At 34.2% G+C, this 72089-nt stretch overlaps 1 long non-coding RNA gene across 1 annotated transcript; it reads left to right on the plus strand.

Moving 5' to 3' along the window:
• The first annotated feature begins 28224 nt into the window (after window positions 1-28224).
• Window positions 28225-60045, plus strand: LOC134732729 (uncharacterized). The gene is made up of 3 exons (XR_010116212.1): window positions 28225-28341; window positions 34467-34585; window positions 59905-60045. It is a non-coding gene; the product is annotated as an uncharacterized lncRNA (long non-coding RNA).
• The last annotated feature ends 12044 nt before the right edge of the window (window positions 60046-72089 follow it).

Consider the following 72089-nt stretch of genomic DNA (forward strand, 5'->3'; position numbering starts at 1 on the left):
TAATACAATTATTTACAAACTCTTGCAAAAAAAATAAAAGGGAATACACTTCCCAGTTTATTCTTTGAAGCTAGTATTACCCTAATAACAAAACCAGACAAAAGCATCAAAAAAAAAAAAAGAAAGAAAAAGAAAACAAAAACACAGAAGAATATCTTTAACAAAAATAGATGGAAAAAATCCTCAGCAAAACGCTAATGGACAAAATCCAGCAATACATAAAATGTATAATATACTATAACCAGGCAGGACTTAGGAATGCAAGACTGTTTCAACCTGGAAGTCAATTAATTTAATATACTACAATAGTAGAATAAAAAACAAAAAACATACAATCATCTCAATAGATACATTAAAAAAAAATCACTTTACAAAATCCAATGGCATTTAATGATAAAAACTCTTAAGAAACCAGGAATAGAAGGGAACATCCTCAGCCTGATAATGGGCTTCTGTGAAAATCCAAAGCTAATATCAAACTTAATGGTAAAGGGCCAAATGTTTTCTCCTAAGATCGCAACAAGACAAGTATATCTGCTCTTGACACATCTATTTAACATTATACTAGAAGTTTTAGTTAGGATTAGGACAATTAGGCCAGAAAACAAAATAAAATCCAAATTGAAAAGGAAAAGTAAAATTATATTTGCAGATAAAATGAGCTTGTACTCTGATAATCCACTAAAAACTTGTAACTTAAAAATGAAAGTTGCTGGGAGGGGTGGCTGTGGGTGCAGCTTCAGCAGACTTAAACGTTCCTGACTGCTGGCTGTGAAGAGAGTAGCGGATCTCCCAGCACAGCGTTCCAGCTCTGCTAAGGGACAGACTGCCTCCTCAAGTGGGTCGCTGACCCCCGTACCTCTTGACTGGGAGACACCTCTCAGGAGGGGTCGACAGACACCTCATACAGGAGAGCTCCGGCTGGCATCTGGCAGGTGCCCCTCTGGGATGAAGCTTCCAGAGGAAGGAACAGGCAGCAATCTTTGCTGTTCTGCAGCCTCCACTGTTGATACCCAGGTAAACAGGGTCTGGAGTGGACCTCCAGCAAACTCCAGCAGACCCACAGCAGAGGAACCTGACTGTTAGAAGGAAAACTAACAAACACAAAGGAATAGCATCAACGTCAACAAGAAGGACATCCACAGAAAAACCGCATCCGAAGGTTACCAAATACCAACATCAAATACCAAAGGTAGGTAAATCCATGAAGATGAGGAAAAACCAGCACAAAAAGGCTGAAAATTCCAAAAACCAGAATGCCTCTTCTCTTCCAAAGGATGACAACTCCTCTCCAGCAAGGGAACAAAACTGGACAGAGCATGAGTTTGATGCATTGACAGAAGTAGGCTTCAGAAGGTGGGTAATAACAAACTCCTCCGAGCAAAAGGGGCATGTTCTAACCCAATGCAAGGAAGCTAAGAACATTGAAAAAAGTTAGATGAATTGCTAACTAGAATAACAAGCTTAGAGAGGAACATAAATGACCTCATGGAGCTGAAAACCCAGCACGAGAACTTCGTGAAGCGTACACAAGTATCAATAGCCAAATCGATCAAGTGGAAGAAAGGATATCAGAGATTAAAAATCAACTTAATGAAATAAAGCATGAAGACAAGATTAGAGAAAAAAGAATGAAAAGGAAAGAACAAAGCCTCCAAGAAATATGGGACTATGTGAAAAGACCAAACCTAAGTTTGATTGCTGTACCTCAAAGTGATGGGGAGAATGGTACCAAGTTGGAAAACACTGTTCAGGATATTATCCAGGAGAACTTCCCCAGCCTAGCAAGGCAGGCCAACATTCAAATTCAGGAAATACAGAGAACACCTCAAAGATACTCCTCAAGAAGAGCAACCCCAAGATGCATCATCATTAGATTCACCAAGCTTCAACTGAAGGAAAAAATGTTAAGGGCAGCCAGAGAGAAAGGTTTGGTTACCCACGAAGGGAAGCTCATCAGACTAACAATAGATCTCTCTGCAGAAAACCTACAGCCAGGAGAGATTGGGGGCCAATATTCAACATTCTTAAAGAAAAGAATTTTCAACCCAGAATTTCATATCCAGCCTAACTAAGCTTCATAAGTGAAGGAGAAATAAAATCCTCTACAGAAAAGTAAATGCTGAGAGATTTTGTCACCACCAGGCGTACCTTACAAGAGCTCTTGAAGGATGCACTAAATATGGAAAGGAAAAACCAGTACCAGCCACTGCAAAAATGTACCAAATTGTAACGACCATTGACAATATGAAGAAACTGCATCAACTTATGGGCAAAATAGGCCGGGTGCAGTGGCTTACGCCTGTAATCCCACCACTCTGGGAGACTGAGGTGGGTGGATCACGAGGTCAGGAGTTGGAGACCAGCCTGGCCAACATGGTGAAACCCCATCTCTACTAAAAATACAAAAATTAGCCAGGCAACGTGGCAGATGCCTGTAATCCCAGCTACTTGGGAGGCTGAGGCAGAGAACTGCTTGAACCCTGGAGGTGGAGGGTGCAGTGAGCCGAGACCGTGCCACTGCATTCCAGCCTGGGTGACAAAGTGAGACTCCGTCCCCCACTCTGCAAAAAAAAGGGCAAAATAACCAGCTAGCATCATAAAGACAGGATCAAATTCACACATAACAATATTAACCTTAAATGTAAATGAGCTAAATGCCCTAATTAAAAGACACAGATTGGCGAACTGCATAAAAAGTCAAGACCCATTGGTGTGCTGTATTCAGGAGACACACCTCATGTGCAAAGGCACACATAAGCTCAAAATAAAGGGATGGAGGAATATTTACCAAGTAGATGGAAAGCAAAAAGCAGCAGCTGCAATCCTAGTCTCTCAGACTTTAACAAAGATCAAAAAAGACAAAGAAGGGACTTACATAATGGTAAAGGAATCAACACAAGAAGAACTAACTATTCTAAATATATATGCACCCAATACAGGAGCACCCAGATTCATAAAGAAAGTTCTTAGAGACCTACAAAGAGACTTAGACTCCCGCACAGTAATAGTGGGAGATTTTAACACCACACTGTCAATATTAGACCGATCAACAAGACAGAGAATTAACAAGGATATTCAGGACTTGAACTCAGCTCTGGACCAAGCAGACCTAATACACGTCTACAGAAATCTCTACCCCAAATCAGCAGAATACACATTTTTCTCAGCACTACAATGCACTTATTCTAAAATTGACCACATAATTGGAAGTAAAACACTCCTCAGCACATGCAAAAGAATGGAAATCATAACAAACACTCTCTCAGACCACAGTGTAATCAAATTAGAATTCAAGATTATGAAACTCACTCAAAACTGCACAACTACATGGAAACTGAACAACCTGCTCCTGAATGACTACTGAGTAAATAACGAAATTAAGGCAGAAATAAATAAGTTCTTTGAAACCAATGAGAACAAAGACACAACATACCAGAATCTCTGAGACACAGCTAAAGCAGTGTTTACAGGGAAATTTATAGCACTAAATGCTCACAGGAGAAAGCAGGAAGGTTCTAAAATCAACACCCTAACGTCACAACTAAAAGAACTAGAGAAGCAAGAGCAAACAAATTCAAAAGCTAGCAGAAGACAAGAAATAACTAAGATCAGAGCAGAACTGAGGGAAATAGAGACACACACAAAAAAACCCTTCAAAGAATCAATGAATCTAGGAGCTGGTTTTTTGAAAAGATTAACAAAATAGCTAGACCACTAGCCAGACTAATAAAGAAGAAAAGAGAGAAGAATCAAATAGACACAATAAAAAATGATAAAGGAGATATCACTGATGACCCTACAAAAATACAAACTACCATCAGAGAACAATATAAACACCTAGACTCAAATAAACCAGAAAATCTAGCAGAAATGGATAAATTCCTGGACACTTACACCCTCCCAAGACTAAACCAGGACAAAGTCGAAACCCTGAATAGACCAATAACAAGTTCTGAAGTTGAGTCAGTAATTAATAGCCTACCAACCAAAAAAAGCCCAGGACCAGACGGATTCACAGATGAATTCTACCAGAGGTACAAAGTGGAGCTGGTACCATTCCTTCTGAAAATATCCCAAACAATAGAAAAAGAGGGACTCCTCCCTAACTCATTTTATGAGGCCAGCATCATCCTGATATCAAAACCTGGCAGAGACATAGCAAAAAAAGAAAATTTCAGGCCAATATCCCTGATGAACATCAATGCTAAAATCCTCAATAATATACAGGCAAACCGAATCCATCAGCGCATCAGAAAGCTTATCCACCACAATCAAGCCAGCTTCATCCCTGGGATGCAAGGCTGCTTCAACATATGCAAATCAATAAATGTAATCCATCATATAAACAGAACCAACCACAAAAACCACATGATTTTCTCAATACATGCAGAAAAGTCCTTTGATAAAATGCAACACCCTTTCATGCTAAAAACTCTCAATAAACTAGGTATTGATGGAATGTATCCAAAATAATAAGAGCTATTTATGACAAACCCACTGCCAATATTATACTGAATGGGAAAAGCTGGAAGAATTCCCTTTGAAAACCAACACAAGACAAAGATGCCCTCTCTCACCATTCCTTTTCAACATAGTATTGGAAGTTCTGGCCAGGGAAATCAGGCAAGAGAAAGAAATAAAGGGTATTCAAATAGGAAGAGACAAAGTCAAAATGTCTCTGTTTGCAGATGACATGATTGCATATTTAGAAAACCCATCATCTCAGTCCAAAATCTCCTTAAGCTGATAAGCAACTTCAGCAAAGTCTCAGGATACAAAATCAATGTGCAAAAATCACAAGCATTCCTATACACCAATAATAGACAGAGAGCCAAATCATGAGTGAACTCCCATTCACAATTGCTACAAAAATACTTAGGAATACAACTTACAAGGGATGTGAAGGACTTCTTCAAGGAGGACTACAAACCACTGCTCAAGGAAATAAGAGAGGATACAAACAAATGGAAAAACATTCCATGCTCATGGATAAAAAGAATCAATATCGTGAAAATGGCCATACTGCCCAATGTAATTTATAGATTCAATTCTATTCCCATCAAGCTGCCATTGACTTTCTTCAAGAATTAGAGAAAACTACTTTAAATTGCACATGGAGCCAAAAAAGAACCCATATGGCCAAGACAATCCTAAGCAAAAATAACAAAGCTGGAGGCATCATGCTACCTGACTTCAAACAATACCACAAGGCTACAGTAACAAAAACAGCACAGTACTGGTACCAAAACAGATATATAGACCAACAGAACAGAGGCCTCAGAAATAATGCCACACATCTACAACCATCTGATTTTTGACAAAACCTGAGAAAAACAAGCAATGGGGAAAGGATTCCCTATTTAATAAATGGTATGGGGAAAACTGGCTAGCCATATGCAGAAAATTGAAACTGGACCCCTTCCTTACACCTTATACAAAAATCAACTCAAGGTGGATTAAAGACTTAAATGTAAGACCTAAAATCATAAAAGCCCTAGAAGAAAACCTAGGCAATACCATTCAGGAGACAGGCATGGGCAAAGGCTTCATGACTAAAACGCCAAAAGCAATAGCAACAAAAGTCAAAATTGACAAATGTAAAGAGCTTCTGCATAGCGAAAGAAACTACCATCAGAGTGAACAGGCAAACTACAGAATGGGAGAAAATGTTTGCAGTCTACTCATCTGACAAAGGGCTAATATCCAGAATCTACAAGAAACTTAAAAAAATGTATGAGAAAAAAAAACATGAAAAAGTGGGCGAAGGATATGAACAGATACTTCTCAAAAGAAGACATTTATGCAGCCAACAAACATACGAAAAAAAGCTCATCATCACTAGTCATTAGATAAATGCAAATCAAAACCACAATGAGATACCATCTCACACCAGTTAGAATGGTGACCATTAAAAAGTCAGAAAACAACACATGCTGGAGAGGATGGGGAGAACCAGAAATGCTTTTACACTGATGGTGGGAGTCTAAACTATTTCAACCATTGTGGCAGACAGTGTGTTGATTCCTCAAGGATCTAGAACCAGAAATACCATTTGACCCAGCAATCCCATTGCTGGGTATATACCCAAAGGATTATAAATCATTCTACTATAAAGGCACATGTACACATATGTTTATTGCAGCACTATTCACAATAGCAAAGACTTGGAAGCAACCCAAGTGCCCATCAATAATAGGCTGGATAAAGAAAATGTGGCAAATATACACCATGGAATACTATGCAGCCATAAAAAAGATGAGTTGATGTCCTTTGCAGGGACATGGGTGAAGCTGGAAACCATCATTCTCAGCAAACTGACACAGGAATAGAAAACCAAACACTGCATGTTCTCATTCATAAGTGGGAGTTTAACAATGAGAACACATGGGCATAGGGAGGGGAACATCACATACCGGGGCCTCTTTGGGTGTGGGGGGCTAGGGGAATCGTAGCATTAGGAGAAATACCTAATGTAGATGATGGGTTGATGAGTGCAGCAAAGCACCATGGCACATGTATACCTATGTAACAAACCTGCATGTTCTGCATATGTAGCCCAGAACTTAAAGTATAATCTAAAAATTTTTAAATTAGCCAGGCTTAGTGGCACATACTTGTAGTCCTATACTTGGGAGGCTGGGGAGGGGGGATTGCAGGAGCTGAGAAGTTTGAGAATGCAGTTAGCTATGATCAAGCCCACTGTATTCCAGCCTGGGCAACAAAGCAAGACTCTATCTCTAAAAAATTAAATAAAATAAAAACTTAAATGTCTTTATATAGAACTTAAGATATTGGTGATTAATTTGTAACACTTTTCTAGATCTTAAAAATAATGCCTCTTTGGAGTTTTCTCTAAATTAGCAGACATCTGTCCCTTTTTTTATGTCCTGAATTATGAAAAAACATTAATTCTTGTCTAAGGACAGGAATCCACAGGTGAAAAAAAAATCCTCCTGACTATTATGCATAAAATATTACCTGGGGTTAATGGAAGTCATCTTTATTTGTTCTTGATGCGTTCAAAGCTTTAAAAATAAAGTATTAATTAATTTTGATATTAATATTATTTTCTCTTTCATATCAGTATGAAGAAGTTACTACTTACTGAAGCTTTTTTTTTTAATCAAATATGTAATTTCAGGGTTTGTATACTCTAGAAATTTGGGCTCTTGAGAACGCTATTAGGAAACAGTGACAAAAATGGGTTTCTACAAATGGAGGCTTCTTGCCTGTAAAACCTACAAAGTTGTACTAAAATCCCTAGATAACAGAGTGCCAGGTTTGCGAAAAGATAAATGAGGACACCTGACAGAAAGTTGTGATAGCACCATAAAATTACATTTTAATTGGAAGATTTTTGCCTATTCAATTTAAGTATTTATATATGGAATTTTGTATCTATCACACTGCTATTTGCTTTCTGTTATTTAAAACACATTTTTCTATTTTCTCTGCTTCTTTTGGATCAATCACATATTTCTACCTTTCAATTTCCCTGCATTGTTAGCTATGAATACTTTCACTATTGTTTTAGTAGTTATCTTAGATATTACCATCAGCACCCTTTACTGATTATCATGTAACAATTATTTCTTCTACTCCTCTTTGGATAATGCTAGAATATTGTAACACTTAAAGGACATTTATACTCTCTACTTTGCATTTTATTTTTATGTATCTTTCATCTATAAATTTATATCCATCTGACATGATGGATCATTCAGTTAAAGACTATACCAACAGATTTTAAAAAGTTATAGCACTCTTTGAATAAAATTTTAAATGTCATTTTCACATAATGTAATACTGTATATATAATTTTAGGTAAAATAAATTAACAAACTATCTCAAAACAACAGCTTCTAGACAAAGAATATTAAGTTGAAAAATATTTGAATTATTTTCCCAAAAGCAAAATTGAAAGAAAAAGTATCTTTTTAATGACTCTTCAGTCTGTTGCATTCATGAGCTATGTTTCAACAAACTCACATGATAATCTTTATTTTGCTCCGGAAGTATTTTTTATGCTACATTTAAGATTCAAGTGCAGTTTTAAAACAAGATAACCATGAGACCCCAATATATCAGTGGAATATTGAAAAAATGAGATGAATAATTGAGTATTTAAAGAAAATTATGTGTGCTTTAAATGATTTAAAACACACACATTGATGTATGATGTGAAAATAATGAATAAAGTTTTATCTGCTTATTCTGAAAGCAAAAAAAAATTATAATAATGTATTCTGATTCTGGTGTTGAATGCCTAATTAAATGCAGAATCTCTACTCTCCCACTTTGAAGGAATGACTGTCACTGATCCTTTCTCTGTCAACCTCCATCCATTATCGAGTCTTCTCTTTCTCCCATGTCAAGTAAAATAAAACTGATTTCATTTGATTTTATTCAGACAATGTATTTATTTACTTGTAAATTTTGAATACTTTCAGAAAGTTGTTTTTATTAAATTGATTTTTCTGTATATGAATATTGCTTGAGTATCCTTGTCTGGGAATGAATGCATAAGAAAGTTTGTCCACCATAACGAACAGCAATGTTTCTCACTAAGTCTTCTAATGTTAGCACAAGGTTTTCAAGGGAAAACAAAGCTGTTTAGTGAAAGTTATATTTTTAACACATTAGTATTATTGTTTTGCTCAATCCATATATTATTAATTTACCTAGAGTGTCTGTCATTCTTTGTTTATTTGCAACAAAGAATTCTCTCAGTTTGTGTGAAAATGTACTTACTGAGTCATTGTCTTCAAAAATATTCTCGTTTGGTATATAATTACAGATGAATGAATTTTAAGCTCTTTGAATACATTATTTCATTGCCCATGGTTTCCATTATTCCTACTGGAAGAAATTGCTTCTTTTATGTTTATGTGCCTCCCTCCTTCCTTCCTCCTTCCCTGCCTCCCTCCCTTCCTCCCTCCCTCCCTTCCTCCCTCCCTCCCTCCCTTCCTCCCTCCCTTCCTCCCTCCCTCCCTTCCTCCTTCCCTCCCTTCTTCCCTCCCTTCCTTCCTTCCATCCTTCCTCCCTCCTTTTTACTCCTTTTTATTTTCTCCCTCTCTTTCCTTCCTGTTTTTTTGTCTCCTCCTCTTATCCTCCTTCTATTACTTCCATTATTTATAGCTGCTTATTAGATTTTTCTTTTCTGCTTTGTCTTCAGTGGTCTTACTACTATAAGCATACATGCAGTTATCTTTTTGTTTATCTTCTTTGGAGTTTCCAGAATGTCTCAAATTTGTGATACTGTTTTTCAACAGTTTTTGATAATTCTTCAAATTAGGGTACCCCATCAAATAATGTTTGGTCCCATTTACTCTCTTCTTTCTCTCTGAAACTCCAATTACATGTATGTTTGAACTTTTACTTGACTCCCACATGTGTTTAACACATTTTTACATATTTTCACTCCTATCTCCCCTCTGCAGTTTAGTTTACACAATTGCCATAGATTGATATTTTTATATCTCTTTGTCTATTGCTTTCTTCACTGGAGGCTAATTTGCTTTGAAATTCACCCATTAGATGAATTTCGGATACTTATTTTTTAGGTTCTGTTAGGTTTATCTGATTTGTTGCTATGTATTCCAACTTTATGGTAAAATCTTTATTTTTAACTGCTTTCTCCATCTTTTGGTCTATTTTCTTGAATATATTAATCATAGATATTTAAAGCCTTTTTCACCCATCTATGATATCTGAATAATTTTTTAAACTATTTTTTCTTGGGGCCTGATTTTGTCACAGTGTTTGGTCATATGGAAATATAGTATCTCTTGGCATTTTTGCTTTTTTTTATTTCTTCATGTAGCATGGCCATATAAAAATATAAAGGCCTCAAATAGTGTCATATTCATACAGAGAAAATATCATTTTCTCTCCATTAGACTTGATAGAGTGGTAGTTGATAATCCAGCCAGTGGCTGTGCTGACTCTCAGCTGGGTTGCAGCCCCAACAATGCTACTGTACCTCTGGGTTTCTACTAGCTCTCAGTTGTTTTCAAATAAGAGTCCTGAGTGTTCTTTATGGCCCCTCTAATTTTTGTTTTATAAAATTGAAAATAACTCTGCTCAGCTTTTGATGTCTTTTCACTTAGGATTTTAGTTTCCTGCTCAAGTTTTGAAGCCTCAAATTTCAGCAGATGTCCTAGGGAAAAAAAAGGCTATGACTATCTCAACCAATGTATCCCTGAAAAACTCTGTTAGTTTTCTGTCCCCAGCTGTGTCATTTTGGTTTCTCTCACTCTTGTCTTTGCCTATTCTCTGAAATACCCCCAGGGCAATATCAGCTGCTGAGTTCCTATCATCTTCCCATGGTTCACATCTCTTTGTAGTCCAGCTGAATCCTAATCTGCCTTCTCTCAGAATGTCATTTCTTTGGTTTATTTAGCTTTTCTAATAGACCTCGGTAGAATTGATGACTTGCTGAAGCATCTATACTCCACTCAGAAGCAAAACTGTATAATTATTTATCGAATTAACAGACATTTCTAGAGCAACCATGTGACAGAAGTTATACTGGAGATATCATATATATGTATGAATCTGTGTGTGTGAGTGTATACATACTAGTTTCTAATAATAAAACATGGATGGTACATCATTCAATGTATGAGAAGGGAGCATAGAATTGTTAAAGCTCTTCTGCTATCAAATAACTATATTGGAGAACTTAACTCATTCTTAAATTTATAGTAGACAAGCTATTAAATTAATTTATTCACTTTTAGATGTTGGTACTTGAAACGTTTGCTGTAACATTCAGGTGAGAAGAAATGGTTGAGTACGTGTTTGATGAGGCTAGAGGCAAAAAGAATGCCTCACATGTTTTCTCCAAAGCATACTACTATTTTCAAAAGAGCAAGGGGAGGAAGTACTTTACAAATTTCCAAGAAATATAAATAATTCAATTAAAAAACTATTTCATCTTGAATGAAAAAAATTCAATTCTGTTAAATATGAAAATTTCCCATAAAGCATTAAATATAAATTAAAAACAGTATTTAGAGAATAGATTCACTCTTCTGGAATGAATTTAATTTTTAATGTTCTTACATCTTTTCTTTTGCACACACTTATATTTTATAATTTAGCAAAGATAATCAGCCCTCCTGTAAACACCTTGAATTTGAAAGAAAAAATATTTTGGAAGACATTGTTATTATTTCCTAACACTGCCATTTTTAAGCATAGTTAGCATATATTTTAACTACCTTCTGCTGTGTGAAACTGATGATGAAATTAGATTTTACTGTGAAAATGTTCCATTTAAAAATCTCACAATTTTTCACACATTCTATTTATTAAAAGCATTTTTGTTATTTTAAATAAAAAAATCTATTTACATTTCCTCTTCTTCAAAAAGCCCACAAAGTGAGGAAGTAAATTGGTTTCTGTCATATTGCAGTGGTTTTAACTAGAAAGCATTACTCTTTTATTGTCCTTGTCTAATCTCAGAAAGTTATATTTACTTACCTTTTAAATACAATGCAAACTTAACTGAAGATTACTGAGAATCAGGGTTTTCTTCCCTGCTTCTTTAAAGTAAATTGAAAAACATCTGGAAAGTATTTTTATCCCAATATAGTTTAATTACATTTTGAAGAGCTTGTTCCATTTTCTTGTTATATTAAGCACTATAAATTCTAATTTATTTTTGAGTATTGGAGGACTTGTATAACTGAGATCATAAAACACATCTAATGGATATAAATAATATTTTTCAAACGCTTATTATGTGCCTGAAAATGTCAGGTACTATTAAAATGTCATTTAGCATGTGAAGAAACTAATAGATATGATGTAAGTGAATTAACTAAATTCATAGGACTAGTAGGTAGGGAGCTGGGATTTAGACCTAGCCATCTGAGTTTAGCAGACATATTTCCAGTCACAATTACAGGATTCTGTCTATAGCACACCTTTTTCCAGTATGAAGAACTCTGACAGGAGATAAGCTAGTAAAGATCAAATACTGTGTGTATCTTGTTATTAAGAGAACTGCTGGAGACCATCATTTAGGCATTTGGCAAACACAGGCATCGTTTCTTTTATTTTAGTTTTAATTTAAGTTCAAGGGTATATGTGCAGGTTTTTGCTATATAGTTAACCTTGTGTACAGATTATTTCATAACTCAGGTATTAAGTCTAGTACCCATTAATTATTTTTCCTTATCCTCTCCCTCCTCTTACCCTCCACCCTCAAGCAGGTCCCGGTGTCTATAGTTCCCCTCTCATCACTTAGCTCCCATTTTTAAGTGAGAACATGTGGTAGTTGTTTTTCTGTTCCTGTGTTAGTTTGCAAAGAATAATGATCTTCAGATCCATTCATGTTCCTACAAAGGACAGGGTCTCATTCCTTATTATGGCTACATAGTATTCTGTGATGTATATGTATCACATTTTCTTTATCCAGTCTACCATTGATGGGCACTTAGGTCGGTTCCATGTTTTTGCTATTGTGAATAGTGCTGTAATAAATATACATGTGCATGTCTCTTTATGATAGAATAATTTTTATTCCTTTGGGTATATACCTAGTAATGGGATTACTGGGTTAAATGGTAATTCTGTTTTTAGGTCTTGAGGAATTGCCACACTGTCTTCCACAATGGCTGAACTAATTTACACTCCCCCCAACCATGTATAAGTGTTATTTTTCACTGCAATCTCACCAGCATATGTTTATTTTTTGGCTTTTTAGTAATAGCCATTCTGACTGATGTGAAATGGGATTTCACTGTGGTTTTGACTTGCATTTATCTAAAAATCAGTAATGCTGAGCTTGCTTTCATATAGCTGTTGGCCACATGCATGTCTTCTTTTGAAAAGTGTCTGTACATGCCCTTTGCTCACTTTTTAATAGTGTTGTATTTTTTTGCTTGTAAATTTAAGTTTCTTATTGATTCTGTATATTAGACCTTTGTCAGATGCATAGTTTGCAAATATTTTTCTCCTATTCTGTAGGTTGTCTGTTAACTCTGTTGATAGTTTCTTTTGCTGTGCAAAAGCTCTTTAGTTTAATTAGATCCTATCTGCCAACTTTTCATTTAATTGAAATTGTTTTTGGCATCTTCATCATGAAATCTTTGCTTATTCCTATGTTCAGAATGATATTGCCTCGGTTGTCTCCCAGGGTTTTTGTAGTTTTAGGTTTTGTGGTTAAGTAATTAGTCTATCTTGAGTTGAATTTTGTATGTGGTATAAGGAAGAAGTCCAGTTTCAATCTTCTGCATATGTATATGGCTAGGCAGTTGTCCCAGAACCATTTATCGAATAGGGAGTCCTTTTTTCATTGCTTGTTTTTGTCAACGATCAGATGGTTATAGGTATGTGGCTTTATTTCTGTGCTCTCTATTTGTTCGGTTGGTTTATGTGTCAGTTTTAGTACAAGTACCATGCTATTTTGGTTACTGTATCCCTATAGTATAGTTTGAAGTCAGGCAACATGATGACTCCAGCTTTGTTCTTCTTGCTTAGGAATGCCTTGGCTATCCAGGTTCCTTTATGATTCCATATAAATTTTAACATATTTTTTCTAGTTCTGTGAAAAACATCATTGGTAGTTTGATAGAAATAGCATTGAATTTCTAAATTGCTTTGGGCAGCATGGCCATTTTAGCAGTATTGATTCTTTCTATCCTTGAACATGGAATGTTTTTCCATTTGTTTGTGTCATCTCTGATTTACTTGAATGCTATTTTGTAATTCTTGTAGAGAACTTTCACCTCCTGGTTAGCTGTATTCTTAGGTATTTTCTTCTTTTTGTGGTAGTTGTGAATGGGATTGTGTTCCTGATTTTGCTCTCAGCTTGACTGTTGTTGGTGTATAAGAATGCTACTGATTTTTGTACATTGATTTTGTATCCTGAGACTTCACTGAAATTGTTTATCAGCTTAAGAAGCTTTTGGTCTAAGACAGGAGGGTTTCTAGATGTAGAATTTTGTTGTCTGCAAGCAGAAATAGTTTGACTTTCTCACTTCCTATTTGGATGCTCTTTACCTCTTTCTCTTGCCCGACTGCTCTGGCCAGGACTTCCGATAGTATATTGAATAGGAGTGGTGAGAAAGGGCATCCTTGACTTGTGCTGGTTTTCAAGGTAAATGCTTCCAGCCTTTGCCTATACAGTATGATATTGTCTGTGGGTTCGTCATACATGGCTCTTATTATTTTGAGATATGTTCCTTCAATACCTAGTTTGTTGAGAATTTTTAACATGAAGTTTTATTGGTTTTCATTGAAAGCCTTTTCTGCATCTATTGAGATGAGCATGTGGTTTTTGTCTTTAGTTCTGTTTATGTGATGTATCACCTTTGTTGATTTGTATATGTTGAGCCAACCTTGCATCTCAGGGATAAAGCATACTTGATTATGGTAAGCTTTTTGATATGCTGCTGGATTCGGTTTGCCATTATTGAAACATGGGCATCTTAGTACCAAACCACAAAATTACAGAAGTTGGTTTACCCTTTTCCAGGCTGAGTTGGAGGAATGATGAGTTGCCTCTGCATAATACATATAATAGAGAAAGATTACACAATTTCTTCTGGAAATTTTCAGGTGCCAGTTTACTCATTCTTCTCAGAGTTGGAATGAGTGAAGGGACAGAAAAAGACTAGGAATACTGCTATATTCTTTACCCTCCCATTGAGGTCAAAGAATGTTTTCCTTCCCCCAAATTCAGTATGATGTTATCTCATTGTACATACACATAGCTATATGTAGTTAAAAGTTCTAAATGCATAGACAAGTTAGGGTATTTTCTAGAAGTGTATTAATTTTTCTTCTTTGATTAAGGATGCCAAGATAACAGTATTTTGGAAAATCATGTTTGCTTTCTGAAATTCTTAATCTGATTTTATTTTTCCACAAACTCATAATATTATAAAGTAAAACTTATTACTTATTGCTCTAGTACCAGTCATGAAATTTTAATAAATATGTACTCCATATATTTTTTAAATGGTAGCTTTGATGATTTATTTTTCATAGTTCTGCTAGTAACTATGGTTTTACTTTCCTCCCTTTTTCTCAGTTGAAAAAATCACAGTCTCTAGGCCCAGATGCTGGTATGGCAATCTGGCAGAGCTATAAAATTGCATGAGGTATTTCCTAAAGCATCATCTTATAATATCTCATCTGTTTTTCATTCATTATCAAAACCAAAAATGCAGTTTTGATTGGTTAATTGATCATGAATTGGAGTAAACAGTATTGTCCTAAAGTCAATAAACATAAATATTACATTGCTAATTTGATTATGTTTTATGTACAAATTATGGCCATCAAGTACTTGAATTTCACAATCTCAAGACTTATAATCTAACAGCATTACAGCCCAGTAAGCAGTGCACTTTAATTGTCATAATGAAGTATAATCATCAACAATGCATGACTCAATTTTGGGGATTCACAAAATGATTATATAGATTAATTGCCTACCAAAACAAGTAAAAATTACAGATACATTTATGTAGATTATAAATGGACACCAACCTGAGCAGTCACAATTTGTTAACATTGACATGAACTTTCACATGAGAAGGAATTAGAGTAGCAGATGTAAAGAACTTCCAGCTATGATCCTGAGATCTCTGTCTTTTCAGTCACAATGAGTGACATGAAGGCCAAAAACAGTTTAAAGTTTAATCATCAGAAATAATCTAGTCTTTAATTTGAATTGCCTGGTTTTGGCTCATTTATGGCATTTCTTGCTAATTGAATTTTTTAACAGAAACATGCATGAGAAGGTTGCTAGTAAGGGTATTGATAAGTATATATGGCACATAATATTGGTGTCCTGAAAAAGAGTGATATGCCAACAAGGCAATATTACATAAAAGTAATTTCCTGGAGAATTCATGGAAAGATTCTTTGATGACATGGGTATTACATGTAAACTCCTAAGACACAGGTATGTCTTGAAGAAGTCAAACTCTGTTAATTATTATTATTATTATTACAGTTGTTCTTGTGACAAGAAATTTTTTTTTTTTTTTTTTTTTTTTTTTTTGAGAGGGAGTCTCTCTCTGTCACCCAGGCTGTAGTGCAGTGGCGCGATCTCGGCTCACTGCAAGCTCCGCCTCTCGGGTTCACTCCATTCTCCTGCCTCAGCCTCTCGAGTAGCTGGGACTACAGGCACCCACCACCACGCCCAACTGATTTTTTGTGTTTTTAGTAGAGATGGGGTTTCACCGTGTTAACCAGGACGGTCTCGATCTCCTGACCTCGTGATCCACCCGCCTCGGCCTCCCAAAGTGCTGGGATTACAGGGGTGAGCCACTGTGCCTGGCCGTGACAAGAAAATATTTTTATCAGCAAGGAAAAAAATGAAAATATGAGCTTAACTATTTTGAGAAAATATTTGCCTTTGATTGAAAATATATGTATCAATATTCCCATCCTATTAATCGTTTATACATGATTTCCAACCTATTAGTGATACCTGTTGGACAGCCCTCCAGATTAGCCTTAAATCTCCATCTTTACAGTTTCTATCTACATAAACTTTGCTTCAAGACTTTTTTTTTCCTCAGGCGGATTGCTATAATAGTCTTCTAACTGATGACCTCACTGTTTCCAACACTCCATTTTTTTCTGCCTTTGAAAATGACTTTATGAGAACACAATCTTTGGAGTAATCAGAGGTATCTTTGTTCTTGAAGGCTGTTATAGGTTGGAATTACTGGAAAGCAGACTCTGAGACAGAGATTAATACATAGAAAAACTAATTGGAAAATAATCTCAGGAATAATACCTTAGGGAAGGGGAAAAACAAGGATTGCTTGGATGGAGACATTGGGCTGCAGTGCTATTGCAAAAAGACCTCAGCTCTGAAGCTGACATGGCACTCAGAGATGTCCGTAGTTGGGGCTGGTCCTTAATAACATGCATCAGCTAGTAATTGGATTCAGGCCTTCTCTGAAAGAGAGCATAACCTTGGGAGTGATGGCATTTCAGCCCACCTCAGTCAATCCCAAGCCTTGAGGCTACAACTGACAAAGAATATTTCCTTCTTCTACTCCCCATTCTGCATCCCTTTTCAATCTCAGCAACTCTGCTGATCTGGGTGGCCTACCCATTGCGATAACCAAGAACTTCGTCTCTGAGCTGTCTGTACTACTGATTGCTGTGCTATTCTAGGCTGTGGCAAATGAACTTGTGAAATTATATCAAAATTGGGCCATGCTATCCCAAGAGATGCTGAAGTTATTATTCCTCTCTAACCATATTCTTTAACAGCAGCCTTACTTCTGCCTAATAATCAGCGTTCATTATCCATGCCAAAATGAAAACTTCTTCTTGCCTGCTGGTCCCTTGGTATGGTCGAGTCCAAAGTGCCCAGATGGCTGCCACAGCTTAACATTCAATAAGTCTCTTGCTATTAAACCAAGTGAAAGACTTCTCCCTTTGAGAGCAATGCTACCTTCCATACAACCTTGCTCGCACTATGTTAATTGTGCTCACTTGGCTTTTGACAGTAATGTACCACCTCCTAGCCTCTATTTTTGGAGGATCTTCTCATACACATTGCTATCAGGAAGGGCTAGTTCTCTAATACAATTTCTTACCTTCAGCCCTGGCCTAAAGAAGAGAGTCACATATGAGATTCTCAGTGATGCTGATATCATTCTCAACAGTATATTCTTTATTGCTTTGGTAAAATTGTCCTCCAACTCCTCCAGGGAAAATATTTTTTTGGCCTATTTTCCAACATTACATAGCATATGCAATCTGGCATCCCACTTCTCTGAGTCTTTTGTTCCTTTTTTTAACTTTCCGCCACAGTAGTTCTGGCATCTTCAATTCACTTATTTTAGCCCATAAAATTTTCCACGATTCTAGGAACCATGTAAATACTATGTTTTTTCATTTCCCAAGGTTCTTGCCAGGCCATTAAATTTTGAGTTCCAGAAAAGAAAAAGAAAAGTTCTCACACTGATAAACTCTCCCTTTCCCAAACTCATCTTCAACCCCCTTGCACTGCCCATTTAATTCAGCATCATCAGAAAATAACTCCAAATGTCTTGCACTCCTGGCTTCCGCTGATAGAGGTAAGCGATATATTGTGCGTTCTTCATGGTATAGTATGTTTCCTTCCTTTTTCTCTTAGTTTCAGCACTTCCCTGACTGACTTAACCTTAGATATGTGTGTAAAGGATAGAGGCGAGACAGAAACAGTTTGTGGGGGCAGGGCCACCTTTTGTCCTGCATCATCTTCAACTAAGGGAAAATACCCAGATCTTAGTAGATATGGGTAGGCTACTTCTGCAGTATTAGGAAAATCTGGAGAGGGTTCAAAATTTTTAAGTTTATCAACTCAGGTGTTCCAATCATATGTCACAGGATCTCATTCTTTCGTAATTAAGGTTCTGACCTTTACATAGCAGAGCTGCCCAAGAGCTTTAACATGCTTGTGACTAAATCTTGGGGCTCTGTTTTCTCAGCCTGCTAACTGTGGGAGATAAGTCCCTTTAGATGTGGTCAAGGAGATCCTCTGGCTTCCACAGTAAATTTTTAGTTAATTTATTAGCCTTTCATTGTATTTATCTAGAGCATAAAGTGCTCTGAGCTTAAAAAAATCCAGTTCCATTTGATTTACAATTACTCTCTCACCATATTTGTATCTATATTACACTGTACTTACCAATATAATTTATTTCACCAATATAACATCTCAATTCTTGTTTGATATAAGGTTAACAACTGCATTGCTCTCTTATGTCTAGGGTTGTGGTCATCATTGCTCATCAGCTGGAGAACAATCCCATTGTGAAAATCCATTATACTATCTTCTTTCAGGGATTCTTGGTTGCTGGGGAAAATTTCTCCACTAACTACCTTTATTCAGACTATATATTCCAGAATTCTGTTTAAGAAAACAGCTTTGGGAGGTAGAGATATAGTTAGTCTTCCTCTTGAGCTAAGGATGGGTGGTTAACTGTCCAGTGTAATAAACATAATGTCTTCCTGTGGCAAAGCTTAGGCAAGCTAATCATCCATTACAAATTTGGTATACCCCAAGTTGAGATCTTTTCCTATGATTCACCTCACCGTGAGGACAATATATCATGGGGGCATTCATTGTGTAGCCCTGTGGGAATTGAGCTCAGGAAACAACCACAAAATGTTGATAACTGGCTACTGTTATTGCTCTGAGCAATAAACTGCCCTTTGTGTCTGCCTACTCGTCTTATGTCTTCTGCCAATGTCCATAAAACTTTGGCAGGCTAAATTGCTGGCTTGTCTGTGGGATAAAAATCACAGAACCTCCACAGTTCTAAACACTGGAACCAACTGTTAAGATTCAGGCTCCTCAGACTGAACTTTAGTTCAGACTCTGAGATCGTCAGTGTTCTTTACTATCTATAAATGACATTTTCAAAAAATTATCACATCTGATTTCCACGGAAAAGTACATATGAATTTTAAACTGTTTGCTCTATTTAAATTAAATAGAAAGTATTATTTTCTTTCCATTTGAGTATTACTACTTAGTGTGTAGTCTTTCACTCATTTGCTTTTGTCATATTTAAAACTCATAGAAACAGACATTTATAGGATACTCAAATTACAAGTCTGCTTTCATGTCTAGATTTTTGCCTGGCAACTCTGTGCACAACATCAACCCTCCTTTCCTCCTTCCTTTCTTTCCTCCTTTCCCTCCCTCCCTCCCCCGCTCCCTTTCTCCCTCCATTCCTTCCTTCTTTCCTTCCTTCCTTCCTTTTTTTCCTTTCATTCTCCCTCCATAAAAATAAATCAACTTTTTAATACTTCTGTTAAAGCTATAATGATTTAATAAATATCAAAAGGATTCTGTAATATTAATGGCCCTTTAAAAATCTCTCCCTTAATAGTCAGTTTTAATGTTCATAATGAATGCATTTGTTAAAGATAAAATTATGGGTTTCTGAGAGTCAGATGAATACAATGGGAAAAATCTGTTTTGCAATTATGACAGAAGGCAAAGGCATTAAAGATTAAGAGAGACATCTTTGGGAAAAAAAATCACTGTGCTTAATTTAACTTGTATTATTAGGAAATACTTATCATACACAGTATGCTTTTATTCTCTATATTATAAATGTAGATCAGAGAAACAAATTATTCAGCATCAGTCACAAACACAATATTTTAATTCTAAAAACTTAGCAATATAGTTTTACAAAAAATAAAATACATTGTATTAATCTATTTCATTAGAAATTGAATTTCTGAGCTCAAATACCTCAAGTTCCAAGAAGCATTGTGACAAGAACTATTGAATACATCAAATATCCAAGAAATTGTTATTAATGCTGACATTATCTATACAAACTATGATTTCTTCACTCTTACACTGAAGATTTAAATATATGTGTCACCACTAATGCTAAATGAATTGTAGTATTTGCCAGCTAGTGTCACAACTTCCACATTAGTCAGTAAAAGTTTATACAATTAATTATAGTTTCATATTAGAATATTGACATATGAATTTTTTAAACTTACACTTTATTACTCTTTAATTTAGCATGCGGCCAACATTTTTTAAAATGCTATAGTAGATTTAATCAGTTAATTTGTGTTGCATTGCTATTTCTTCTAACTAGCTAAGAATATTTTACTGTTCTTTAGCTAAGTTTATATAGACTCTTGGACAACATTTCCAGGTTGCTACTGGTCGAGCACCCTTTCACAGTTCAAGGTTAGTTAGTGTATATCATTTTTTTCTAATAGGATTTTACTATAATTTCATATTTACTTGAAAATAATAAAATGCAGGAGTTGAGTCATGTTCTTAGCAATATCCATATCTTTTTACATAATGTAAATTTCCAAATCACTGTAATTTACCTTCTTTTTTTCTATAGGGATAATATTAACCCTTTTAAAGAAAAATAGAGCTCAGTTATAACTGCATCATCCATCCACCACACTAGACAGAAAAAAAATTCAAACTTACAACAAAACATAACACAATTTTGTTGGGAATATATTCAGATTATGCATTAAAGCCAACACTGAAGATCAAGACATTTTATTTTCCCCTTTCTGCAGTTTACTAATTTATTTTAAGATAATTTTACCAACAGTACTTCACTATTTTTAGGGCATATCATGAGAAATAAGCAGAATACAAGGTGTTAGGTTCAATAATATTTCACCTCAGTTGAGGAAATGATAGTTTTCAGCTGTGATAGAGGCAAGCAGCTAGTCCTAGCCCTAAGAACGGCAGCCTCCTAACAGAAAAAGCTAAGGCAAAAATTTTCATAAGAAAGTACAAACAAAAACAGAAGACTGTAGTCCTTTCTTTCTTCCTATTTGGTGATCATTCAGTCCAGGGAATTTGTCATGACTGGCACTGTCTGGACTAGCAATGGCATCTACAAGAGCCATCATAACAGCATGCAAACCTTGCAATGCTGTCATTGTTTCTAAGGAAATGCAAATACATGGATCCTCATGAATTTCTAAGAATGACGGCTGCTTATAAAGTAGCTCTCAAGTGAGGTATTTGCTTTTAATTTTTAATGCCTGTAACAACCATGACTATGAAATGGATGTAAAAACAGGTGAAAACTAGAAATAAAAGACTATAATATAGATGTTTACAAAATATTTGGCTTTTTTTTTTTTTTTTTTGACGAAGTCTTGCTCTGCCACCATCTGGAGTGCAGTGTGGCATGATCTTGGCTCACTGCAACCTCTGCCTCCTGGGTTCAAGCGATTCTACTGCCTCAGCTTCCTAAGTAGCTGGGATTGCAAGCAGGCACCACCATGCACAGCTAATTTTTTGTATTTTTGGTAGAGATGGGGTTTCACTATGTTGTGTCCTTTTCTTTCAATCTATTTTGTTAAGTTAAAGCTTCCTCAATCTTCTTCCCCCTGTCCCTGACAATTCCTGCAGCAGTGCAAGGAAGAGAGTTCTTTAAGTTAGAGAGTTCTTTAAAGCATAAGCAAGGAAGGATACAGTGACCCAAAATAATAACACTCTAAGTATATTCATTAATTCACTTTTAATTTATTATCTAATTGTGAGCAAGTTGGCATACATTTTCTATTCAATCGAATTGTTACAATAGGTAGCTAGTCAGGCATGAGCAGGGCATGAGAGAGCTTCCCCCAGCCCTGTACCAAGAATGCCAGGCAACCATCAGGTGATGGTCAGGCGGTTGTTAACTGTCTTTCTAAAATAGTAATTGGTAGCAGCTGGCACCAGGGAAAAGCAGTCTTCCAATGGACAGAAACATTCTGAAGCTGATCAGCAGTTTCCTGATAAGATCTCAGGAGCTGGGCTAGTGGGCTCAAGCATGCCCATCGAGAGGCAAAATGGCAGAGTTTAACAAGTGTATGACATCCTAGAGACATTTAACTGGTAAGGGAAGAATGCCTCAAGTGAGCATGCGTGCAACTCCAGTAAACACACTGTGCATGCACCCCTCCCACACGCTAGGAGTCCAAGCGCATGCAGACAGCCTACCCCAAGGGAAGAATCAGGGGATAAGGCATGCAAGATCCTGCAAGCATGCCAACATATAAAAACCCAAGTCAGGGCCGGGCACGGTGGCTCACACCTGTAATCCCAGCACTTTGGGAGGCCGAGGCGGGCGGATTACGAGGTCAAGAGATGGAAACCATCCTGGCCAACAGGGTGAAACCCTGTCTCTACCAAAAATACAAAAGTTAGCCGGGCTTCGTGGTGGGTGTCTGTAATCCCAGCTGTTCGGGAGGCTGACGCAGGAGAATTGCTTGAACCCAGGAGGCGGAGGTTGCAGGGTTGCAGTGAGTCGAGATCGCATCACTGAACTCCAGCCTGGTGACAGAGAGAGACTCCCTCAAAAAAAAAAAAAAAAAAAAAAAAAAAAAAAAAAAAAAAAAAATTCAAGTCAGAAGGTCAAATTGCACACTTGATCTCCGAAGTTGCCCACTTGGCCCTCTTCCAGCTGTTCTTTCATTACTTCTGGTCCTGCTCTAAATCTTTTTAATAAACTGTCATTCCTGTTCTAAAACTTGCCTTCTGCTTTATTCCCCTCAGTCAAAACTTTTCTTCTGAAGAGGCAAGAATTGAGGTTGCTGCAGACCCGTACAGCTTCAGTAGCAGAATACTACACATAGAAAAATCCCAGAACTATTTATAGGACCTAGACATGACATTTTTACTCTTTTTACCACAGTTTCATCTTCTCCAAAATAAAAGGCTTCATCTACATGATTATCTAAAACATCTGCTTATCTAAAATAGAAAATAATTTGAGCAAATTTCCCTGTACAAAAAGAATTAAAATAATAATCTACTCTAAATTTGAAATTATTCTTATTGCATGCACACATTCACTTATCTTCCATTCCACTTTGCAGGTATGACAACAATTAATAATAACCAAAATGTATTGCATGTTTACCTTGTTTCAACTATTGTTCTGAACACATTACATGTTTTATTTTGTAATTCTCACAATAGCCCTATGAGGCAAATATGATGATGATGATGATGGAATTTTACAAGTGAGGAAGAGAAAGTTCTGTTTGGTCAAGGTCACACAACTGGTGAATATAAATAAAATATTTAACAACTTTATTCTGCAATAAACTCATAATTCTACTTCTTGTCAAGACTGATCAAACAAAGGCAAGCATCTCACTGTTTGCATTTCTATTATCATTACCAGAGTCCATTCTTTTAGAGATTTCCTTCGTCAAAGTTAAGGGTAAGAGACAAAATAAAACATAAGAATGGAAGAGTCAGAAGAAAAAGGGGAGACAGTTTTGTCATTAAAAATAAAATAAAATTCATATATGGATGGCAAACAACAATGTCAAACAATACAGTTTTTAATAGAATAGAATATAATTTTAAATATAACAAGCTTCCAAAGGTCTGGCAATTAGAAATCTTTAGTGGTTTTCTTGTGAGAAGGTTCATTACTGTAGCTGATAAAATAGGACACTGAAATTAATTGACTAGCAAATACAAGGGGAAAGAACATGGGAAAATCTAATGTTTCTTTAAGATATTAATAAAGAGATGTGAGATCATATATCGGGGTAATTGTAAAGCATTTGGCTGGTTTAGTTTTTCTTAAGATGTAGGTGTCTTGACCCAATATGTAGTTCAAAAAGAAAGTTGCTAACCTGGAAGAAAATTTTAAGATAGACAGTTTTGAACAAGTACAAAGAAAGTGTTTTGGAGGCAGAAAATCAGTTTTTTTTTCTCAGAATCATTAAAAATAAAAGAGAAGATCAAAAAAAGGGGAATGAGGAAATATAAAGCTGACTGAGAAGGAAGCTCACAATCAAGTGTTCCTACAGGAAACAGACTGAGTCAGCTGCTGAAGATGAAATTAAGATGGGGCAGAGGAGTGGCATATTAATTTGTACATTCTCCTTGTTCACACACAGAAGAAATGTGTTTCTTAAGCCTTTTATTTCAGATATCATGTACTTAAATTTCCCACTTTTGTATGAGGACTGATGTTATAAAGCAAAATATTGGAGGATATATTTATAACACAGTATGGGTTAGAGCATTATTTAATCATGAAAATCAGTGACCCGAGTAGTAACAAAGTTGAGAGCAAAATATTAAAGAAATGAAAAAAAAAAGATACATCCTCAGAATGATACTAGTCAAGAAATTCAAAGCTGGGTAAATTGATTAAAGTATTTAGTGATTGCTTATTTAGCAATGTAGCAGTTCTATTAAAAAAAAAAAAAAAGAAAAAAAAATCTGGCCCACGCGTGGTAGCTCACGCCTGTAGTCTCAGCACTTTGGGAGGCTGAGGTGGGCAGATCATCTGAGGTCAGGAGTTCGAGACCAGCCTGGCTACCATGGTGAAACCCCATTTCTACTAAAAATACAAAAAATTAGCCAGGCATGGTGGTGGTGCGTGCTGGTATTCCCAGCTGCTCTGGAAGCTGAGGCAGGAGAATCACTTGAACCCGGGAGGCGGAGGTTGCAGTGAGCTGAGGTCGTGCCATTGCACTCCAGCTTGGGCAAGAAGAGCGAAACTCTGTCACAAAAAAAAAAAAAAAAAAAAAGGCTGCAGGAGATAGGTTTATAGAGAGAAAACATTAACTTAACTGCTCATTAATATGCTGCAACAGAGAAGCTACTTTGTGAGGAAACTGGAAGTTATAAAATGAATAAGACAATAACTTTGCCCTCAAGTGGACTGCAATTGTATCAATTTACTTATTTATTTATATTTTATCCTGGAACAAATTAACATTATTGATAATACTATTAAAATTAAGACAGATTTTAATATAAAAGAAGTTTTTTTTCCCCACCTAAATCGCAGGAGAAAGGGCTTAAGACCCTGAAACAGTAAAAAAAAAAAAAAAAAAAGAAAGAAAAATTTATAGGAAATTTTCCCCAAAAGTTAAGCACAATAAAAAGTCAAAAGGAGGTACGGGCTGAAAAATGACTTCCTGCAATGTGTAATTTCAAGGTCAGTCTGCAGTACATTTTCTGGATGATGTAAACTTGTACTTTAAAGAGGAGTAGAATTTGAACATGCAGACACAGGATAAATATTTTAAGTTGAAAAAATGTTAAGCAGAAAATTATGGTTATAAGAAAGTATTAGGCTCATGTAGACAAATTTATAGAATTCTATCATGCTGAAGGACAGGATGTGAGAAAGCAACTCGATGCCAGAATGAAAGATGGGTTAAAGAGTTTAGACATTATTTAGAGTATGGATTTCAGTGGATTTCTTTTTCAACCAAGAATGAATGCTGCATGAGACCTGTGTATCAAGTGTTATCCCCTGTTGGGTGTTTTCCCTGGTCTTTCTTTCTTCAAGGTAAACTTAAGTTAAATTTTTAGGTTTATTTTATCAGTATATACTTCTATCTATCATAATATTTACCCATGATACTATAATTATCTGTTTGCCTATGGGGTTCTACCACTGCTAAAAAGCAAAGACTAATCTTTACTTAGTTCTAATTTCCAAGTATTGTGTGCAGCACTCAGTATATTGCAGAATTCAATATATTTTAATTAAATTGAGAATCTATCTATATACAAAATGATTATTAAAAACAACAGAAGTGTGAAAGAATTGGGGTGAGAAGAGAAAGTTTCATCCCTAGATGGTGACTTTTACTATTCTCTAGTCTACCAGTGTGGACAGTGGTAGCTGAAATAAGGCAGGAAAATACTCATGAAGGAAAGAAATAAGGATGACCAAATTCAGATATAAAGAAGTTGAAAAGAGAGTGACTTGGTCAGGACAGTTTGCTATACAAGTTCAAAAAAAAAAAAAAAAGATGGTTAAGATGAAATTCTCTGGGTAACATGGCAAGTAATGACTTCTCTAATCAACTTTAGAACACAAGTTTAGTGTATTTATTGTCTAAAATGTGATCTCAGCATGTACCAGCCATTAAAAAGAAAGGCAAAAAAATTGTATATATTATTGTTGATAGTGTAGTTCCTTTCAAACACTCAAAGTTTCTCCTAATTTCAATTATTATGTATCATATAAACCTATGTTATTTTTTACTACGATAAAAAATGCATTACTTTAACTTTACCATCTTAACCATTTTTAAGTATACAGTTTAGTAGTAACGATATTCACATTGCTGTGCAACAGAGCTGTAGAACTACGTATCTTGCAAAACTGAAACTATGCCCATTAAACACTCATTCACCTTTCCCTCTTCTCTCAGGCCTTGGCAACCACCTTTCTACTTTCCAATTCTATATTTTTTTTTTTTTTTTTTAACCACTTTAGATACTTCATGTAAGTGAAAGCATATGGTATTGTTCTTTTGTGACTGGCTTAGTTCACTTAGCATAATGTCCTTGAGGTTTATTCATGTGGCAGCATGTGCTTCTTTTGAAGTCTGCGAGATTCTCCATTGTATGTATATACCACATTTTCTTTATCCAGTCATTGGTCAATGAACATTTTGGTTGCTTTTACCTCTCGGCTATTGTGAATAATGCTGCAAGAACATGGGTCTTCAAATATGTCTTCAAGATTCTGCTCTGAATTCTTTTTGATGTAGACACAAAAGTCGGATTGCTCGGTCATATGTTAATACTATTTTAATTTTTTGTGGAACCCCCATTCTGTTTCCCTTAATGGCTGTATCATTTTACATTCCCACCAGTGGTGCTCATGGGTTCCAATTTCTCTGCATCCTTGCTAATACTTGCTACATTCTGTTACTTTGATAATGGCCCTCCTAAGGTGTGTGAGATGACATTTCATTGTGTTTTTGATTTGCATTTATCTTGTGATTCGTCATATTAACCACATTTTTCTATGTTTGGTGACTATTTGTAGATCTTCTTTGGAGAATAACATATTCAAGTCTTTTGCCCAATTTTAAAACTGGATAGCTTATGACATTTTTATCTAAGGAAAAATTGGCAGTTGTGCCAAAGGCCGATTCTCATGAGGAATGGAGTCACTTTCTGAAAGGAAGTCTGTAGAGCATATGTGGCAGCTGTTCCCTCCTCTTGCTACCTCACTGTCTATAAATTCAAAAGGCATCTAGAATTTCTGCAGCAAATTTTTGAAGGATAGCTAAGACTTTTGAAGGGCTGGTTATGAAGGAGCCATAAAAGTGTCTTGTGAATGTTCAGATTATCCTAGTCTTACCTTCAGACTCAGGCAAACTGCTATATTAAATTAACTTGGTTTTCTGTTTTTGCTTTTTGTTTTGTTTTGTTTTGAGAAGGAGTCTCACTCTGTTGCCCAGGCTGGAGTGCAGTGGCGAGATCTCGGCTCACTGCAACCTCTACCTCCTGAGTTCAAGGAATTCTCCTGCCTCAGCCTCCTGAGTAGCTGGGATTACAGGCATGCGCCACCACGCCCGGCTAATTTTTGCATTTTTAGTAGAGATAGGGTTTCACCATGTTGGTCAGGCTGATTTCTGTTTATTTTAATGTAAAACATGCAAAATGCATTCTAACAGCCACCTCTACCATTGGCAATTATTATTTCAATTGTATTTCAAAGTATCAAACCTATAAATATACCATTAGAAATGAAGAATCTTTCATGACTGTTCCCTGAAGCTTTTCTTCGGTAGTACATTATTGTCAGAAAATACATAAGGTCTGAATCTTGACATTTGAAGGATCAGTAATTGTTGCTATCAAAATCAGGTTATGACCCAGGACAGCCACAGCCAGAGAACACTCACAGAATAGCATCATAAGGCTCAATGTCACAATGATCTGGGAAGGGCAACTAGCCATAGGCACTGCTATTTGGTTCAGAGAAGCACCAATTAATTCGACTGCTCTCTGATCCACTTGAAGAACTCGGCTGGAAATCAAACAAAGCCAACCTAAAAAAAAAAAGTCTAACACTAGAGGTATGTTGTGTGTTCTTTCAAGTAGACTATATTTTAGACTCTAGAACTAAGGGTCATAACTCTTGTATTTCTCTCTTTTCATAGAATTAGAGTTTGCCAAAGGTGTTAAAAATAAAATGAGTGTGAATGTCCTACAAGGTTTATGAGAAAGTTCAGAAGGAAAGTAAAGAAAGACTAAGCAGCAAGACTTTTAGGTAAGAGTAATAATAACAACAATATGAAAAATGAAAGCTTTCATCCCCATCTTCATTGGTTCTCACTCTTCCTCCTGGAAATCAAATTTGCATGTGACTTATATTTTAATAAGAATGGCTGTTACAAAATTTCACATTCATATTTTGAGTAAAAAAGATAGGCGGAATTAAAAACTAATTTAAAAATTGATTCTTGAATATTTAACAAAATCCTAAGACTCTCTCCATTTCCTAAATCCCTTTCAAAGATAATGTCACATTTATGACCCCTACCTCATGCTATTAGAAACATACATATGGCAATGTCACACATTAACAGTTGTACCCTAAAACCACTTCCTAGAAATTAAATTATTTTCCTCATCAGACACAATGTTGTGTCTCTTCCAAACTCCAAGTGATTCCTGAGAGTAGGATAAAGTTCTACAGTGTTGCTTGTCTGCTAGAAGCTCGGGTATTTCTACTCTGTAGCACTGACAGGAAATCCAAACACAAAGAAAGAAGATGAACGGTATTGTGATCTCACTGAGTTTGGGAAACAGATTATAGTTGAGGGAAGCTGAGGTGGCTAGAATTTGCAGATCACAGTAGCAACCAACTGAAGTGAAGCTGGGAACATGTTTCAGAAATCTGCATGAGGTAACCTTGAGTCTTCTGTTGAATACTGGGCTGAGCATTGGGAAGGAGAATTTCCACAAGGCCAGACAATGAAAACCTATGAGAGCTATAACCAGAGAAATACCTGAAGGTCACAAAGGGTTGATAGGCATTTTAGTTCCAACTAAGCAGACTGGGGAAAACACATTGAAAATCAGGACAGATTCAATAGAATCTGCAGAAAATTTATATCTTCAGAGTAAAGCTAAACTAACCAAAAAGGAAAATCTATGTCTTCAAAACAAACATCAGAAACAAGAGTTTGAAAGACTGAAGCTGATCCACAGGTAACTTAACTGGCTGTCAAAACGAAAATCAACACATTTTAAAGGAAGAGTATACCATCCAGGCATTCAATAGCTAACATTCACCAAGTCCAGCTCTCAATAAATTAGAAAAAGATATACAGAAAACCTCAACTATTTAGAAATTTAGCAACATATCTTGATTAACTCACTCATAATGAAATGCCTCACCAAATAAGCAGTAGAGTGAACTTTTCTTAGTGTGATTAAGGGAATCAATTAAAAACCTACAGCTAACATATACATAATTGAATGACATAACACTTTCCCCCTATGATTATGAAAAAGTCAACTATAATCCCTTTCACAACCTCAATTCAACTTAGAGAAGATGCCACAGCACACACAATAAGGGGAAAAATACAAGACATAAATCTTAGAAGGAAAGAGAAAATCCCTGTGTTAATTCACAAAAAAAACAAGATCATGGTTACAGGTTAGGTTTCCTAGGAAGCAGATCCTTAGACGGATTTTAGTATGCAGAAACTTTTTTGAGGAAATAGCTCTCAAATCAATATCTATGAAGGGGAGTTCCAGGAAACAGCACTGGGTTGGAGGAGAAACTATCCTGAGGTTAAAAAATCAAGAAAGACTTAAGTAAACCCATGGGATCTGCAGAGTTAAAATGCCATTTTATTAGTTATGACAAGGTGGTCAAACTTTTACACTGCCCCAGGAAGAAGTTTACCTTTAAGCAAATTGGACTGACTTCAGCTGAGGCAATGCCTGAAAGAACTTGCCTGACTTGGCCAACTGACTGCCAAGAGCATTCCTAACACCTAGGTAGGAAGTCTTTCACTGAAGAATTCTATGGCGGCAAGACACAGTGTCCACAGATTAAGTATAGAACATCCAAAATGATGTATAGAAAAAGATTACTAGAACTATTGAACATGAGCTTAGCTAAGTCAAGTGATACATGATTTATATATAGCCATCAACTGTTTTGCTATATACTAGCAATGAACAATTTAGAAAGTAAAATTTAAAATATAATACAAAATGCTATTTAGAATTAGGAAATATTTACGTATTTATTTAGAAAAGTGTATGTAAAATACCTGCACAGAAAGCTATACATTTTTTGCTAGAAAACAATAAAGAACTACTAAATGTATAAATATATCATGTACACAGATGGAAAATCTCAATAATATTTTCAGTTTTTTTTTCCAGATGATCTATAGATTCAATGCAACCCCAGTCAAAATCCAGGCAGACTTTATTTTTCTTTTACATTTGACAAATGATTCTAAAATTTGTACAGCAAAGGAAACAATATAAAATAGCCAAAGTGCTTCTGGAAAAACAAATGGGAAGACTGGCGTTGCCTTATTTAAACACTTAGCCTAAGACTAGAGTAATCAAGAGAGTTAGGTCTTGGCATAAGAAGATACATGTAGATAGATTAAATGTATAGAGTTCGGAAAAAGATCCACATATATATGGCAGTTGATTTTTTTTTTAGCAAAAATACTAGCATAAAAATGGAGAAATGATCATCAATTTTAAAAGTAATGCTGTAAATATTGGATGTATTTGTGGGGAAAATTAATCTCAACCTTTACCTCATAATATATAAATTGAAATGAATTATAGACCTAAACACAAAGGCAAAAACTGTAAAATTTCTAGGTGAAATTATAAGAGAAAATCTTTTTGGCCTTGAGTTTGGTAAACATCTCTTAGGTGGAAGACAACAAATAAAAACCTAAAATAACACCTCAACAAGTTAGACATCAACAAAATTTAAAACTTCTGTTTTTTAAAAGACTCTGTGGACACAAAAAAAAAAGACAAGCCAGAGACTGGGAGAAACTATTTTCAACATATGTATATTACATTGTACTTATATTCAGATTATATAAATAACTTCAACTCAATAATAAGAAGACAATGCAACATTTGTAAATGTGCAAACAACTTGAATAAATACTTCACAATAGAAGATTTTCAAATGTCCAACAAGCATATGAAAACATGCTTGGTAATATAAGCCATCAGGGAAAATATAAATAAAAACCACAATGAGATACCAGTATACACCAAACAGATTGATCTAGGTGTCCAAATTGAGAGTAAGTATTTTAAAAAATTTAGAGTACATTGTACACTGACAAAGTAATTTTATGTTGACTGAATCTAATATTAACAAAATAGAACTTGTTTCTTTCATGTCTTTGTGGGTATTTTCCACATATTTAATAATTTATTTTCATTGTAATTCAGAAAAGTATAAATTTCCGAGAGTTTAGACATTTTTTAAGTGGTCCCTTACCACAGATATTTTGAGAAACCTTGTTCTAAGGAATTGAAATAAGGTACTTAGCCCACACGGTACACTAGCAAGATGACCCCAGCCGTGATAACCAGAAAGCTAAAGAAATGTACTCTGTGTAGACCTGGCTCAGTCTTTAGCATCCCAATCCCCCCTGGATTTCCAATGAAGACAGAAACCACAAACTATTGCTTTAACTATCATGTTGTTCCCCCATCCATATGTTAATACACTTTGTGCACATCATGACAGGTGAAAAGATTGCATAAAATGTGTATATCTAATTCCCTGTGAGAGGAAGTTTAGAAACAGAAAATATGGCTAACCTTTGCATGATGCAAATATGAAGACCAAATTTCATCCTGATATTCCAGATGGCCACAACTTTACAAAGCTTAATACACTGTCCTTTTTTTTTCTTATAAACTGCTAAAATAGTATACTTATTGCTTAGCTTTAAAATGCATAATGTCTGCTTTGTGTGCTGTGATAATAGGACTTTAATAACTGAACAAAGAGCAACATAAACCAAAATAATGCATTAATTATAAAGTGTGGACTTTTTAGCCAAAAAGGACTGTGAATTTAGAATCTGTACTCGTTTCCTTTCAATGCAAAGCCAAAATAAGTCTACTTGTTGGACTATAGTTTCATTTACTAGATGTTTTTTAGTGAAGGAACAGCACCAATTTTACACAGACATACACAATTTGACTGCAGCATGCTCTGCTAGCATATATTAGACTTAATGGAGTACGTGATAAATGTTATTTATATATTTTTCTTTTTATTGCATGTAGAGTAAAATAGCACAGAAAACCAAGGAGACATAGAGAATTATTTTATCCCCAACTGATTTTATTAAATGATCAATAATGATTAGACAAAATGAAGTCTAATAATTATATAGAATAAATAAGTTCACATAAGGATTTCGCCTTTAAATTTTCTTTGCAGCCTAAATTCTTAGCACAGAAAGATGTGAAAGACAATGTATTTTTTTTCATGTCTAGCAGAGACTCATCAGATTTAGGAGATTATGTTTATAGAGCTGTCTTGAAAACTTTCCCACTATCATGGAAAACTTAAATCTATATTAAAAAACTTTTGTGAGCCTTGCTTTGCAAATAGAATCTGGAAAGGAAATAGATCTGTAAAAACTGTGTGATTCTTTCCCCTACATCCCCCCAACACGAAAGAAATTTCATCTGTCAGTGCAGTAGTAAAAATTTTTTTGAAGAGTCAGACATATGGGCTAACTTTAAAATAGAGCTTTTGTTCTTCTATGTTAGTGACTATTTTCCCTATAAAGCATTAGTTGCAGAATCTAATATTCCTCACAAATATTTGATTGAAAATTCATACTTATTAGCAAAAACCAGAGTTACTTTTGGAGCAACCTAATATAACGTGGTAAAATATTTATATGAAATTAAACTTTCTGGAAAAAATCTAAACCAATGTATGTGGGTAAAGTGTTAGTTTTCTGCATGTATTTGTTAATACTACTTTGCAATGGGGGTTGTATTTGGCTAACATACTGTTGTATTAATCTTTTGAATAATAAATCTATCTATGAAGCATTAAAATTTATCTTTCTTGATTATAGAATTTTTGGTTTCCTTCATTAAGTTATCATGTAACACTAAAGTATTGAATTAAATCTGTAACTCAAATATCTTTGCTTGTTTACACACAATATTTTACTCTGTGGAAGACTCCAGTGTAATGATCAGCCATCATGCTTCCCTTGTCACCCCTATTCTCTTCTATTAAAAAAATCATATTATTTGCTACACAGAATTGTTGACAGAATTAAATGATCTTGAAAAGCACTGTTCACAATAAATGCTGCATAAGTGTTTGTTGATAATAGCATTATATCACCTTTCAGGCCATAAAGGAAATTCTTGGATTAATTATATTCCTATGCAGTCTTTATAAAATTGTCAAGCTCTTTTTTTTTAAGTTTCCATAAATCTTGAATCCATGTTTTAGTTCTCTGAACTATTGTGGCTTCTTTGAAGATGTCTTGCTAGTTTAGTCTCAGCTACCCTTGTTCTGTTTTTAATTCCTCTGTTTTTACTATTTTGAGAGTTCTTAGTGAAAAAACTCCTTATTCTCATATACAGTAACTCACTTTCTTGAACAATTACATATAGAATAAAATCTGCTGTAGTTTCATGTGTCAGAAAGTTAATTCCTAATGCAACAGCATTAGAATTTGTGGCCTAAGGATAAGAGTTGAGGTCACAAGGGCTCTGACCTCATGAATGGAATAATGCCATTATAAAATGGGCTTGTGGCTGGATGTAGTGGGTCACACCTATAATCCAAGCACTTAGGGAGACCCAGGCAGTTGGATAGGCTGAGCCTGGGAGTTCAAGACCAGCCTGGCTGACATAGCAAAACCCAGTCTCTAGCAAAAACAAACAAACAAACAAATTAGACATTTTTTGGTAGTCATCGCCTGTAGTTCCAGGTACTTGGGAGGCTGAGGTGGGAGGATCACTTGAGCAGGGAAGTGGAGGCTGCAGGGAGAAGCGATTGTGCCACTGCACTCCAACCTCTAGGGTGACAGAGTGAGCCTTTGTCTCAAAAACAAACAAACAAACAAACAAACAAACAAAGCAAAAATGGGCTTGCAAGAGTGGGTTCACTGATCTTTCACTTCTGCCATGTGAGGAACAGTATTCCTGTACCCTGGAGAAGGCAGCACTCGAGCCACCATCTTGGAAGTGAAGATCAGGCCCTCAGCAGACACAAAACCTGCCAGTGCCATGATCTTGGATTTTTCAACCTCCAGAACTGTAAGACATACATTTTTATTATTTATAAATTACCCATGCTCAGGTATTCTGTTATAGCTGCATAAAAAAGAATGAGATAGAATAAGACAGAAGCTGTGTGAGCCTGCATGAGAACTTCAATTAACTGTCCATTCTCTAAACAAAACACAGAAATTGGAGATATGCAGACAGACAGACAGACACACACACACACACACACACACACACACAAAACCTGGTCATATTTCTAATTCAATTTAATACACAATTATTAAATAAGTGTTACATCCTAGAAACATATGTTGGTAATACACTTTCTAGAACAATTGCATATAGATTACTATCAGCAAACTATTCAAGTTCTCATGATAAGGTACATGGACATGTTAATGTACATGAGAACTTGAATACTTTGCTTATAGTTGTGTAGGTCTTAGTTTCCCCTTCTGTAGGTAACCGGATGGTAAAAGTAGCACCTATCTTATGAAATACCTGTGAAAAGTAAATGAGGGAATTGGTGTAATAAACATAGAACCTGGGTCACATATAACAAATATTACAATGTATTAGAAAGATACGAAGATAGGGTTGCCCTCAGGCAGTTGAGTGTTAAGAGAGAGATGGATATTAAACATTTAAAAGTTTATCACTAAAGTGAAGCAAGAATCTTACACACTCATAGCTAGTCAGGAAAACAATTCTAAAAAAACTTGAAGCCAGAAGTTGCTTATCATCTGAACTTAGCTTAGATCAAGCTATTTCATAAGTGGATTAAAATACCAAAATTGCAAATCTATCAATCATAAAAGCTTAACACGTCACTAGTCATGGTTACTAAAAATTAAAGATGTATGACCTATTTTAAGGAATACACAAGTCAAAACAACTTAAACATGTTTCAATATTAAGCTAAAATTACTTTTTGTTATCCTTTGATATTGTACATATGCTTACTTTATCAAAAATAATCTTCACATTACTAAAAACATAATTAATACATATATTTTTAAAATTTTTACAAAAGTGTCACCATTCAGTAATTATTGCTGCATATATTAAAAGTGTAGTTTTTATAAGTGGTTGTTAAATTCAACATTCATTAAATAGTTGAGTAATTCACATACCCTTGATACTGAGGATAAAATAACAAAAATACAGACTAGATCTTTTAACACACTGAGCTTATAGTTCAGTTGGCAGAAGAATAAAAGGAGCAAACAATAAAGTGATTTGTGCTGAGGACCACGAAAGAAGTGCATAGGGTGATACGAATTTACTAGTGTGAGTTTAAAAGGTATAATCCAAGAAACCTTCTCAGAAAGTGACAGATGAGCTGAGGTGTCAACAATAAGGGAGATCTAGCTGTACACAGATTAAGGAGTTGCCTGTAGTAAGCAGAGCAAACACAAGAGCCAAATTTGGGGGCAGGAATAAGATTGACATGCTCTGAGAACCAAAAGGATTACAACACCTGCTGGTATTGCTGAAAATTAGAGAGCAACAGATAATGGATGTGGCAGGAAAAAAAAAAAGTAGAAACCATGTCTGCTAGAACTTCACAGGCTATGTTGGGAGTATGAATTTTATCTGATGAGTAATGAGAAGATATTAGAACCCCCTAAATGAAAAATTCCACTAAAAGTATATAAATTAGCTTAGTAATCATGCATTCTCATACATTAATCAACCAAATATGTAGTATTTAACTCTGAAACACAGAGGAAATTTGATTATCAACATAACTGTAATGAGGCATATTTTGTTATATTGTAGCAAAAAGATATTACAGGTTTACCTTCTATTACTTGATACTACAGCAACAATATTGAATGCTGAAGCCTTGCAGACAGGCAGACAACAACCCTGAGATACTCAGTTTAAATACAATATTGTGTTGGGTTATGGGGCAGAAGTAAGGCATTAACCATTATCCTTTATAAAGATCAATATTACTCTACTTGTTTGTCTGCTTTTTACTACCAACTCCTTATTCTTATTTATACTTTTGTTTTTGAGAGAGGGTCTCACTCTATCATCCAGGCTAGAGTGACATGGTATGACCAACACTTTAAGTGATCAAAGACTAAACACATTTAGTTCAAAATGGAGACTAGGTAATTTTGCCAGTTGCATGAAACAATGGGCAGAATTTTCAATTAATTTTTAAACCAGCAAAAAAGCTTCTATATTTTAGTATCACCTGCGGAAATAACAGGTTAGTTTCTGGTTGAAAAGCATCTCTAATCCGACGCTCTATCTGATACTACCATTAATATGGGCATACAAAAGTAATTCATATACTTTCCAGCTTTTATTTCCAAATTCTATATGATGGCTTAATGCTTAATTTCAACAAATAAATATTTCAACATATTTGTATATATACACATGAACTTATTTTTACATACTTTCAAAAGTTTAACTTGTAATTTATTTTGATCATATGTTAACAATTTCTTTTTTTCTTACAATAATCTAAGCATCAAGGAGACTTAACATTTTGGATTTCTCCTAAAACAAGAAATTGTCATGCTGAAAGTTCTGTACTCTTTGCGACCATTTCCTTTAGGATAAATGACATAAATATTTAAAATGAAGTTAATGAAAAGACTAAATTATATTTTTACTAATACAAATCAAATGAAGTAAAATTGAGTTTGTGATTTTCTCATTACCATATTCTAATCTGCTAAGTTTCTCAATCTAGAAAGATTAATGATAATAAAAGAGCTAATATTTACTGAATTTGTCAAAGAATAATTTACTTTAGTTAAAATATGACATACAAATATGGCACGAACATGGATCAAATATTTATTCAACTTATTAATGGGAAAACCATTAGGAAAGTAAAACTTCTTAAAAGTACAATTCAAAGAAAAGAGGATTATATAGTCAGTCTTAAAAGGTATGCTGAATAAGTTTGCTAAATTAGAAACAATACTGGCTAACATCTTAAAGGGTAATAAACCACGATCTTTGAAGGTTATACTATTAATTAAGCATAAGTCACTTAAATCATTACTGGACAAAAACCATAAACTAACATCTAACTTAACAGATTTTGAACCTTAATAAATGGTAAGTATAAATTCAAACAAACGTGCATTCTGTGGCCTCTAAACTAAAGGGAAGAAAATAATCCTTTGTTGCAGACTGTTAGACAATGCTTCAATAAGCGTTGAAAGGACATGCAGTCTTTTTTTCATCTACTTACAAGTTTGAAATAATTTTCTTAAAATGACTTTATGCTATGCACACATTCTCCAAGTTCCTTTAATGTATGCACTCACTGAATTGTTGATGCACTCTTATATGGTAGGTGCTATTGTTCCACCCTCATTTCTTGAGAAAAGGAAGCTGAGGCACAGAGGTTGGGTATCTCAAATAAAATCATATTATCTGGTGCTCTAAGAGCAACCTCCCACCTTGTATTATATATCTTTGTGGTTTAAATATATAGCAGCATGACATTCCTCACAGTTTAAACATATAGCGGCATGACATTTAGTAAATATTCTGGGTTTCTTACTATATCTCTTCTTTATAGAAAGTTTGAGTAAGATACTACCCTTGACTGTTTTATAAATGCTAACACATGCATACAATCAGACTTCCTTTCTCTTGTCTATTTGCTTTAACTATTGCATCATTCTGATGAGAGGTATAATTAATAATTTACTAAGCAAACAGACATTAGTTAAGTATTATGATGTAACAGGCACAGTAGTTAGAATCTTCACTAAATGAGTTAATAGACAATGTTTGTCAAGAAAAATAAAAAATAATCATAATTCCAGAAGGAATTTCTAAGGTGAAAGACCAATAAACAAAGGAAAGAAAACACGTACGTGAATATAAATAAATACTAAGTGATGAAATATTGACTCCATGTGTTTAATCCTCTCTTCCATATCATGGTAATTTTTAGATATAGGGATATAAACATAAGCTATCATTAAATACCAAGTTATGAATAGTTATGAAAAACTACACAGAGGTGCTCTGATTTAAAGTGGTGTAAGAAATTGCATTGCACCTCAAGAGGGTAAAATTTCTTATTTATTTCTTACATAAAGTAAATTGTACCTTTTAAATAATAAAAGAGGGCATAACCTTCCAAATACTGCATGAGTAATGTTATTTTTAAAAATAATCATTCAAAGGAAGGAAAACAACATTCAAAAGAAGGCACAAAGTATTTTGAAAATGTGGTTTCAAATTTAATCACAATACATGGAAATATACCCAACTTGTTCTATCAGATAGTAATTTTTTTAACTTGAGAAAGAAGAATAAATTATAAATATATGCTGTTTACAAAAAGAGTTTTAAAACATACATAGTCAGATAGTTTGATAGTAAAATAACAAGAAATAATATATGAGGTAAAGAGTAGCCCCCAAGAAATTGGTGTAGATAAATTAATGTTCTACAAAGTTAAAAATCATTATTAGGATACAGTGGGTAATTATGCAACAATTGAAATTTAAATCATTAATGATACCATTAAAAAGTCAAAATTCACATGCCTTTGCATACACAGTCTCAAAATATATAAAGATATCTATAAAGACAAATTGATAAATTAATTATTAATCTTATATGATATATAATTTTATTGTATCCACATATATTATACATTATAATTAATACAATGCTTCTTGGAAACATGAAAGACCAAGAAGACCTAATGTTGGCAAAGTTGTAGAAGAGCTGAACATATATAAAAATTGATATCCAACAATTAGAAAATACATATTCCTCTAAGGTAAACATGTAACATTTTAACAATTGATACTAGAGTCCACAAACAAGTCACAATAAATAACAACATAAAAAACAGAACATGTCTTCTGACAATATTCAACTAAATTTGAATTTATTTTTTAATTAAAATGTCTCTATTTGTGCAATTTTAGTTTTGAATGCTTCTGAATGAGTTTAAGAATAAGAATGTTTTGGTGTTGGAGGTACTAATAAATGGGGTCAAACTTTCCCAAAAATTCAACCAATATTCACCAAGACTGACCAAATTCTGGGCCATAAAACACACTGTAATAAATTTAAAGAACAGAAGTCTTACAATGTGCCCTCAGAAAACAATGGATTTAGCCTATAAATCAATAACAGAAAGACAACTGGAAAATCCAAAAATAAATAGAGATTTAAAAACACACTTCTAAATAACATATTGGTCAAAGAAGAAATCACAGGAGGGATAAAAAATGTTTTAAACTAAATGAAAATGAAAACACAATTTGTTAAAATTATTGGGATGAGTGAAGGTAGTGCAGTGACAATTCAACACATGAAATTTATACCATGGACATATACATCAGAAAAAAAGAAGTATCTAAAATCAATATTCTAAGTTTACACTTAGGAAACAAAAAAAGAACAGCAAATAAAGTCCAAAATAAGCAGAAGAAAATACATAATAAGAATTAGAGCAGAAATCAATGAAATTGAAAACAGGAAATCAATGGAGAAAATCAAGAAAACCAAAAACTCGTTCTCTAAAATGATCAATAAATTTAATAAGCCTTCAGCCAGGCTAATAAAGAAAAAAAGGGAGAGGACACGATTTACAATACCAGAAATTAAAGAGGGACATCATTTCAGATCTTATGGATATCAAGAGGATATTAAGTCTGTGTACACAAATTTGGTAACCTAGGTGACAAAAGATACCAAAACATACAGTCGAAAAAGTAGACACTTCAAATAGGCCTATATCTATTTTTAAAAGTTGAATCAATAACTAATAAACTTCTAAAACAGAAAGCAGTAGCCCCAGATGAGTTCACTAGTAAATTCTACCAATGTTTAAGGAAAAAATTATACCAATTCTACACAATGCCTTTCAGAGGATGGAAGCAGAGAGAAGACTTTCTAATTCACTTTATAAGGTTAGCATTACCCTAGTATGAAAATTATAAAAATACATTGCCAGGAAAAAAAAACCTATAAGACAACGTGTCTCATGAATATAGATACAGAAGTGCTAAACAAAATAACAAACTACATTCAATAATATATCAAAATAATTATACACCACAACCAAGTGGGATTTTTTTTCAGATATGCAAGGCTAGTTCAACATCTGAAAATAACTGAATGCAATCCACCATATCAATATGCTAAAAAATAAAAATCATATCAATCGATGCTGAATAAGTACTTTACAAAACCCAATACCCATTTAAGATAAAAACTCTCAGTAAACTCGGAATAGAATGTAACTTTCGCAACTGGATAAATAATATTTACAAAAAACCTACAGCTAACATCATACTTAATGGTGAGGAATATGAAGCTTTCCCACTAAGATAAAAGCAAGGATGTCTCCTCTTGATGCTTATTTTCAACAACATATTGGAGGTACTAGCTTATGCAGTAAGACAAGAAAAGGGAATAATAGCTATGCAGATTGCAAATGACAAAATAAAACTGTCTTTTTCCACAGCAGACATATCACATATGCAGAATATTCAAAATAATTGATTTAAGAAAAGCTTTGGTAACCAATAAGCAATTATAGCATGGTTGCAGGATACAAGGTTAATATATTATACAAAAGTCAATCACTTTTCTATATATTAGCAAGGAACAAGTGAAATTTGAAACAAAAACACAAAACCACTTACACTAGCATTCCCAATAGTGAAATATTTATATATGAATCTAAAAAATAAGCACAAGATTATTATGAAGGAAAATAAAAAACTCCCATGAAAGAAATAAAAATCTAAATAAATATAGAAACATTTTATACTCATATGTAGAAAGACTCAATATTGACACAATGTCACTTCTTTCCAACTTGGTTGTAGATTCAATGAAATTCCAATGAAAATCTCAAGTTATTATGTGAATATTGAAAAACGAACCCTAAAGTTTATATGGAGATCCAAAAAATGCAAAAGAGCCAGCACATATTGAAAGAGAAGAACAAAGTTGGAAGATTGACACTACCTGACTTCAAGGCTTATGATAAAGCTTCAGTAATAAAGACAGTGTGGTATGGACAAACTAACAGAAATATAGATCAAAGGAACAGAATAGAGAAACCAGAAATAGATCCACATAAATATATTGTCAACTGACCTTTGACAAATAAGAAAAAACAATACAGTAGAACAAAAATAGCCTTTTTACTAAACAAATGAACATCCACATTCAAAAAAAATGAATCTAGATGGAGACTTACACGCTTCACAAAAATTAACTCAAAATGAATAATAAACCTAAATGTAAAACACAAAACAATAAAACTCCTAGAAATAACATGGAAGAAAATCTAGATAACCATGGGGATGAAGATGACTTTTTAGATATAGCATCATCGGTATAATCCATGAAAAAAAAATTGATAAGCTAGACTTCAATGAAATTAAAATTTCTGTTCTGCATAAGACAATGTCTAGATAACAAGAAAACAAGGCACAGACTGGGAGGGAATATTTGGAAAAGACACATCTGATAGAGGACAGTTATCTAAAATATATAATGTATCCTTAAAATTCAACAATAATCAAACAATCTGACTGACAAATGGGCTGAAGACCTTAAGAGACACTTTACTTAAAGAAGATTATACAGATGGGAAATAAGCAATGACAAGATGGTCCACATCATATGTCATCAGAAAAATGTAAATTAAAACCATGAGATACTACAGTGCATCTGTTAAAATGGCCCAAATCTGGAAAACTGACAACATCAAATGCTCATGAAGTTGTGGAGGAAAAAGGGCTCTTATTCATCGTTGCTGAAATGCAAAATGTTACAGCTACTTTGAAAGACAGTTGGGTAGTTTCTTACAAAACTAAACATACTCATTATATGACATAACAATTGCACTCTTTGGTATTTATCCAAAGGAGTTGAAAACTTTTGTCTTCACACAAACCTCTATATAGAGTTTTGTAGCAGCTTTATTTATAATTGCCAAAACTTGGAAGCAACCAAAATGTCCTTCAGTGGGCGAATGAAAAAAAAAAAAACTGTAGGATATTGAGGCAATGGAATATTATTCAGTGCTAAAAAGAAATAAGCCATTAAGTCATGAAAAGACACAGATTAACTTTAAATGCATATGACTAAGCAAAAGAAGACAATACCAAAAGACTATATGCTGAACGATTCCTGTATGATACTACAATTAACACAAGCCATTATTTATCTGTCCAAACCGACAGAATGTACAACATAAGAGTGAACTCTAATGTTGGGGCCAGGTGTGACGGCTAATGCCTCAGAAGTCGAGGGTTCAGTGTGCTGTGATTGCACCAACGCACTCCAGCTTAGGTGACACAGTGAGACTCTGTCTCAGAAAGAAAAAAAAAAAGTGAACCATAATGTAAACTATGGGCTTTGGGTTATTATGATGTGTCAATGTAGGTTCATCAGTTGTAACAAATGTACCACTCTGGTGGAGGATGTTGATAATGAGGGAGGTTATGCATGTGTGGAAGCAAGGGAGATATGGAAAATCTCTGTCAACTCCTCTTAACATTTCTGTGAACCTATAACTTCTTTAAAAAAAATAAAGTCCTTAAAAAAGTCAACTGATAAAAAGACTAATTCATAATCATTAATTTTAGCAACATGGAAATCTTTGTTTACATTTACAGCCACAACTTTCTTTGAAAAGGAGCAATAACAATTTAATAAGGACCACATCAAAGACACTTTAGTAAAAGAATTTGGAGGAGGTAAATAGAGACAAGTGTCTGAGAAGGCCACAAAACAAAGCAGTAGTTGAAGAGAAAGAGGGGTCAAGAGCAGAAATTTTTTAAACATAAAAAAAAACTTGTTTGCTAGTAAGAAATATCAAGTACAGATAACATGTAAACACTTAGGGGAGAAACAAAACCAATAGTACAAAACTCTTCCAGACATTTGCAGATTCATTCCCAATTTAGTTTATCAAGCCAGCATTACCTTGATACCAAACCAATTCACATATCAATATTCCTAATGTAATCAATTCAACATTGTAAATATAACCTTAGCAAATTAAATTCAGAAGGCATTAAAAGAAAATATCCTGTCCAAGTGGAATCTATCCTAGGTATGCAAGGTTTGTTAAGTATTTGAAATGTAATCAATGTATTTGACTTCGGTAACAAACCAAAGAACAAAAATCATGTAATCATCTCAATAGAGGCAGCAAAGTTATTTGGAAACATCAAACATCAAACCTGATAAAAATCCTGAACAAACTAAGAAAAGAGGAGAACTCCTTACAAATTGGTTGAAGATATCTATTAAAACAAACAAACAAACAAACAAAACCTACATTTAATATCATGTTTGGTAATGAAAGCATTGATGTTTTCCCCTTAGACCACAAAAAAGACAAGGATATCTGCTCTCAGCAGCTCTATTCAACATGGTATTGGAGGGTTTGATCAGTTCAATAAGATAAGGAAAAGAAAAAAAAAGACATTCAAATTAGCAAGAAAAAATTTTAATTGTCTTAATTCTCAGATAACATAATTGCCTCTATAGAAAAATGAGTGAACTATACAAAAAAACTACTACACTAATATGTGAGTTTGAAAATCAGTTGTATTCCTATATACTGGCAATGTGAATTCAAACATTGAAATTTTAATATCACTGAGAAAATATAAAAAATATGAAAAAATTTTAAAATAAATCTGACAACAGTCGTACAAAGCCTCTGCACTAAAAAATTGAAAGAATATTGATGAGATAAATTAGAGATTTTGATTAATGAAGAGGCTTATCACGTTCTTGGGACAGAAGACACATTATGAACGTATCAAATATCTCCAAATTGACCTATAGATACAATGCAATTACAGTAAAAAAATGCGGCATATATTATGGTAGAAATTGAAAAGTTCATTCTAAATTTTACATAAATAGGCTGTATTAGTCCATTTTCATACTGCTGTAATGAACTGCCCAAAATTGGGTAACTTCTAAAAGAAAGAGTTTTAATTGACTCACAGTTTAGCATGACTGGGGAGGCCTCAGGAAGCTTACAATCATGGTGAAAGGTGAAAGGGAGGAAAGGCATCTTCTTTACAAGGTGGCAGGAAGGAGAAGAACTGAGCAAAAGGGGAAGAGCCCTTATAAAACCATCAGATCTCATGAGCACTCACTCACTATTATGGGAACAGCATGGGGGAAATTACCCTCATGATTCAATTACTTTATCCTGGTCTTTGGCTTAACACATGGGGATTATGGGAATTACGGGATTACAATTCAAGATGAGATTTGGGTGGGGCCACAAAGCCTAACCATATCATAGGCAAATAACCTAAAATTACCAAAATATTTTTTAAAGATAGAGATCTTTCATTACCTGAATTTAAGAACTAGTAAGCCTTCAGTAAGGAATACAGTACAATAGTGGCATAAAAACAAATAGGTAAATGAAACAGGGTTATTTATTGTCAGAAATAAATCCACACACATATATAAGATAACTGATTTTCAACAAAGATGAAAAGGCAATTTGGTGGTGAATGGATAAAAATGAATAGTGTTGTGGAATTACTGGAAATTCATATTCAATAAAACAAAAACAAAAATAACAAAACAAATTTTGATTCATATCTTGAACCATATTCAAATATTAACCCCCAAATTGATCATATACCTAAATAAAAACCTACGCTCTAAGAAAACATAATAGAAAATCATTTGTGAGCATGTGTATGTTAGTCATTTCTCACATTGCTAATAAACATATACCTGAGACTGGGTAATTTATAAAAAAAAATTGACTCTCAGTTTTGCATGTGTGGGGAGGCCTCAGGAAACTTACAATCATGGTGGAAAGGAAAGCAAACACATCCTTCTTCACACGGCAACAGAAGAGAGACGTCAGTGCCCAGCAAAGGGGGGATGCCCCTATAAAACCATCAGATCTTGTAAGAACTTACCGTCATGAGAATAGGATACGGGAAACCACCCCATGATTCAGTTATCTCCCCCTAGTCCTTACCACATCACATGGGGATTATGAGAACTATAATACAATTCAGGATGAGATTTGGGTGGAGACACAGCTAAACCATATCAGTGGGTTAAGCAAAGAATTACTATGTTAAACATCAAAAATGCAATCTTTAAAAAACAAATTGATAAAACAGACTTTGTAAAAATAAAAAGAGTAGTCCACAAAAGACATTGTTAAGAGAATGAAATGCCCAGCCACTGACTAGAAGAAAATATTTTAAAATAATTTATATCATAAAGGACTTGAATCTAGAATATATGAAAGTCTCCTAAAACTAATAATGAGTAAAAAAACATAGAAATGGACAAAGGATGGAAGCAGACATACCACCAAAGATGGTACATACTGACATCAAGTAAGTATATAAAAAATAATTTTAACCTGGGTGATAAAATAGTATGTAAAACAATCCCTCGTAACATGTGTTTACCTATAAAACAAAGCACATCTACCCCAAACCTAAAATAAAGGTTAAGAAAAAAAGAAAAATAATTTTAAAAGACCATTATTTATGTATAAGCATATTAAACTACAATGAGATATTTTATAAATCTATTAGAATAACTTAAACAGGCTGACCATAAAAAGTTTTCTCTGAGATATACAGGAATTAGAGTTGTGGTGGGAATATATAGCACTACAACTAGTCTGGAAAGCAGTTTTACCATTTCAGGAAACCAGTATATAAACATATATGTTTACCACATGGCCCAAGCAATTTACATCTAGCTGTTCCCCGAAGAGAAATAATAGTCTCTGTCCATAAAAAGAATTTTACACAATTGTTCATATGTAATAGTCAAAAACTCAAAATAACCCAGATAACCTTTAACAGTTGAGTGGATAAATTATTACATATATTTGCAATGAAATACTACTCAGAAATGAAAAATAATGAGCTTTTGATAACTTAAACTATATGGATAAATCTAAAAATAATTACACTGGGTGAAAAAGCCCACTTAATAGAATGTGGCATATGATTGCATATATATAAAACTCTAAGAAATACAAACTAATCTATAACGTCAGAAAGCAGATGGGTACTTGTATTGGGACAGGTGAAAGGGAGCAGGAAGGATTAGGAAGAAGGTAATATTTAGGAGCAGAAAGAATATTTTGTGTGTGACAGGTATTTTCATTTATTTGACTATGGTAGTGAATTCACAGGCATATACAAATGTCAAAACATATACTTTAAATATATGCAGTTTTTAAAAAATTATATATCAATTCAGCTGACAAAAAATCCTAAGTTGATTGATCACTTCCACATTGCAATTACCCAGTTTCTAAATATATCACACTATTAATTTTACTTATCATTTGCCATTCTTATACATTTGTAGCATGTCCATTAGTAATGTGTTTTTTAAAAATATTGATTCTTATTAGATTACTAAGGGAAACAATGAAAGCAATTCAGTCTGCAAGGCTTTCCAATGCTCCTAATTTTAAGCCTGTTTTCACTGATGTCTAATGGCTGAAATGCATATACTTGCAGCAAATGTCCAGCAGAGAATGAGAATCCATACCAAGACATCATGTAAGACCTATTCAGGTATGAGTATACAAGGTGACTGTGTCCACTTTAATAGTTTTAAATATAATTTTTTTCTTTTTACTCATATATTTAGTTGTATTACATTATTGATAGTTAAAATAAATTGTTACTTGAATGAATTAATTCTTAATTTTATGTATAGAGGGCTCTCTTTTGACAGGATAAGATAATAATATTGGATAATATTTTTGATCTTTACATTTCCCTCAAAGGAAAATCCCTGTCCACATAAATAAATGATAGCCCTTTTCTTCTGTGAGAGTAAGAGAAGTGTAATTTTCATCAAGTTCCCTGTTGGTTCACCATGGGTTGCATTGCGTTGGTCAGTTTCTCTGTGGAAATGACATTTTCTCACAAACAGAACCTGCAATTATCTATTAGTCCACACAGAAGAATGTGTAACATATCCCTTGGAATTGCTTAGCAAGGACCTGTATCTCTGTATAAGGCTGGTGGTGATAGGTGACAGTTATTGTGAGGAGGGGTAATTGGCAGAATGTGTATAGTCCTGATGTATAGCAAATATGGTAGCTCTTTAATAATTTTATTTTATCCTAAACAACACTCTCCATTTTATTTTCATTATTTTTCTGTACACAAAAAAATCTCCCGCTTACTAATGGCTGGTTAAGGTCCCAGGGAACACTGTTTCTATCTTGTTCTTCATCATCTCTGCATCCAAACCTAGAACCTAGTGTCATGTTTGAAATAAACATGGTGCTTACAAATACTGAATTTTTAAAATGGCATTCTGCTATATTGATGGTGAAAAGCAGTTTCTAAAAGGCAATTTGTCTATATGTATCAATAATTCAAAGCAGTAGCACTTTTTATTTGCCAACTTATCTCTTAGAACAATACTCCCCCCAAAAAAATCAGAATAGTGCAAAGATGTACGTATAAGTACATTCAATACAGCATTCTGTTATTCTATTATTTGGTTAATAATTCTATTATTATAGAATATTCTTTATTATTATATAGAATAATAGAATATTCTATTATATAATAGAATATTCTATTATTCTATTATTCTGTTAATAATAGAATAAACAAACAAAAGCCATTAAAATATAAATGACATATTATATAGGAGAATGGGTTAGTAAATTATAGCATGTTTGTAACATGGAAGAATATGCTGCTATTGAAAATATATTTGTGTGTTTTGTAAAAAAAAAAAAAAATGTTTTTTCCATCTATCTTGTTCTGGGCTTACCATTTGTCCCAAAAACTCTTATCTGCTTGCTTGGGCACTATTTAAATCTCCTTGGCACCTAAGTGGGAGGATTGGGTGTACATTCTTTATTTTATGAGTCAGCCTTTCTTTCCCCAAGGAAAGTGAAGAAAAGAGCTGGGGACTTGCTTTAGCAGCCAGCTGTTTGGAAACTTTCTCTCATTACATATTCTCTCTGAATCTATTTAAAATATTGTATCAGAATCCCATGTTGTTAAAGAGTTATGCTAACCTTAGATCACTGTTTATAGCCAAGCTTTAGGTAATCCATGTAATTACACTTGGAAGTCCAATTACATGGTTGTTAAGTTGTCTTGCTTAAGAACTTTTCCCTTCTTAGTCTCCAACTGGAGTCAAGATAAAGAAAGTACTACTGCATTACTACATTATTTCAACTCCAATCTGGTCACCATGACTGAGCTAAGTGGGGCAATATCAGTTCTTTCTAGAATATATATTGATCTCTAACTCTTGTCCCTAGGTTGGGTTATTAGCATGGCCTTTAATGATTAACTCTTCTAAATGAAACCATTGCTGAAGAATTCCATGCATCAAATAAATTTTATGCCAACTCCCTATGACTTCTTCCTATTTTTTCTATTTGGTCTGTGGTGTATTATATTTAGCTGATATTTCAAAAAGTTTGTTTTACAAGTTATGAATCTTATTCTAGTGCCAATAGACCTAAATATTTTTCTATTTTTAAAAAATTATTTTGGAAGAGAGAATCTGTTTGGTCTATTTCAAGTTAAGCATCCTTCCAAGTCCAAGCAACCATGACTTCCATATGGTGAAGCCTTCTTATACATCCATGTCTGGGGGCACTGTTTGGGTAAACAATTGCTCTTAAGGAAAACAAGCTAAACAAAAAAACAAAAAGCAAAAACACCTTAGTTGTTGGGAATTGGATCAACATTCTAAAATGTTTTTACTAAAATCAATAAACACCATTTAAGATGGTTTAAACATATTCTCTAATTTATTATCAAACCAACTGCAAACTCAAAGGCATTTATCTCAGTGAAAACAGTATCCCTTAATTACATATATAGACATTCAAAGCAAAAATTGTACCAGATAAATTTAAACAAGAAGATGTTAATTGAGGTTATTGCAAGAGGAGAGGCCAGAATTCAGTCTGAACTCAACTTCATGAGAACAAAGCTTAGTTGGTTTATAAATTGCCAGAGTAAACTGACGACAAAGTATGTTACAGAAGTCATTATGTCAACTGGAGGCTGATTAATGGAATCTGTACAACATGTCCTGTTAATTTAGAGCTTGCAAATGTTGTCCATGGTGATTAGGTCATCTATGTTTACTAATAAGAATCCATCAAAGTTAGGCTTCTAGTCTTTTACAGAGACAAGGAGATAGGGGTTCTCTCTTGATAATTCATTTCAAAAGGATGGTTCTTAGCTCCTTAAGACATTGCATACATCTCAAAAAGGATCAGGAAAGAATTTACAGTGACAACCTTTCCAAATTAAATGCTCTAAGCAAAGGGAGTCTGGTCCTAGGGTCAGGAAGAAGCCTGTCTAATGTCTAGTCAAGCTAAGGAAACATGGAGACAATTTCTGTGACATTCTAGGTAAATAAAAATCATTTTCTTATGCTGATTCATTTTCTTTCAGCCTGCGCTGATTTTGTCATCGTTTTTTAATTCATTTATTTTTTAAGGATGGGGTCTCACTTTATCACCCAGAATGAACTTCAGTGGCCTGATTTGTTTGGTAGTATGGGATCTCCTTTTCTGACTCTTCCTGACTTTAATACTTACCAGGGAAAACAAAATTTTGCCAGGTAGACAGGACTCAATTTTGTAAATAACTTGGATACAGCTGTCTTGTATAGGTCACTTCATTTGTATGGTATGTGTTGTGTCTAGCATGCTATCAAATTGGCATACAAATAAAGGAGTGCTCATAAATTAAGCAAATAAGATTAGTCTAAACTTGTTAGTTGGAAGGGAATGTGGTGTCTTCTAAAATTTTACTCTAATTATTACCTAGGTAAAACACTGATGTTTGTGAGCTTCAGAATAATTAAAATGGCTTTAAATGGTGAGCTTTCATGTGGTTTAACATCTTGAAGCTGTAGAATGATTCTCATCTATAAAACGCCAGTATCTGATAGCCAGTTCAGAATTTCTTGTCTCAGAAGTTTATATAAAATGTGCCAAAAATATGTATTCTTTGTTGGGAATAAGAAAAGTTTTTATCTAATTCCGAAGTTATTAAAGGGGAGATTCAAAATATAAAGGAACAAGTTAGTAGAAAAGAGAGATGTAAAGGAAGTTATGGATAGGAGATGTGTTTTTTGAAGACAAAATATAAAGAAAGAATAATTGTATTTATAAAAAGGATGTTGTATTACAAATTTTTGTCCTACTGTAGAATTACTAGTAATTTTAAAAAGCAGTTAACAACCAGTAAATAGAGAAAAAACATAAACATAGAAATAAATGTATTATAGGACAAGTCAGAAAGTCCAAGCATGTCATAGATGGTGTAAGTCATGATAACGCTGGTGAAGGGAATTTATGAAAGAAATGTTGTGTGTGATTAAGCTAGCTCTAATTAAAAGGAAATTGTTTATAATGACTTTCTAAAGAATGCTCTACATGCTAAAATAAAATTCTCTTATGGGACTGATTTGCTAAATTATAAGAAATTTTGCTTTTAATATTATAATTGGCATCTTTTAAAGCTTGTCTTATTTGTATCTCAGAAGTTCAACTGTTGCTCTGTGTCACTGCTTTCAGCTCTTTCTCCTTTTGAGAAGGCCTGAGTTGATAACTCTTTCCTTAACCTTTTGTGTCAGCTCCTGTAACTATTTTCCCTCCAGTTTTAAACATTACTATAACCTGATGCTAAAATATTTTATCATAGAGGTCTATAAAAGCAATATCTTCTTTCAGTATCAGTATAACTTGATTTTATACTCTTAATATTTCTTGCTGTATACCTTATTTTTGGCTTTTAGTTTTTGGCTCTTATATTGCCTAAAAGAGTTTTAAGGGCTAATGAGTGCCTACCTATCTCCATTCCCATCTGGTCTAGAATGTTTAATGGAAGTCCCTTGGCCAAAGTGAATCCCAAAAAAACTCTGAAAATCTAAGGCCATGACAGGAAAGAGTGGATTGACATTCTTCACTATGCCCCACCTGAAATTTAGGCCAGGTTCAAAATGTGTTTCAAAATTACAAAAATAAAATATTGCCCTTTTGCACAAAGGAAAAGAATAGCTCCCCTATTCAACAAGAAGACTTAGTCTTATTAAATCTTAAAAAGAAGGATCCCCTAAGGATCAACTATAAATAAAATAGAAAGGCCCCTATCAGGTATTATTAAGTACCTTCACTGCTGTTAAACCTCAGGGAATCATAGGCTGGGTACACCTGTCCAGGGTTAAACCTATTTCTTATGAGTCCCCACAGGTGTTAAGAGCAGGACACAACACACACTTATAAATGCTAGGAAACTTAAAGCTGTTGCTTTGCAAACACACAAATAAATAACAGCAAGGATGAGTGTGTGCAGTAATAAACCACACCTATTATATTATTCTCACTTGATTTTTATCTTTCCTAAGATCTTCGATAGCTATTATTACTAATTTTTGTTCCTTGTTTGTTTAACCTCATAGTAAAGTTTGTGTCTTCTAGACTACAATAATTTATATGAAGACTATTCTGGCAGAAGTCCTCCAACTTATCCCATCTTCTAATCCGGAGAATAAAAATATCCTGCATTTCAGCCTCTTAGATCAGGTATCCATAGATTTTTGCTCCCCAATGCTAGGCACAGCCTACACCCATAATATCAGCAGGAAGCAGTTATAGAGCAGACCTCTGACCTTCTGGAGCCCCTTTAAGATTAAAGAGGAGTATCTCATCTCTGAGGAGGGCATGAGGTAGAAGACTGGCAGGACTTATTTCTCGATCCTGACAGGATGAAGTAAAGAAATTGCCAGGAGCCATTAGATGGTGATGAAAGCAATCCCTAACTGCCCTCATTGCTCATTAGCATGATATTCCCTTCAGTGCCATGATAGTTTACAAATGCTGTGGTAACAACCTGGAAGTTATCAGCCCTTTCAGTGCCCTGGAAGTTACTGCCCTGTAACTAGAAAGTTCTAAAGAATCCACCTCTTCATTTTGCATTACCCCCCCCTTAATTTGTATCTAATTAAACATGAGTACAAGGGGATATAAATACAACAGCTATCAGAGGTAGATAGCATTGCCTGTGAGGTAGCCGTGCTCTGTAAGGAACAGCTATGGTTCAATAAAATATTACTGTTTAACACTATCATCTCACACATGAATTCTTTCCTGGGGGAAGCAAATAACTCTCCTAGGCTAAGCCCCAATTTGGGGGCTTTCCTTCTCCGAGTCACAGGTATTGCTCTAGTTATTGGAAATACCCATGTGCCAACCTTTCTGGAATTTATAGTTTTTAATTAACTAACAGTAGAAAAGCAGGTTCAAATGGACATTAATTAAACCTAAAAGAACCAGAAATTGAGAGAAGCAGGTACCCAGAAGATGCAGGCCACTAAATGTTCAACACTAACTTCACCTACTTGAAAACTTTAGAGCTGGTGCTGACTGGTACACACTTTCTAGTTTTACACTATGAGTTATTTCCTTCTAAGGCATTGCTTTCTCTGTCTGGAAATTGAAGGTTTGGGAAACTTGTATATAAAACTTTTAGAATATGTAAGTGCAAGTGAAATAATCGATCTCACTACAATGGCAAACACTAGACTACAGAGACACACTCTGAAAGGAAGATACGTTTTCTTTTAAAATGGAAACATATTCTCCTATAATTTATTCTTTGGGATTTTACATTGGAAGGCCACTTTATAGCTCCTAATGTCTATTTGAAGATCTGCTCACTAGAGGAAAAAGGCAATTAAAGACACCAGGAATTAGTTCACTCATTTTCCACTTGTTCTTATTTATGGAAAGTTGTGCTTTTTAGTCCAGATTTTCAGTGGCTCTTCAAAAATCTTTTGGTTGTGCAGGTAAGCATCTTTCAGAAAAATACATCTTCCCTTGAGATGCTTGCAAATATCACATCTGTTGTAGAAAACACAGAAGATAGAGCTGTGTGCTCTAATTAGAAAGGAAAATTGCTTGAAATGTACCAGTGGATTACTAACAGTGACTGATGCAAATGGTTAGAGGAAAATAGCTCTTTTTGATTTGAAATAATGCTTTCTACACAACTGGTGTGCCCATAATAGGTAAATCAAATTATGTCTTTTCTCCTCCATGACTGTAAATTAACAGTGAGTAAATGGGAAGACATTAGAATTGTACTTTTCCATAAGCCAAAGTATAAATGTTAATCTGAATCTCCTGAATTTTCACAATTTGCCTAGAAATACTGTTAAAACATACTTTCTCAAGAGAATTGTCTTTGTTTGCAGCCTCCAAAAAAATGCAAATACAACAGCTACAGCTTTTCCTTGCGGCATTTTGGAATTGTCCTCACCCGGCAGGAAGTGAGATATATGCAAAGGCCTGCAAATCTTAAAAACAAAACAAAAACAAAAACAACACAAAAACCCTGTTCTCTTAAGATAAAGTTCAATAAACTTTAGTTTCAATTCCTGCAAAGGTCACATGAGGATTAGTTTAAATTTCAGGTCAAGAGGCAGCTTGCTTCCTATTTGATGTGCAGCAATTGAAGCATACCTAATGGAAGCACTATTTTAAACACAAAGGTTAAACACTGTTGAATTTTGACAAAGGTTAAATGCCTATTTGCCAAAGTTAACGACTTAATAGCATTTTGAATACCATTCTTTGTATAAAGGTTAAACTCATATTTTCAATGCAGTGTTTCCTCTCTTAAAAGGAAATACTCATTAGAACCCAAACAATTATCTAATTGTTAATTTGTTTTGATCTTATTTATAGTTCTTCAACCAGAGTATTATCTGTTTTGATTGCAAGATGTTTTTAAGCTTTCAAGAAGAAAAATGTTTAAAAAGAGAAATATGGTTATCAGAGAATTACTCCTTCCAATAGGTCAAAAAGAAGAGGGCTAAAGCTTTTAGAAAAATACACTGGGCAAAGTTGTAATCTATGGTGGGCTCACATACTTTCCAAGGATGTACATGAGACCAGTAAATAATTTCTTTGACTCAATAAAAAAATCATTATCAGATGATCATACTAAGAAAATGTGAAAAAATATTACACAAGGGGACAGCATGTGATCAATTCAGCATTACTTTCAATGCCATTTTAGCTAACATGATTATAATAATTTACATAATAAAGTGCATTAATTAGAAAAAAATGCTAAAGTACATCATTCATCTGTTATTCCCCAAGATTTCTAAATGACTAGACCATCTCATCTCACTTACTGCTTAGAAATTGAACTAAGAATTCGGGCATTGAAAATTCATGCTGAATTTTAAAGATGTATATAGGGAAAATACATTTGGAGGTTCTATATATTGCTTTGCAGGGAAGATATTATACTTGACAAAATATTTTAAATTCAATTACAAATACTATTACAAATAACGCAATTCTGTCAGGGTACATATATGCTATATATATTTATTTCAAGGTTATGTTGTAAATTACAGAAAGTGATGGAGGGCAATATCAGGAAAACTATTGTGAGAATTCCTCTCCTTTTTAAGGAGAGAACTCAGTCAGGCAGAGGAATGCCATCTGATCTGTCAGAAGGTGAAGATCAATGAGGAATGAAAGCCAAATTTCAGTTATATTTAAGGTAAACAAATGGGATAATGCAAATGGAAGCATACAGGAAAGAGTGGAGGGTGTTCTAAGCTTAAGAATATTTCAAAGATAATTTGAGGTTAAGTCTAGGACTTCCTGAGAAGAACCTAAGAATGGATAAAATCAAGTGATACAGTGCTCCAATACATCCAAACACCACTTGGTATTTTACTCATTTTGTTTATTCTGAAAAAAAGTTTTGTTTTATTTCTCTATGCTAATTTTTTCGCTCTTATTTTAGCATATTAACATTTATTTTTATTTTCTAACTTCAGTTTGGTGTTTCTTCAGAAATGTCATTTTAGTTTTAATTGTATAAGCTTTTTGTCACCTGCCCATTACACCCGTATTGATGTTGGCCACTAAAACTTACTTGGTGACAGTAACCTAAGACAAAGTAGAATATGTAAAAAAGCAAGAGCTTACTGGGAATTGTTTGCAAAATTATTCTTGAAAAATATCATAATAATACTCTTATCATTTTACTTTAAGAAAATACAAAGTTATCTTGATAAACCATTCCATAATGCTTCTGAATGGACTGAAAAGATAATGAAACTTGTTGAACCAAGCCTGTTGTGGTCAATTTTCTTGCTGTGACTAATGGGTATACTATCTAAAAATCTAATTATTAAAGAATTAAGGCAAGAGATATATAAAGTTTTCTTCAGTTTCAATGGATTATACAACATTAAAGAAAAGATGAAGAAATTATTTGGTTCAAATGGGGTTTTTAAAAATTAATTGTTAGTCTTGCAATGCTTAACATAGTTAAGACAATAAGTAGATTTATGAAGACATTGAATTTCATATGCTAAAGAAATGCTTTACTTTTTTTAATGAACTTTTTTCGTGACAACAAATGGGAAAGAGCTCCTTTTTTGTGGTGACTTTTCCATTTCATATCATGAAATCAATACCAGAAATGGACAGTGAGTATCAAGCACTGCAAGCTTTATTCAATGGCCAACGATTTGGATAAGTGAGAGTGTAGCTCATAAATTAACTTCGCAGCTCTTGCACTTCTGGAAGTTACAGATATAGGATATTCTTAGTACAGGGTATGGGCATTCGGAGCAAGAGGAGGAAAATTCATGCTTTTTCTTGAGAAGGGGTGAAGATTTTTTTTGGAATCAAAGAGCTGCCTCTTTTTTTTTGTTGTTCCCTTCAGGTCATTGATGTGGTGATTGTCAACTGTCATGGTGTGTCTGGGAGTGTCATTTAGTATGAAAATTGGATTATAATGAAGCTAGATTCTTCAGCAGTCCAGTAAGCTGTATAATAAGGAACCTCTGACCATAGACATCCTGTTCCCTAAAAATAAGCAGAGTTAAAGCTAAGTAGGAAGTGTATGTTCCATGGGCATTGCATTGGGCACAAAACAGGATGAGTGTCCAGCTGTTATGTAGGCACTTCAATAGGTAACACTTTTTAAAAAGTAGTTTCTAGGTTCACAGAAAAATCAAGCAGAAAGTACAGAGATTCCCTGTATATCCCACATATTGATAGCCTCCCCCATTATCAACATCCCCCACCACAGTACACATTTGTTACAATTGATGAACCTACACTGATACATCATCATCACTCACGGTGTATAGCTTACATTAGAGTTCACTCTCAATGTCATACATTCTCTGTTTTGGATATTTATAATGGCATGTATCCATCAGTGTATCATACAGAGTAGTTTCACAGCCCCAAAATTCTTCTGCTCCCTGTCAATTCATCTCAATTTCACCCCCAACCTGTGGCAACCACTGAATTTTTACTGTTTTGTTAGTTTTACCTTTCTAGAATGCCACACAACTAGAATCATATAGTGTGTAGCATTTTCAGACTAATTTATTTCATTTGCTGATAGATATTTAAGTTTCCTCCATGTATTTTCATGGCTTGATAGCTCATTTCTTTTCAGCACTAAATAATTTTTTCATTGTTTGGATGTACAACGGTTTATTTATTCATTCACCTTTAAAAGACATATTGGTTGCTTCCAAGTTTGGGCAGTTGTAAATAAAGTTGCTATAAACTTCAGTGTGTAGGTCTTTTTTGTGGACTAAGCTTTTATCTAATCTGACTTCATACCAAAGAGTGCAATGGCTGGATTATACAATAAGAGTATGTTTAGTTTTATAATAAGGAGCAAAACTGTTCCAAAATGTCTGTAGAGCTTGAACTCCTACTAGCAATGTATGAAAGTTCCTGTTGTTACGCATTCTTTCCAGCATTTGGTATTGTCACTTTTCTGGATTTTGACCATTCTAATGGGTGTGTAGGGGTATCTTGCTATTGTTTTAATTTACATTTTTCTGATAACATACATCAAGCAGCTTTTCATATGTTTATTTGTCATCTGTATATCTTAGGCGAGGCATCTATTAAGGTCTTTGATGTATCTGTTAATCAGTTTACTTTTAACTGTTGACTATATAAGATTTTTGTATATTTTAGATAATTATTTATGAGATAAGCCTTTTGTAAATACTTTCTACAAGTCACTGGCTTTTCTTTTTGTTCTTTTGAAAGTATTTTGTTTTCGTTCTTGTTTTGAAGAACAAAAATGTTTAATTCTAATTAAGTCCAGCTTATTAATTTTTTATTTCATGGATTGTGCCTTCGTTTTTGTATCTAGAAGTCATTGCCAAACACAAGGTCATCTAGATTTTCTTTTACATTATCTGCTGAGAGTTTCATAGGTTTGCATGTTACATTTGGGTCTTTTATTTTGAGTTGATTTCTCTGGAGGGTGTAAGGTCTGTGTAAAGATTTATTTATTTTTGTATGTAGATGTCTAGTTATTTCAACACCATTTGTTGAAAATACTATTTTGCTCCACTGTATTGTTTTTGTTCCATTATCAAAGATCACCTGACTAGTTTTATGTGTTATGCTTTACTTTTGCAAAATCAATGAGCATAAACCTGAGAATTCAAGTGCTTGTCAGAATATCCCCATTACTCCAGTTAGAAGTGTTAATTTGGTAGTGAAAAAGGTACATTCTAGAATAAATAGCAACAATTCTTACTCATGTCAGTAGTTTAAAATACATAGCTGTCAAGTTGATCACTAGAAAAATTAGTTTTATACCTATTTTCAAGACATGAAATGCTTGAATTAAAAGTTCAAATTTATAGATATAAAGATAAATAGCCTAACTAGTGATAGTCCAATGATGATTTCAAGTTTGTAGATTTAAATTGCATACTTTGATTAAAAACAGATTTTGCTTTTGATAATTTAATATGGGGAAAGTGCTTCTTACCTTCCTTTGGGATTTTAATGAAACACATAGTCAAGTTGTATTGCCTGGAATTCTGCTTTGATGAAGGGTCTGTAAAGGTGGCTGACAATGGGGGAACAATTTGCATTTTTACTTATTCATGGTCCAAAAAGTTCTGACCTATGTCATGTTTGTTTGGGCAACTTTAATCTAAGTAAAACACCTTCCTATATTTCTACAGTTCTGTGCCTCACTTGTGCCTCCCCTCCTTTGTAGCATTCCATGTTAGAGATAATCTTAGTTTTTTCAGTCTGATAAATAATAGTTGTTTCTACCTGATGCCTCACTTCTCAATATTGAGTATTGCACTAATAAATGAATAATGATCTTGTAATCACAAGTTCTGTTTTTAGTTTCTGCCTCTCCATCTTTACACTGCATGATCTCATAAGCTCTATAAATGGGAAAAAATAATACCTAACTCATAATGGGTTGTTTCAAGTATGATAATATTAATGTTAAAATTTATTTGAAAGGATCATAATAGCTATCATATAGCATATTCTCAAGATATTGTTTAATTCTAAATATAAAACATTTTGGGGTCACTTACTTGCATTTCATATAGAATGATTTGAAAGTAGCATCTTAATCTTAAAATACTTTTCAATGGCCAAAATTTCAGGTGAAGTGCAATAGAGAAAATATTAAGGGAATACTATCATTGTATTTAAGTAACATCAATAGGCAGCTCTCTAAGTACTTCTATTTATATATTTTGCACAGTTAACAAACTAGTATTAGCATTCTTATTATTTTAAAGCAATAGATGTAAGTTAATATACTAATTCACAGAAATATTTGGCTAAAATTAATTTATATATTACTACAATTATTATTAAAAGTAAAAAAAAGTCTGTTCAATATTTTAGCATTTTTAAGTACCTAGTAACATTTTGGGTCCTATTATCTCATTAAAAACTTAAAATGCATCGAGCAAACATAAATGTGTTACTTGAATAGCAAAATAATAAATGGAACTGAGTCATAAAAGTCATCTATACATATAGGAAGCTTTCTACTCACAGAATAAATATTTTTGGAGCTCATAATTTCTGATATCAAGAAGGAAAATAGTATTTTGGAACACCTGTCATAAATTCCCATGGCATTTATCTCAGAATAATTGTTTATTCTCTAGATTTGATAACATTTGGTTAAAGAATTAATAATGATTTTATCTGAATTACTTAAAAGCAACGTGCATTTATGTAATAATGATTAGAAGAAACTACAGCTTTCATTTCAGTAAATGTACGGTTTCACTTTGATTCGGTTTTTGGTATCACATCAAATTCTCTTATGTATTATAATTTATTACCCAGAATTGTTGGGTAATTTGGATGAAAAACATCAAAGTCATTGACATGCAGCTTAAGAAACAAAGCCATTCAAAGAGTAATCTTGAAATTTGTAGCTCGCAAACCAAAATAAACTTCCCATTTTCTCACTAATTATTTTCTGTTGATATAGGAAATACTCTCTGAGTAGGTGACATTTACATTAAGACCTCCAAGATGATAATGAGATAAAGGAGCAAGTGCACATAAAGAAGGAGGAAAAGGCTTGGCACAGTAGAACAGAAAGACAGCCATTGCAAATGAAGATCCTGAGGGAAGTGGAAAATATGGGCTTTGAAAATTAACAAATTAATAACATAAGTGACAATGGGGATTTTCAATTTTATTCCAAATCCAATGGAAACCTAGTTTTTTCAAAGCAGAGTGATAAACCTAAAAGCAATTAGAAGCTCAAAGGAAACAGAAGACATCTAGGTATTCTAAAAGTTGTACAGTTCCCTTTCACTCTAAAGAGAAGTAATAAAATTTCCAAATTAAATTCATTAGACTAAAACTTGAATGGAATAACTATAGAGTTTTAGTGTGGAAAGAAATTACTTTTAGATATACAAAATATTATAGAACTGGAAGAAATCACATAACATAATTTAATTTAATTCAGCCATAATGGAATTCATGTACTGCTACGTTCATAAAAGTATATATGTACACACATATAGAGACTTGTACGTATCTATATATGCATTTATATATCTAATTTACATAATAGTTTAATTAGTTTAAAAGAGTTTAAACGTGATGCAGGATTTTTGCTTCTTAGCTCAGCTAGGTCTGGCTTCTTATGACCACGAAGAATTAGGCTTGCTGACATCAAAGAGTGAGTCGAGTAGAATTTACTAAGTGAAAGGGAAGCAGTCAGCAAAGACAAGAGTCCTGAAAGCTGGCTGCCCCTTTCACAGTTGAATACCGGGGCTTAAGGTGGGAATTCCTGGCAGCTCCAACCCATCCTTCCAGTGGGCATGCAGGCCCTTAGACTGAACTGCTCCATATTGATTTATTTTCCCTACTGCGCATGTGCTAAGAAATGGAATTTTCCACTGCCAGCATGTTTAGGTAAGCCCCCGTGCAAGTCCCCTTATCTGCACAAAACATCTGGTGTAAGCACTGTGGGGCAGGTTGGAGGTTCTCTGGGGACCCTTTCTTTACTGTCTGCCTAAAGGAAGCTGGCTAACTCCTTTTAAAAGCATTTTCAAAGTTCTCTTAGTGTTACAGGGAAGATAGTTTTTAGGTAAATTAAAAACTAACATAAGCATATAGTCCTCACACTATTTATTGGACCTGCCACTGTGTCCGATTAGCAGTATTCCTGTAATTTTACTAAGTCATGTCAATAGCTTGATCACTTAAGGTTGTGCAAATTTATCTGGGGAATTTCCTTCCAAGTATTTGCCTATGCCTTTAATGACTGAAATTAAAACTATACTACAATGAATCTTACCCCAACCTCCCTTTGGGGTTTGTGGGAATTGGTGACCTATGATTTTGAAAAATGTTTCAAATTCCTGCTTTACAATTAATTAGCTGTGTGTGTCATTTAGTATGCTGTTCAATCTCTCTGTGCTTCAAATTGGAATTTAAAAAGTGAAATGGAATTCTATATAATCATTTGGATTCTCTCCCAGTACCACAATTTGATTTTTTTTCCTCATCTTAATTCTCTTCTATTCTCTACAAGATTTTCTAACTTGGTCAGAGGGAGGTCTTTCTCTGACTAAATCAATACTTGTTGTGGAGTGAGGCAATCTTTAAACACAGGATATATCTGAGATTCAGTTGACTCGATTCCTGAGTTCAGCTAAAATACATTAAACATGTTTTCTATGTTCTTAATCTTCCTTGAAAGCAAGCTAGCAGGCAAAAAAATATATTCAATTCTTATCAGCTTAGCCCAAAATGTAAGAAGCAAAATCCTCCATCCTAAATAAGCATTTGGTGTACAAATGAATGTGACAGGCTTACAATAAGAAAAAAAATAAGTGCCTCTGAGGAACTGGAACTCGTTCCATGCTAAAGTACAGGTTGTGGCCTGTGTTGCAGTAAAACTAAATTAAATAAAAAGCAAGCAAGCAAGATGATAAAATGCTCAAATATCAGTGTACTGCATAATTAAACTAATTTCATTGACATTTTATTTTGAGAAAATGGAAAATAAAATGTCTATTTAATGGACTATATTGACTCGATGGGAGACTAGTAAATTTCAGACATTCTTTTAATTGAAGAAAAGCTGAATTATAGAACCAAAGTGCACTTTTCTGTGAATTGAAGCCCATTTTAAGTGGAATGAGCATGTCTATGTGCATACGAATTATAAATGAATAAGTCATAAACATTGGAAGGTCAGTAAAGTGCTTCAATGCTAATATTTTCAATTTTCATGACTGCAAATTACACATAAGATATTTATAAATAAGCACTTATTTTACTTCTTCCAAAATGAAACTTTGACTGGATTTACTGTTATTGTTGTCTTTTCCTCTTTGTATATCTGTCATTTACAACTCAAAGTGATTCCTCAACAGAGGATATTTGGAATATCTGGATATATTTTTGCTTTTCACAGCTGGGTGAGTAAGGGTGGGAGGTTGCTACTGGCATCCTTTGAGAGGCCAAGAATGCTGCGAAGCAATGTACAGGACAGCCACATCTCATCTCCCAACAAAAAATTGTTTAGCCCAAAATATCACTATATCACTCATCTGAGGTTGAGAAACCCTGACTGATATGAATAAAATATTACTCCACTATCCATTTCACTTAGAGTGGATTTTGTAAGCTAAGTTTATTAAATTGCATAATATAAAGAAAGAAGGAGAAGCAATTGTGTTTTTTTAATTAGGATGAACACATAATGCAAATAATTCTTTTTAAAATCACATCTATGACAGAACCTCAATTATATAATTGTATTATTCTCAGGTAGCACTGAAGTTTTGGTTTACTATAACTCTGACTGTAGTCTACTTTGTCTCTCTCACTTAAATACAATCAAGACAACAAATGCCATGTGCTAAAGTAGAGCTACTAATCCAAATTTAGAATTAGATAGAGCACACGTCTAATTAAGAAATACTAGAATATGACATAATAAAAATAAATTAATTAGACACTCTGCATGAAGAAAAAACTATATTTTTGCTTTATTTTACTTAAAGAGCGATTAGAAAATATGTCTTTGCAGCAGACTAATTGCCAAGTATGGAGTGATCTGCTATTTCAACCAGACTCTTGTTACAAATGTTTAGGCAAACACTTAAGAATAATATAATAATCTAAAGTATACAGATATTTTTTAAAAAGTAACATGTTTCCTCAAAAATTGGAAAGTCAAAGAAGCACAAAAATTGAAGATATAGATTGTGTATAATTGTGATGATAATATTTTATGAAGTGATTCTCTTCCCTGGCCATTTCCAGGAACAATTGTATAAAGATTGCATTGAATCTCATTACAGAAATTTATCCAAATATAAGTATCCAATCCCTTATTAATTCATACATTCATTAATATAATGAATATTTGAATTTTTACTGTATACTAGGATCTCACTGGAGGTGGACTTGGAAACAAACTAAATAAATTACCTCACATTATATTTTGAACTGACTTATTACTATGAAGAATAAATGTGTACATGTTTCGAGAAGTAATAAATGTTATGAATAAAAGTAAGAGCTATGTAGACAAAAAGTTATTGTCAAGGGTGAATGACTGCAGTCAAAGGATGGGCAAGGAAGGAATCTTTGAGGAGGTTACATTTGAACAGAGGCCTGAGTGAACTTATCTCTCTCAACTGAGAACCGTATTTCTCAAATGCAAAAACATCAATTGCAAAGACTCTGATATAGGACGATACTTGGCATTATGCAGAAAAGATAACTAAAACAGAGTGACCGAAGCAAGATAAGGGGAAGACGGGCTTGGGCAGACAAAGACATGCAGGCTGAGTTTAGGAGGCTGAACTTTAAGTGGGATGAGAAGCCACCTAAGAAAGTGAAATAATACATCTAAGTTGGAGAAAGAGCACTCTGCTTGCTATGTAAAAAATAAAGAGAAAGCACATAGAAGTATATCTGGGGAACCAGTTAGGAAGTTGCAAGACATGCAAGACATAAGAGGAACCTGTACTAAGGTGATACTGGAGGAAGAGAATAGTAGAACTTAGGGTGTCCAATCTTTAGGCTTCCCTGGGCCACACTGAAATAACTGTCTTGGGCCACATGTAAAATACACTAACACTAATTATAGCTGACATCCTAAAAAAAAAAAAAAACACCAAAAATTCCCAAAATATTTTAAGAAAGTTTATGAAATTGTGTTGGGCTGCATTCAACGCCATCCTGGGCTTAATGTACCCCACAGGCTGCCAATTGGATAAGCTTGATTTAGGGCATAATTTGAAGTAGAGATAATGAGCATTGCTCAAAGCTTGGACAATTTATGAGAAAAATAGAGAAAGGTAGATGGAGATAGAGATAAATATAGAGATAGACAGAGACAGAGATAGAGATGATAGAGATAGAGGTGGATAATTTATAAAGAAAAGAGGTTTAATTGGCTCACAGTTCTGCAGGCTGTGTAAGCATGGTGGGTTCATCTGCTCAACTTCTGGTGAGGCCTTTGGGAGCTTCTACTCATGGCAGAAGGCAAAGAAGGAGCAGGCACATCACATGGTGAAAGCAGGAGCAAGAGGTTTGCAGGGTGTCACATACTTTTAAGTAACCAGATCTTACAAGAACTCACTCACTATTGTGAGGACAGCACCAAAAGTATGGTGCTAAATCACTCATGAGAAATCCATTCCTATGATTCAGTCATCTCTCACTCCCCACCTCAAATATTAGGGATTACAATTCAACATGAGATGATGTTGGGGTCATAGATTGAAACGATGTCAATATCCCTTCTTCAGTGAATTGCATATTCACGTCATTTGTTTCTGTTTTTCTCAATGGTTGATCAGTATTAGAATGTGAGGACTCTGGGAGTTAATCAGGTCATGAAAGCACAACCTCATGAATGCTGTTAGTACCTATAAAAGAGACCCCAGATAATTGATTTGTCCTTTCTATCATGTGAGAACACAATCAGAAGGGGCCATCTATGAACCAGGATACAGGTTCTCACCAGACACTGAATCTGCTGGTTCTTTAATCTTGGACTTCCAGCCTCCACAGATGGGAGAAATACATTTTTATCCTTTATAAGCTACCCAGTTGATGGTATTTTGTTATGGTAGGCAAATGGACTGAGACACTTTATATACACATTATATTAACCTTAACCTGTGCAGTGTTATGTTGTAAACGTTCTCTCAGGTTTCCATTTACATTTAGATTTTTATTCACCTTCTGTTAGAAAAAAAAATTACTTATTGTTTGAAAAATCAATTGAATTTGCCTGTAACAGGTTCTTACTTTTATATTTAAAAATACCTCCATTGAACAAATATGTTTAAAATATATTATCTTCAATGTGATTATGTATTTATCTCTCATTAGGTCAATATTTTCTTTTAATTTTTTGGTGATTTATTTAACCCTTAAACCCCTATTTACTTATCTAACTATTTTAGAACTATTTATTGATAAATAAATGCCAGACACTGTACTAGGGGTCAGGGGAAAAACTGTTTTCAAAAATAAAAATGGTGTCATTCTTTGCTAATTTATGCATGAGAAATACAGAAATCAGATAACCAGTAAATTACACAGAAAATTTCAACATTCCAGAGTGCTGCAAAGGAGAGGAATCAAGCTCTCTGCTTGGGTATAAAAGACAGCTGAGCTTTCAAGAGAGATCAGAAAAGGCAGTTTTATGGAAGTCTCAGGATAACATCTGAAAACCAGGTATATGAGTTTCAAGAAACATTCCAACAGGGAAAACATTTATTCAAAGATTTACCATCAAAGAGGAACACTCAGTGTTCAAGAAGCTGAAAAAAATTTCAATTATTTAAGAAGAGAATGCCTTAGTCCAGTTTGGCTGCTATAACAAAATACTATAAACTGGAGGGCTAATAAACAACAGAAATTTATTTCTCACATTTCTAGAGGCTGAGAAGTCCAAGATCAACACACCAACAGATTTCAGTGTCTAATGACGGCTTTCTAGTTGTACTCTCACATGGCAGAAAGGGCATATGAGCTCCCTCAGGCCCGTTTTATAAGGGCACTAACCTCATTCATGAGGGTTCTGACGTCATGACCTAGTAAATCCCAAAAGCCTCACCTCCTACTACCATCACCTTAGGGGCTAGGACAGCAACAATGAATTTTGTGGGAATATAAATATCCATATCCTAGCAGTGAAGTAGAATTTGAAAGTAATCTTTCTTCCAAATAGTAAATACATTTTTCAGAATTAATAATTAAATTATTCACTCCCCACCTTTATTATGTACAACCATTTTTACATTTGTGTGAGGGTTTTAGGTTATTTGTGTCTTAGGAAACAAATATTTCTGTCTATCCTTTCATGATAGATATGGGAAATTGGTCAGATTATCAGATAGCTTTAATCATTTGTCTCTTACAATATTAGAAACATGCATTTTAAATTAAAAGCTATTTTTGAAATTATGCAAATGAGGCAACAATTTCTAATCACTTATAAGTTTTTTTTAATGCCAACAATTGTTTATTTCTTGGTACCTGATGATTGAATTTTTAGCCACCTCATATTTGATAGTCTATCTTAATCTATAGTAAAAATTAAAACCAGTGAAGTCAAAGAAATGCATGCTATTTTTTGAACAGCTCTCCAATGAAAGTTTGCCTTTACATGTGCTTCAGTAAGTATTATAATACAAAATAACTATACTAATTATCTTTTTTTTTTTTTTTTTTTTTTTTTTTTTTTTTTTTTTTTTTTTTTTTTTTTGAGACGGAGTCTTGCTCTGTCGCCCAGGCTGGAGTGCAGTGGTGCAATCTCGGCTCACTGCAAGCTCCGCCTCCCGGGTTCACGCCATTCTCCTGCCTCAGCCTCTCCGAGTAGCTGGGACTACAGGCGCCCGCCACCATGCCCGGCTAACTTTTTGTATTTTTAGTAGAGATGGGGTTTCACTGTGGTCTCGATCTCCTGACCTCGTGATCCGCCCTCCTCGGCCTCCCAAAGTGCTGGGATTACAAGCGTGAGCCACCGCGCCCGGCCTATCTTTTGAGAGCTTACTATGATTCACTGTCTTAAAAGCACTTCAGGCATGTTATTTGATACTTAAAAATTCAACAGGAGATATGCATAATTTAACATATTTTATTAATAAGAAAATTAAGTTTCAGTGACAAATCCACAGTCACACACAATGATTCCAGAACCACTCTTATTTCAAAAGCCATGTGCTTAATTCCAATATTAATCAGTATTTATTGTTTCCTCCAATTACATTAGAGCAGTGGTTAAATTGAGTTTGGAAAATCAAGTCTCTACATTTTTTCTAATTTCCAACTGGATTGATACATTTTTGGCTTCTAAGCTTAAACAAATAAAGCTATATGATTTATGTCAGGAAAAAACACTCTGGTGGTTACTGTGGCATAAATATTAGCACACCTCATCCCCCAAACATTTCAATGTACTTGATAAAGACTCAGCTCTGAATCATTTGATAAACTTGGCGTAGAATGCAGAATTTGGAATTACCTCTGGCAACATAAGCAAGACAATTATTTATTCCAGATTCTTGATTTATGCTGTGTAGTAAACAGTGGTTCTGAAGAACATATTATTCTTTTAGTTATAGATTTTTATGCTAAAGCTCCAACTCAAAATCACAAGAATTTAGAATTATATTTCTCAAAAACAACCATTCATACATACCTGTATATATTATCTTCCTTTGAGGCATATAGCAATTTAAATGAAATCTTAACTTTTAAACTTAAAAATTTGTGTTTAGTAATAAACATTTATTCCTGCAAATGGAATTACTACTCAAATAACAAATACATATGTGGAATCACCAGATTTTTCTACCTCACATGAAAACAGCTGTGGCAGAGAATGCTGTGTAGTTTAAGACCCCTGAGGGGTGAATAATTTTAAATCAATGACATTGTATATTATGCTTCTGAAATACAGCCTCTCAAAGGAGTTTGCCAGAAATATTATGCCATCTGTATAATTACTCTACACAGTTTTCATTCCTTTAACTTAAAAGGCATTTTTTTTAAAAAAAAGGACAATATTAGAAATGGATTACTCTAAAGAAAACTGACAAAATTTTTCTGAAACATGAGCATCAGTTACACTGCAGTTCTACTGCAGACTTCATTAGCTAAAACGCATTACAGTCAAGTAGATGATACTCGGTAGCTTCTCTTCACAAAGTAGTCTAATCACCCAGACACCTCTATCTCATAATTCTACTATTCAGTAGATCCCAATTCATTCTGCAAGTGTTGGATAATGGATAGTGAATGTTGTGGTGTTCTGATAACTGGAATGTTGGCCTTTGAGGACTCAAAGCTAAGTGCCTCTCAGACATTGCTATTGGCTTAAAAAAAATTATCTTATCCAAAGTTACTCTTCTTTCCAGAGGCTATATACATAAATAACGACTGGTCAATAAGAAGTACAAAGCCCATTCCTTTGCCCTAGAAGTATGAAGCCCATTCCTTTGCCCTAGGTGTCACCATCTTTGAAAGGGCCATTCTGCTGGAGAACTTGCTGTGGGATTGATTGCACAGGGAAGTGTTCAGCTCCACTCTCTGTCCATCCTGCTATCTTTAGTTCCTCACAACTATTATTCCTGAGAATTTCCCAAATAAACTGCCAGCATGCAAACACATCTGCCTAGTGGAGAACCAAATTACAAGAGAAGAAAGACAATGTGTGGAAGGTATACTCCTATTTCTTAAAATGCCTTGCCTAGAAGCCATGCATACCACTTCCATTCATCTTGTAATAGCTAGAACTAATCTCATGACTACATATAGATGCAAGACTACTGGGATATATATTGTTCCCCTGGAACACTGCTGCAAGAGAAAAGGAAAACACAAATCAATGTCATGGTGGATATGCATCTTAACTGTGGTTGCCATAACAACATACAATAGATGTGACTTACACAACACAGTTATTTCCCACAGTTCTGTATGCTGAAAATGTGAGATTAGAGTCGCAGCATCATCAGGTTCTGATGAAGACCCTCTTCCTGGCTTACAGAAGGCTGGATTCTTGGTGTATCCTCATATGGTTGAGAGAGCAACCTCTAGTATCTTCTCCTCTTATGAGGTCTCTAATCCCTTCAAGGGGGCTCTGACTTCATGATCTCATCTAAACCTCATTAGCTTCCAAAGACTCTACCTTCTCATATCATCACATTGGGGGTTAGAGCTTCAATGTATGAATTTTGGAGAGACACAAACTTTTGATTCATAACAATATGTGAAGGGCTACTTTCAGAAAATGGGAGAGTTAGGATGAAAGTGGGTTTAAATTGCTATAATACTTCAAGTACAACAATGAGATTTCCTTTTTATTTATGCTTCCATTTAATCTGGGTATGGGAAAAATGGACTAATATTCTGTTTCATGGAATAATATTTTTTCAAGTAAGTTCAAAATAAATATATTTCTTTTTCAAGATAATTTGATGATATGCATCATTCATTCACCTCACAAGTATTTTTAAACTACTTCCTGTGCATTTTGCCAGACAATGGGAATCAGCTATAGAAAGACCAAATCTATATTCATACAGTGTTCATATCATATTGGTGAAAAGGGAAAAATAAATACATAACTTTTTCTTTTTTAATTGAGATGGAGTCTCTCTGTCACCCAGGCTGGAGCGCAGTGATGTGATCTCAGCTCACTGCAATCTCCTCCTCCTGGGTTCAAACAATTCTCCTGCCTCAGCCTCCCAAGTAGCTGGAACTACAAGCATGCAGCACAGCACCCGGCTATTTGCATTTTTAGTAGAGATGGGGTTTTTGCCATGTTAGCCAGGCTGGCCTCTAACTCCTGACCTCAGGTGATCCACCCAACTCAGTCTTTCAAAGTGCTGGGATTACAGGCATGAGCCACCGCGCCCGGCCGAACACATAACTTTTATACTGTGAAGTAAATTTATGATGAAGCCTAGATGAAGAAGCTATAGAATTATAGAAAAAAGGTGTGAAAATAAAATTAGAGAAACCAAAATCATTTACCAGCAAAGGTGCTGCGTATGATTGTACACATTATAGGTAGATAAAAAACTGCTCCTGTTAGTTATGCACAGCACAACCAAGAAGGCTATTCTAACAGCCACTATTTAAAAGATGATATAACGTGAACAATATCTTTAAATATTCATAGCTAGTCTCCCAACACAGCAGGAAAAAAAATCTAAGTTTTAAAATTTGCTTGTGCACAAGACATGTCATATAGCATACATCCAGTATATATATTTCAGGAATAAATGTATGTATGAGTTGATAAATGTATAAACACATACATTTATTTAAGATTGAGCAGGCAGATTAATGAGCTTCAATTATTTGATTGTGTGGCTGGAGTAGTAAACTTTATATTACTCAGTAGGAATTATTACATTGAAGGGAAAAATTAGAAAGGGCAGGAAATGGCAGCAAATTTAGCCGGGAGAAATTTTTAGAAGGGCCAATTCGTTATGCATCAGAAACCACAGATATTAAGCAAAGAAAGACAAAAGGGAGAAATTGGAAATAATTTGCATTCTTGCAACTGCCAAAGGCATAGTGCCAATAAAAGAATTTATCAAAACACCTGTCACACTCTCTGTACTAGGGTGAAGCAAGCAGAGTTTCTGACCTCAGAGAGCTTGTATTTTAATAGAGGAAAATATATGACACACAAACACACTGCATTTTCTATATGACTGTGAAATAAAATAAAGCAAGTAGAGAGGGATATCAGTGATTATGTTTTTAATAATGTAATCAGTGAAGGCACCTGTAAAGTTATGACATTGGAACAAACAACTGACAGACATAAGGGACGTAGCAATTTGGATATCTGGAGAAAGAGATAAAACTAAATATAAAGGCTCTGAGTTGAGAGCATGCTAGGAATAATCAATAAATGAAAAGAGGATAGGTAATGTGGGGTAGAGTCCTGTGACAATTGGATTTGTTGTGTCTTTTGTCAGAGCACCTGGGTTCTTAGCAAATAGCAAAGGCAAATAAAAGTACATTCTCCTACTTGAACTATTAAACAAACCCCAGGATAACATTGAAAAGGGCTTATATTCCAGTTTTGGATGCTTTTTATGAACAGCTATGTACCACTCAGATCTACACTTCATAAAATTTGGCATGTGTTTTGAAATGCTATAAAACATTTAATGTCCCTAATTTTAACTATTTATTTTGCAAAACTGTTTTAAACTCAAACCTGATTTTTGCTGCATAATCTATTAACATAACATTAAAGTTCTTATGATTTTTTTCATTGAACTTTGAAAAGTTTAAACTCTGTGGAAAAAACTGTCAAACTGCTCATGAAAATTGAATAGATTTGAACTTCCAATAGAGATGTGGACTTCAAGGACAGGTAATTTGTACATAGATTAAGAAGATATATATTTCTAAATCTGAAATATTGAGACAAAATAATTTCTGTAGACACTGAACTATGATAAGAGATTTAGCTTTAAAAGGCACCTAATCCAAACAAGGCACTTGACAATGGACAACAGACACAGCAAAATATAGAAATGAGGGCCAAGGGAGGAAAAAATCAAAAAAACAGTGGAGTTACAAAAAAAAAAAACAAAAATCTTAAACATAAACACAAAGAATAGCACATTATGCTATTCATGTTAAATAATATTGATACTGGACGTTGAAAAGCATTTTCTAATCCTTCAGAAGGATCCAGCCATCACACTGGGGACTGTCAGGGGCTGGGGGCTAGGGGAGGGATAGCATTAGGAGAAATAACTAATGTAGATGACGGGTTGATGGGTGTGGCAAACCACCGTGGCATGTGTATTCCTATTTAACAAACATGCACGTTCTGCACATGTACCCCAGAACTTAAAGTACAAAAAAAAAAAGTAGCAATCCTCTTGAAAGTAAGTGGCATTTGCTACCTTGGCATTTTTTTTCTCTTTGAAATATATTTTTATTTCATCTAATCACTTATATGAAATGCTCTGAAAAAGCATCGTAAATTAATCAAGTCCACTTCATCAAATTTATGGGAACAAATCAAACATTTATTGATAGATTAACAAAGTAAAAAACAAAACTAGGCAATGTAATGCAGAATGTTCATGTATTATATATGTGCATGCTGTGGTTTGAACATGTTTCCCAAAGTTTGTG

Source organism: Symphalangus syndactylus, chromosome 16 (assembly GCF_028878055.3).
Source record: "Symphalangus syndactylus isolate Jambi chromosome 16, NHGRI_mSymSyn1-v2.1_pri, whole genome shotgun sequence".
Taxonomy (NCBI): domain Eukaryota; kingdom Metazoa; phylum Chordata; class Mammalia; order Primates; family Hylobatidae; genus Symphalangus; species Symphalangus syndactylus.